Source organism: Hyalella azteca, unplaced genomic scaffold, assembly GCF_000764305.2.
Source record: "Hyalella azteca isolate HAZT.00-mixed unplaced genomic scaffold, Hazt_2.0.2 contig5003, whole genome shotgun sequence".
In the NCBI taxonomy this organism is placed as follows: Eukaryota; Metazoa; Arthropoda; class Malacostraca; order Amphipoda; family Hyalellidae; genus Hyalella; species Hyalella azteca.
Genome location: NW_025935210.1, coordinates 1 through 58,528, shown reverse-complemented (window position 1 = coordinate 58,528; position 58,528 = coordinate 1). Strand labels below are relative to the sequence as shown.

The following is a 58,528-nucleotide window of genomic DNA, read 5'->3' as shown; positions in this document are numbered from 1 at the left end:
TGGTGGAAACGACAATTGTAATTGAAACCAAGCCCAGGTCTACACCCCAATGGGACTAGCAGGACTTAACTTCCACAATCGAAGAACGGATAGGGTTGCAAATTGGAATGAAAATGACGAAATCGATTGGAGAGTTGAGCTTTACGAGATGAATGCAGAGGAAATCTACACAAAACTCTGAGAAACTAGCACAGGCATGTGTGCGTCATACCCCGAGAAAAACAGGCCCTAAAGTCCACAGCATTCCGGGAGACCGACGAATCCTAATGAGAAAACGCAAGCGATTAAATAAAGAAATACAGGTAGCTGAATCCACTGGTGATATGAGGAGACATAGGTTAGTAGATTTGCACAAGGAAATCGAACTCAGGCTGCATGACTCGCACAGGATGGAAGAACAAGCCGCTAAAGAGCGAGTTGTTGAGGTCATCAGAGAGAACCCCAAGTATTTTTTAATGCACTCAGTTCCAGACTAAAATAAAGACGCTAGTGGGCCCGCTTAATGGTAACGAAGTCATTGTCGGAGATGAATATGGCATGTGTGAGTTTCTGGGATCGCAGTTTGAATCAGTGTTCAGTAGCCCCGGCTACTTAAGGGATTGAAATTGAAATTTTACAGGAGCTGCCAGGCGGAAGAGGGTTGGAGAATATTGAGTTTGGACCAGAAGACATGGAAATAAGTCGCAAAGAACTGACGACGTTTTCAGCGCCAGGACCCGATGGAATTCCGGCAGTGTTGCTGAAGAAGTGTGTTGGAGCACTGAAGGCTCCGCTCACAATGCTCTGAAAAGCCTCGATGACGGAGGGAATTATCCATGAGGGCTTCAAAGTGGGAATGATAACGCCAATCCACAAAGGAGGTCCGAGGGACAGACCCCAAAATTACAGACCTGTGACTTTGACCTCACATGTGATCAAGGTTTTTGAGAAGGTATAGTGGCCAGGAGGCTTGTCCAGTATATGGAAGAGGCTGACCTTTATAATAATGGACAGCATGGTTTTCGGCGTAATCGTTCCTGTTTGTCACAGTTACTGGAGCGCCATCACCGCCTGGTGGCTCAGCTAGAGGAGGGAGCTGACGTGGACGTAGTACACCTAGACTTTGCTAAAGCTTTTGACAAAGTAGACCATGGGGTGCTCTTTAGAAAGCTGAGGCTGTTGGAGTAGCAGAAAGCCTGTTACGGTGGATCCACAACTGGCTTACAGATAAAGTAAATGCTGTCGCAATTGTAAACTCGAAATCGAGAGAAGCGAGGGTGAAAAGCGGTGTTCCGCAGGGCTCAGTGCTTGGACCGATCCTCTTCCTCATCCACATTGCTGATATCGATTCGGAGCTCGCACACGCATCTACATCGTCTTTGCGGACGATACAAATGTGCTGATGAAGATCACAGATGACCTAGACTGCGAGAGGTTACAAGATGACTTGTCGACAATCTACGATTGGGCCCTTGTGAACATATGCAGTTCAACGGCACCAAGTTCGAAGTAATGAGATACAGAGTCTGCACAGAGATCGTGATGCCACATCGCTACTTGGCATCAGATGGCACAGAAATTGAGGAGAAGCAACTAGTTCGAGATCTCGGCGTGTTGATGAGTACCGAAGCCACGTTCGATGCCCACATCGAGGAAATAGCCGCGCGCAGCCGGCAACGGATGGGGTGGATCTGGCAAACATTTCGAACGAGAGAAGCAGCACCAATGATTACACTCTTCAGAGCCCTTGAGCTCCCCAATCTTGAGTATTGCTGCCAACTTTGGGCGCCACTCAAGGCGGGTGCGGTGAGGAAACTGGAGGCAGTGCAGCGTACCTTCACGTACAGGATCAGCGGCATGAGGGAGTTGGACCTGAACTACTGGAAAAGACAGAAACACCTGGGACTGTACTCACTGGAGAAGAGAGGAGAGGAGAGATGTATATCAATCTGTACAGGCTGTACGCTTGGAAGATGATAAACTGACTGGCTCCCAACTTTGAAAGTGAGACCTCCAGAATAGTGACATATTACAACGAAAGAAGGGGGAGACTGCAGGATTTCCCCATTTAATAACCGACCCACGGCCAGAGTACAGACTCTTCATGAGGGATCGCTCTCTGTGGTAGGACCGAGGCTCTTTAATGCCTTGCCAAAAGCGCTGAGAGGGGGGAGTTCACCCTTGCAACATTCATGAGAGGACTGGACAATTGGTTGAGAAAGATCCCTGATCGTCCAGTTATGGGAAACTACCCTCAGCAAGTAACAAACAACAGCATCTTGCATTAGCTGGCCCAAAGGAGGGCAAATATACGGAACACGTCCAACGTTACATCCGGGATCCGAGGGCGGGGTGACCTGCCTAGCGACGACTCGGAGACGGAGGACGACGAAGGCGGCGCATCAGCGTGACCGGGGACTAGGAAGTCTCAAACTCTTCACAAGGTCATACGGTCAGTGTTTGTTTGGGTGCAGCTGCACTGCATCGGTGTTTGGTTGGGTGCAGCTGCACTGTGTCAGTGTTTGGTTGGGTACAGCTGCACTGCGTCGGTGTTTGGTTGGGCGCAGCTGCACTGCATCAAAGGTTGGGTGCAGTTGCACTGCGTCAGTGTTTGGCTCGGTGCGCTTGCACTGCGTCGGTGCAGGCGCCCTCAGTCAAGTGCAGGAGCACCGAGCCAGAGAGGAGACGGAAGAGGCGGCCGCTCGATTTTTACTGGAAAATGAGCTCCGCCAGAGCACTCGCTCGCTGCTAAACTGGATCAGTTAAATAAATTTCTACTGAAAACACAATTCAATTACTGAACACAATTTTACCGAAATACATTTTTTACAGCATAATGTCATTCAGGTGCAATTTTGCGAAAAATACAATGAAAGCATTCGCGTGTGGCGCAAGCTTATAATCAATATTCTGCGATATTACCGAAAACATAAGAAAAAAATTAAGCTCTTGTTCGTCCCTCAAGTTTGATCGCCAGAGATAACTACATTCTCGTGGAGCTAACTTGATTAGTTTTTTTAGAGTTTCACAAGCAATTGATAACAACACAGTTAATGTAGTCGTCCCCTCATCACGACATCAAATGTTCCCTTGAAAAAACAATTAAAATCTGCGCTCTAAATGTCAGCCTCAAGGATAAGCCAGACGCACGTCGGAGAAGGCGTCCGATTGTCTGAGAAGACGGGGCCGGGGCGGTTGGAGGAAGGTTTGAAATAGAGGGGAGAGGTTGAAGGAAGGTTTAGATGTGAGGGTGAGGTTGAAGGAAGGTTTGAAAGAAAGGTGAGGGGTTGATGGAAGGTTTGGAAGAGAGGGTGGGGTTGAAGGAGGCTTGAAAGATAGATGAGGGGTTGATGAAAGGTTTGGAGGAGAGGGTGGGGTTGAAGGAAAGTTTGAAAGAAAGGGGAGAGGTTGATGGAAGGTTTGGAAGAGAGGGTGGGGTTGAAGGAAAGTTTGAAAGAAAGGAGAGAGGTTGATGGAAGGTTTAGAAGAGAAGGTGGGGTTGAGGAAGGTCTGAAAAAGAGGGTGGGGGTTGAAAAAAGGTTTAGATGAGAGAGTTGTGTTGAAGGAAGGTTTGAATGAGAGAGTGGTTAAAGGAAGGTTAACAAGAGAGGGATAGGTTGAAGGAATGTTTGAAAGATAAGGGGGGTTGAATGAAGGGTTAGAGATTGTTGGGGTTGATAGAGAGTTGTAGTTGAAGAAAGGTTTAGAAGAGAGCGGTAGGCTTGCAGGAAGGCTAGAAGAGGTTTATGGGTTCTAGGAGGATCCAGAAAGATGTCAGTAACAAAGAGCAAGACAACGAGACAGCGGAGTGAGCAAGGCAATGAACTAATGACTCAGAACCTGGGAGAATACCGAACAAAAGAGTGAACGAGTAAGGCAAAAAACAGTGACAGAGGAAGGCAGGCTCAGTGCAGGTGCACCGAGGGTTCAGCTGCGGCCGCTGCGACTCTAGGGCAGAACTTCATTGATCCGTTCGCCTCTACGCTAGCGTGGTCTCAGAGCGTGGCTTCATTCTAGAACCTTGTAGTGTTGGTACTAATGCTAACAAGTAACAATATAGTGGTCCATACGTAGACTTAGTTTTTGCATGCCATGCGCTGGTAATTTTGTTTCCTTTCTCAGATATATGTTATAGAATTTTTAACTAGAAAGTTGAATTTTTTCATTGTATTATTTCGATTGGAACAAGTGAATTCGTTTTCCTAATTGAATAATTATTCATTACATACACATAATTTATTTTACATTATTTACATATTTGAACACGTATAACAAATTATCATGATTATTTTACCACTGATAAAGTCGCCTAAATTCAATTGTGTAAAGCATAAAATCTTCAGTAAACTATAACAAAGCAGCTGACAACATAGTCACTTTAGTCAGTATTCTTGTTTGTTTCATTGACCTATACCAATTTGGATGGGTGGATTAAAATATTTATCTAGTATAAAAAATCAAAAAAAAAAAAGTAAAAAGGAATACCGAACGTTAATTTAATTTCGGTACTCTAAATGCCGCCATGCAATCGTCAAGGCTCTCGACGAGCTGTGCGACAGGTTCGTTCCCGGAAATCCGGATCTGCATGGTTTCTTTGTTACACAATTGCTTTTATCCTCACAACTTCTACTTTAAACTCTTGCCTGGAGTATTGAACGTCTCGATGATTAAATTCTAAAATTAGAAATTCATCCATATATTGTTTACTAAATCTAAACAATAATTATCGTTGGAATATTTATCGCTATTAATTTTGTCATGGTATTCCAACCTTCAAATCTAACAAATTTATTACACAGTTCACAATAAAAAAATATCTGGCTTCCCCTGCACTAACCTTTAATCAACATTTTTATGCAGTAGATAATAACAACAACCCGGTTTCCGCTGAACCCGTGCAATTTCCGACAGCTGAGATCGTATGCTATTCTTGGGAACGGATGTTGCTAAGTCAATTCAAATAGCTAACCCTTTGTTTCGTATTCAAGTTTGTCTCAGCCCAATCCAACTTTTATCGCGCCAAAAATATATTGAAACACGAAATTTTCATGTCTAAGTTGACAATGACAGTCTATCGCCCGGTAAATTTAATTAGCTATTAATAAGACTGGAACCATGGAAACCATACGAGTCAATTACTGGTATAACATGTCTCAACAAATCTCCCTTGACAGCCGAAGACATGGATCAGCTAACCACAACGAAAAGGCGAACTTTTCTTAACTTGTTCTTTGTTAATTCCATGGCAAGAATAAAGTGCAAAACTCAGGCAAAAACTCTTATATTCTGTTGTAGCATTTCAAGGCACTGGTAAGGGAATTCGGTGACTGGTAAGGCTATAATTATAGAAATGGTGAACGACGAAACACAGAGTTTTGTCAACGCAAGCTAGACTGCAACGGTCGATTGTCAGCTGTGCAGGAGTGCGGCATCGCGCGGCCAGCGTTGCCAGATGGTATATTTCTATACCAGATTTCACAAATCTGGTATTTTCAAAGGGTGTCTGGTATGAATATTTTAGATCTGGTATATTTGCCTAAATCTGGTATTTTTCTGGTATTTCCTGACTTACTGGCAAATTTACCGCATTAGGTTCCACCTCTGAAGTTTTAACTTCCTCCAGCATAGGCGTGATAATATAGATTACCTCCAGAGCGGGACGACTAGAGGTTTCCCGCCGTTTTTGGAACCGCAAGTTTAGCGCTTGATGAAAAAACCGCAGTCTAATTGTTAACATTCAACAAAAAGTGCTTAGTGCAATTGAACACGAGAGTGATGATACTTGATTGATAACTGATCAGTGATGATATGGCCTAGGACGAATGAGGTTGTCGAACCGACAACCTCACTCTGCAACGCAAGCTCCACCATTTTTGTTTGGTGGTTTTTAATTCTAGAGTGCCACTTATCGGAGTGTCACTAGAATTCTGGGGTGCCATTCCATTTTTCACTGATCTTGAAAATCATCATCCATTCATGGAACTGGCTGCCTACTGCACCACTTCATTCACTTGTCTACTTTGACCTGTCTCCGATGCATTCGTTGAGCGAGTGTTTTCACAAGTCACCTATGTGAAAAACAAGCTACGAAATAAAATTTCAACTAAGGTACTGGAGTACCTTATTCGGACCAAAAGCTATCTGCTCAACCGCAACGAGTGATAAAACCCGAAATTGTTAGATTAATGCAATATGCAAGCATGTACGAAAATAAGCAAAAGGAAGATGACCTGTTTCCGAGGCTTGCTCATGTTTAGCGAAGGGGAAGAAGTGCCACACTGCGATAAAAAAAAGAAAAAGTGTCAATTTAATCAAACACAGGAAAAAAGTGTCAAAATGTTCTAAACAGAATGAAAAAATATACCGTGTTCAATTTGGCTAATTATCGTCGAGCCAGATGAATGCACAGTACAGAAGATAATTTTTTTTCTATTTTAACCAAAGTTTCTGTTGAATAGTTTTATACCGTCGGAACCGTGTCAGACTGGGCATCAGTGCGCAGTGGCGTGCCACAAGGAAGCGTCCTGGGGCCTATTTTGTTCGTTGCTTTTATAAATGATCTGCCAGAAGTAGTATCCAGCGTGTGCTCCATGTATGCCGACGACACAAAAGTTTATAATACAGTGAAGAATGCGTCAAATAAAGCGCAATTGCAAGATGATCTTGACATCTTAGTTAACTGGGCTGATACGTGGCAGCTGCGGTTTAATGCTGACAAGTGTAAAGTACTTCACCTCGGGAAGAACAATGAACAGCAAGATTACAGTATGAGAAGACATGGTTGCAACAAGAGAGTAATGATTGAAAAGTCTAGTGTGGATAAAGATCTCGGAGTTTATGTCGACAAGGAGCTGAAATTTTCTAAGCATGTTGAAACACAAGCTAACACATCCAACAAACTTCTTGGACTAATCAGACGCTCATACGAGTTCCTAGATGCAGAAACGATGAAGCAGTTGTTTGTTGCCGTCGTACGCCCGAGTCTAGAGTTTGGAATATCTATGAACAAGGCACGAAATTGAAAAGAATCGGCGACAGGCCACATCAGGCCTACACTTCAGAGCCGACATCACTATGTTATGTTATGTTATAAAATTTGAAGGTATTAGTCTGTTTTTTAAAAAATAGAATTTCTGGTATATTTCTGGTATTTTGAGCTAGGCAATCTGGTATTCTTGCCAAGAAAAAACCTGGCAACACTGTCGCGCGCAACGTCCGTCAGTGTCGATCGCTCTGCTGGGCAGTGTGGTGCCTCTTAATCTTTCCTCTGTTTTGCGCACTTCTAGTATGTAGCTGCCGTGGTCACATAAACGATAACATCAGCAACACACAATATATTATATGTTGGTCAAAAAGTTCAGTTGTTAGATCAATGATTGAGTTACGTGAGATGTTGTTTTGGTATTTCTTCGTGCTAAATTACATACAAATTTCCGTAGCAACTCTGTCATTGTTCCGTTTTTCCTGCAATTCAAGAATTTGAAGTATGTAATGTTTTAAGCGAGATTGGAATATTTACTGGTTTGAACTCTTTGACGATGACAACATAGAATTTAATATTGTGTATTTTTATAAGTTAGTCATATTGCGAGACGAAAAAGGTAATTTAATTATAGAGAGACAAAAATTGTTTGAAAATGTCAATCAAATATTAATGTATGCTACCTACTTGATGAAATTCTTACGTAAAGCAAGTACGATCATCCGCAGAGTAAACTCGTTATCAATTTAAACCAGTGTTTCATATTAAGGTTTGATTGATGTTTCCTGTTTCGGTCGCCCAAGAATGGATAGTGGAAATATATAAGTGTGACAGTACGTTGGCAGAACAATCTGTTGCTGGCTTCTCACGTTCCATTGTCAGAGAAGTTTCTGATGCCGGTGCATGTACCGAGAAATTCGCTCGTGCAAGCAACGCCAGTTTGGGGAAACAAACTAAACGACCACCGCAGCACTTAGCCACTTAGTTAGGTGTTACCTTCTAAGTGACGCAAGTCAGTACATAAAAACACGTAAAAAAGGAGGTCAAAAGTTGTGTCGTTGCACATGTTTTTTTTCCTTTGTCTCGCAAAGGTCTTAATAACGTATATTGGCCGGAAATAACGGTGGTTGCAAGATCTTCGACCTTGACGCGAAATTGAATAATTCGTGCAATAATGGCTTCAAACCTTGCCTTTTCCGGAGTTCTGCGAAGTGCAGAACCTCCTCGCTGTCGTATTAATTCATGCTGGAATATTATCTTAAAGATATTGTCACCCTGAAAATTTTATGTTTATTTAGATGCTCAACAATAATGCGACTTTGTCTTAGCAACTCGCTGATTAGAATTTAATTGGAAGCTATTCAATGAATAACCAATGCAAAGGTGACAACAACTTTGAATTATGACCAGCAAGAAACACACGATTGACGTAAGAAATTTTCAAAACTACAACCGCTGAATAACGTAGCGAGTTCTTCATTAGGCCTTACGATAATTCATTTAATATGCTAAAAATTTGCACATCAGCCTCAGCCAACATTCAACATTCAAACTCTCATGACCAAGAAGTTCATGAGTTGGGCAGACCAAAACTCAGATTTCATGAACCTTCATGAAATCTGAGTTTTGGTCTCATCGAGACCAAAACTCAGATTTAGGAATCGATGCAGTAACTACAAAAAAAATAATGAAAACAATAAAATGAAGTAAAAAATGAATAGAATAAAATTGTAGGCTAAGGTGTAGCCTGGAAACAGGTTCCACTATCTTTGCCGGTTTAACGGATACCGGTAGTCCAATTTCAAGAGACAGTAACTCTAATTCAGAAACTTGCTTGCCATTTTCCCGAAGATTCTGTCGGCCTGACATTTACGACCGACCATCTCGCGATCTGGGTTTGATACACGACCTGCAGATTGTTTTTTTTTTGAGTTGACAGGTTTCTTATGATTCCTAGGTTATTAATTCCCATAGATTGAAGGATACATTAATCGAAAATTCTCATTGTTACCAGGATACACTAAGTCAATCAGCGTTGAGGCTGACGAGTTTTCATTAATAAAGAATGTTAATGATTGTTTGACGGATCGTAAGAGACACAATTCCTAATATTTAATGTCTTTTGTTTATTATTATTCTTTTTACTATTATTTTTTTGGTACAGTCGACTCAAGGTCCTCAATCCGAAGATCGCCTTTAAAAAGGACATTTTTGTTCCATTACCTGTCATGGATAGAAATAAAAAGCATTGTTATTCTTGACCGCTAGTCATCTGTTATTCATCGTTGCCAGAATTATCAAATCCTTGTTCGGAAAAAACTAAAGAATTTTCGGTTGGTTATTCACTTATCTTCATTTAAGAAATGTATGCAAGCTCGGTGACTTACGGTAAATCTAATTGACAATAAATCGATCAAGAAGCAAATCACTCATTCATTGCAGCTAAGTTGTATTCCTGTTAACCTGCGGTCGTTAATAATAAAGCTTCAACGTTTGCCACGCAGACGTGCGAATTTTGGCAAGTTACCAGTTTATGTGCGCCAGCTGGTCTCATGACGTCTTCTTCGGCAAGTCTGTGCAGTTATTTATTCTAAATCTAATTAATTTTGCCTCGAGGAATATTCGTGCATTTATGTTGTTTATTTGCATAGAAATTCATTTATGTCTACGTTATGAATCAGTCTACTTGCGTAGAACATCAGGCCAGGGTAGATTCTCCGGAGCTGAAATGTTTCAGCCACTCGTATTTTAAATCATGGAAGTATGTATCATAGAATTATTTTATTATGATGGCAGATACTCGTGTATGAAAGGGAAAAGTTTTCTTGGTGAATGAAATGCTATTGATTGATTAAATTAACGATTTTGTAATCTTTGCTTTTAAATAGAAAAATGGGAACACATCGCAGATTCAGCATTTTCTCATTAGATCGCTTGTTTTTGCGCGCATTTTGGGCTTTTAATTTGTATGCAAAAGATTGGATTTGCGTGCCAAATGATTTATGCTACGAAGGATCATAGCGCTCGGGATTGAAGCCCAGATTGCGTCAGCAAATATTAACCTGAACTTAATGAGCGTGGCGTTTAACCAATAATTACTAATAATATAATATTATATTATATTTAATATTGTAATATATAATATCATATATATTTTCGAAGACAAAAATCACTCGCACGTCACATATTTCTCAGAAGATCACGTAAAAATGTCGGAGCGAAGACCTTTTGAACACGAAATTATGAACACTATGACCTATAGAAAACGAAACAGCGATTCAACGAGGAATAAAAATTGAAGTTTGATCAACTACTTTTCAACTGCTTAACTTCTGAGTTGATGTGCCCAGTACGTATAATTCACCTCATTCATATTCCATACACTCTTTCTTTATTCTTGTGTTTTAGAATAATCATGCAATGCACGTTTCAAGGACAACCTAACTGAAAATTCCAGCTTGCACTCGGTAGCCGAGGGCGTTTGTGCGGTCGGGATAATTCGTGGTAGTCTTGGTGGTCCGCTGTTTTTGCGGACCTGCCTGCAGCTCGGGACTTCCAATGATTGAAGAAACAACAGCTTCATACTATTACTGAAAAGTTTTCGTGTTTTTTGAAAATGATTCATCATTTGAGAGACACGTCGTTTCATAGCGTTACATTTTACTCAAGATTCAAGCCCTAATCCGACGTCACTGAGAAATTTCACATTATTAATGCCAGAAGTCTTTTTTTAGATCTGTTTTGTTATCTCAATTATCACTATTGTAATGCATCTGTCAATGACCGATGTAGTACTGTAACAAGAGGGCAGTCGGATGCTGGTTGTACATGCATATAAATGTTGGTGTAGTTCAGCAGAAGGATATATATATACGTACATATAAATATATAGATCCCTAGTATCATGGATATATTACGGTCTGAATATATAAAGCTCTACTCCTATAAATTGGCGCCAGGCTCTCGTTCTCCAATGCGATTTTTAATTTTCAATAAATTCCTGAAATATGTGCTAGTCCTTCTAGTCATAAATATGTGCAATTATTTTCTACAGTTTGCTACGTACCTTCGTACGAAGGGCAAAAAATGCTTTCAAATTGTAACATATGCATGAGGGAACTCACTTTTTTATTTTTTAATAAATACTCAATCATCAGTCAACAATATTATCCTTATAAGACGATACAAAATTATCCGCCTGTGGTAATATCGATATCATATATGCGACACGATTCGTTACGCTCATTATATTATACATTGATATTACCTTGACTATTTTCACATGAATTTTAGCCTGGTGTTTAGAGTTACCCTACAGGGAGTTAATTTCTTCCACCTGAATGTTACACTCAGATGCACTTCGTGAACCTAATCGTTATTGTGCAGTCATGAGTCTCCTTGTGGGACGCTAATAACGACCGATGAGAACGAAAGTAATCGATCCTTTTCTTTATGGTGAGAATTTCTGTACAGAGCGTTCGTTTTCAGAGCTCTAGGGCGTTAAATTGTCATGCAGAGCTCTGGGTCGTTTGTAACGTAAAGCTCTAGAGCGTCCGTAATGCAGTGCTCTAGGATGTTTGTGATGTAGAGCTCTAGGGCGTTCGTAATGGAGAGCTCTAGGGCGTTAAATTGTCATGTAGAGCTCTAGGTCGTTTGTAATGTAAAGCTCTAGAGCGTTCGTAATGTAGAGCTCTAGGATGTTTGTAATGTAGAGCTCTAGAGCGTTCGTAATGTGGGCTCTAGGGCGTTCGTAATGTAGAGCTCTAGGGCGTTCGTAATGTAGAGCTATAGGTCGTTTGAAATGTAAAGCATTAGCGTTCGTAATGTGGGCTCTAGGGCGTTCGTAATGTAGAGCTCTGGGGCGTTCGTAATGTAGAGCTCTAGGGCGTTCGTAATGTAGAGCTCTAGGGCGTTCATAATCTAGAGCTCTAGGGCGTTCGTATTGTAGAGCTTTAGGGCGTTCATAATGTAGAGCTCTATATAGGGCGTTCATAATGTAGAGCGCTAGGGCGTTCGTAATGTAGAGCTCTAGGGCGTTCATAATCTAGACTCTAGAGCTCTGGGGCGTTTGTGTTTCAGAGCTCAGGGGTGTTGACAGATTGACAGGGGGCGTCTACAGATTGACAGGGGCGTTGACAGATTGACAGGAGGCGCACTGACATGCAGGTTTAACGTTCAATATGCACAGAGTCTACAATACTCATTTGTTGAAGAAATCTTTAAAATGATTGACAAATTGTAGTAATAAATTTTCATTGATGCAGTATTCGACTCGATTTTTCTGCTCAACTTTTTTTTTTCGTGCATGAAAAAAGGAACAATACCGGCGTCGCTCGATGCATCATGCTTCGCGTAACAATGTTTAGAAAGCAAAAGTCGTTAAGTCTAAAGTCCAGTCGTCCGTTGTTATGAAAGTGAAGTGATTATTTTTGTTTTTTGATGCCTCTGCTGTGCAATATGGTTTGGCGAGCTGGTAACGACACAGGCTTTGATGGTCAAGCGGACTCGACTTTCTCCGAGACGGCGCGTAAGTGACGAACCGCTCGCTGTAATGTGACGAACATGACCACGCTTCGTCATGGCGCTGTGTGTGAAATCATGAAAACTGCATTATAATGGATGACAGATTGACCGAAATCCTGGCTGTTTGTGTTTTGAAATGCCTGCTTACAGCATGGTTCAAGACATATAGGAGTCCGTTATGACTCAGATCTTTTTCACTCTGTTATTGAAAACATCATGGAACTCCGACATTCTGTGGTGGCAATCGGTGTAATCTGTAACCGGCTAAATTTTACGCATAAAATGTCGATTCCCAGTCATTCTATATTTCCAAATGTGAGGAAATATAGATGCACTGAATGCATATCGAACTGTTGATAATTTTCATCAATTGTAGTTGAAATCTGGAAGTCTAACTCGGCAAAGAGCAACCATTTATTTGATAATTTAGTCTTATGAATGTCTTGCTCTGCGCTGAACAGTCTATATAATTCAATTTGAATAAATGTAAATGTATGCATCTAATTCATTTTTCATATCGATCAACCTCAATAATTTATTCCTGAAAGTCTGACTGCACATAATTACTGTTGCGTCTGTCATATAACCAAGCCTTTGTTGTCTTGTGCTACGACGATAGTTCCAACGGTTACTAATCCAATTAAAATTTAAATGTGCACCAGTAGAGATTGGATAAATTTCTTATAGCAATCGGTCAATGTTTTTATTGCGAGGTGAGCACATCAATTAACTTTTTGAAACATTTTCATGCAATCGCCACTACCATTAATTTTTCGCCTTATAAAACAGACTAGACGAAGCTTTGCAGGAGCATATGTTCAGTCTTAAAATGCCTAGCAAATTACGGACCAGGCAATAAGTCCAGCAGCTATCTCAATCAATCGTCAGCTATGGAAAGATCGGGTTCCAAAGGCCGGATCCCATGTGAATCAAGTCAAGAAAAGTTCAAGAATCGGCAACAGGCCATGGGCCTATTTCTTCAACGCCGACACTTCTATTCTATTCTATTCTATAATGATAAGAGGAGCAGAAAAGTACCATCTCCGTTCATAAGGCACCAGTGAATAATAAGTAATTTTAATTTTTTATTACATATAAATTTATTTATTTATTAAAGTAATTTTAATTTCTTAATTTAATTTTTAGATTACGGCTATTTGGTACCTACAGAGGTTAACACGAAATTAACTATAAAAATTATGCACGAGCTGCTGACTCAAGAGTAAAATACCGGCATTGCTTGAATGAGTCACGAGGAACCTATTTTGCTTGGGTTATAAGCTTGTGTTGTTAAACATCCACGCGCCACAAGGATCTCTGGTAACAACCTGTTACGTTCAGCATGATGGAGGAATTTTTACAGTAAGAAAAATAACGTACTAATAGATTAGATGTGATCAAATGAAATAAATTTATTTATGAAAACGATCAAATTCAAATACCGTGCTCGTTTTAATTGATTGACGTTTCACTTAAGGGTCGCTTTGGCATATTATTTTCATGTTCATTAGTAATTGATTAAGGAAAACCCTACGAAACATAAGCTTGCGCATGGCTCCATGTATGCACATTAATATTATTAGTATATGTTGGCAGAATTTGATCCTTCAAGGTTTCATTGAAGACCAGAGAATTTGTTTCCATCGGTACTCTGATTTTCGATTTACCAGTGTAAATTAAAAATATTGTTCGATATATTGAAAAAATTAATAAGAAAATTGTCAATAAAACAAACTCTCTGCTGGTCTTCAATGAAACCTGCTTGAAGGAACATCAATATTATTACAAAAATATAACTCGGTACTCACTGCAGTGAGTGGCAGAGAGCGCATTTTCTCGTCGACGAAAACTTGAGGTCACGAACGGACAGACGGACAGACAGACAGACGGACGGACGGACGGACGGACATAGCGAGCACAATAGTGCATTTTTTCCATAAATGAGAAAATGCGCTAAAAATATATGTCTGCATTATGAGTACCGTTGCTGAAATGTCATTGCTTCTCCGTGGAAACTACTAATTGACATTTAGTTTGCATGCATATAGGGAACCATGTGATGCCAGGCTGTAGTGGGAACCTGGCGTTGTTCCAATGAAGCGATGATGTCTCAGCCTCGGAGGAGCCGCTCTCACCGCACGCGTCCCAGACTCTTTCTTGAAAGTTTCTCATGCTTGAGAGAGTAAGCGCGTGTCGTGCGTGTCAGAATGAAACATCTCGATGTTCAATTTCATGGAGTGATTGTCGTGATCTTTGATAGCCTGGCCAGGCAAGCCAAGAAGACATGTTTTGTACAATATAAATATTTTTTTCCGTGAAAAACTCGCAATAAGAGATCAAAATAACATATTCCAATGATGTCGCAATTGCGCACTCATAATCAAATTATCAGATTTTCTTAATTTACATTTTTAATCGTCTATAATTGCATTAGCTTGAAGCTAAAGCGAGAAAATACAACTCTGCTTGTTTGGTGCAGTTGTTTACTCTGTGATTAAAAATATCGTGTTTGAGAAACACATCATACGTAAACGCAGCTCCGTATGTGTGGTCATGCAGAGTTGTGTTCACTTGAACTAACAGTGAATTTGCTAGCGTAGCGTGAAGCACGCTAGTCATGCTGTGACACGCAACACGCATACGTGCTTCTTGCTCTGGAGTTATGCCTCGGCACGCAACACGCATGCGAGCGTCTTGCTCTGAAGTCATGTCTCTACACGCAACACGCACGCGAGCGTCTTGCGCTGAAGTCATGCCTCTACACGCAACACGCATGCGTGTCTCATGCTCTGGAGTCGCTAGTTGCTGACGGCTTGATGCATTGCGTTAGATTTTGAGTCTTTATACGATCCCTAATTTTCTTACGCTGGTCTCATCTGTAGTATCTCATAACTCAGTTATCTTTCACAATTAATTTTAGGATATTTTTATTCATGATTCGAGTGATACTGTCGAATTATCGGAAACATAAATACCGGACGGATGGAAGGTTATGAGTCATTAAGCAAATGTATCGAATTGTCTCACGTTTCATCAGCTCACCATTATCGGTAAAAAACTTTGCGGCTTACAAATATAAGTGATCTATAGTATTTCCTTCATAAAAAGATTATATATATGTTTTAAATTTCCCCATAACTCGCCACGGATGCAAGAACTCGCTAGTGAGGGAAACTGGCGCCGAGATCTGGCAAGGGGAAAAAACGTGGGCTGCAAGAACGCCTCTGCATTATCGAGATGTTGTAGTTGGTTCGATGCTTAGACTTTGTTTCGCTTTGGATCTTGCAGATGGTTTGATACTGTAAGATTTTCGATCACCGCTGATTCTGCTGTTGGATTCGATGCTTTGATTTTTCGTTTCTATGGACGTAATAGCTTACTCGTGGCTAAGAATTTGTTTCGCTAATATATGGATGTTGCAGTTGTCACAATAACAAGACTGGGTGACTAGAAGGTGTTCATGTGAGGCAGGACTAATTTTCGTCTCTTTGGATGAGGCAGTTAGTCCGATGATATAAGACTTAGTCTCGAATGCAGGAGGCAGCAATTCCAGCAAAGAAGACTTGATCATAAAAAATTATTGTCTGTATTAAGCGGCCGTAGATGCCAGATGATAACAAGTCATGAATGATTTGGGACGATGATTTGATTTACGGCTAAGCCAGCAGCTATAGACTGCGATGGCTACTCTTGTTAACTGCAAGCTCGACCAAGATACGTGGCGCTGCTGGCACTTGGGAGGCCAAGAACGTGACTTTTTCCAAACAACCGAGCCGACACTCAGCGAAAAGTGTGAGGGACTGTCCAAATAGCGATGCACTTTTTGCCCTCGTGTGGGTCATCCTGACCAAGTTTAGCTTAGCAAATCTGTGCTACGTCCGCTCCCTGCTCGTACTGTGGCTAAAAATTGAGTCAACACTAGGACACCTTGACGTATTCATTTTCATGAGTGAACTCTTGGGGCCAAGTCGTGGGAGGCTCTCGTTCAGCCGCCTGCGTGGGATGCCAGAATAAAATCATGGGACCTTTAATTCCTCAGGATTACATGTCACCGTGAGGTCAGTTGCCCTGTAGGCAGGAATTATTTCTGTCCAATGATAAGTTTGGAAATGCAGTTAAATTTTTTTCACACCTTTGTAAAATATGATTAGACTAAGTATTTTATTCTCATTCCTAATCAAATATATTTAGGTGGTGTCGAATAAATGACAAAGCACCATATATTTAAAATTATTTAAAAATTTCAAAGCTTGCGCTTCTGTCGTTGTCATGGCGTGCTTTGGGCGGAAGTGATACTAATTAAATTAGCCAAATCGTAGTGAGTTATTCATTGTTTTATTTAATGGCTGTGACAAGGAGGAATTATTTAAATCAAGAAATTATTTTATGCTAGCCTCCAAAATCTCCTACGCACATTAAAAACTTTATTTTCGTGGGATATCAAATATACAAAGACAGCTGCCGTACAACGCCAAGACAAGATTCTCAAAAATCCCCGATAAACTTTTCAATTTAAAAGCTATCTATATTCAGTTCTTTAAACCCATCTTTATTCAGCTTAACGCTTTATCAATATAAGACAAAGTGTATTTATTGAGCCTAAAAGTGGAATGCAAGCCGAAAATTCATATCCAAGGCCGCACTATTAAACTCGCTCAAGTACACGTAGCCTCCTATTTCTCGACTGTGATTGGTGGGGTTTAACTTGAAAACCGTCTGGGATTGGCTAACGAGGCTACAACTATTTTTAATAGTACAGCTGCAAGGCTAGCGGTTCCTTGAGTCTGAAATTTAAGAAGGCAGGCGCCGGCCTCCAGCTGCCGCGCCTGATTGCCTCCAAGCAAACGACCTGCGACCCAAGCGTCGAGTTATGGCCGCGCAAGCGAACCTAAACGAGCTTTGTTCTAAAGTATTGCCACCTCCGCTTTTGGTGAATTTAATAAAATAAAGTTATTTCTAAAATTTAAAAGCAAAGAAAACGCTTAGAAAATTCTCCATATCTCCAATAGAAGTTCTTAATTTTTGCTAATTCCCGAGCTTCTTCCCGCTGGTAACGATCACTTCACGAACACTTGTGACAGCTCTACCATCATTGTTAGTGTTGGTGTTATTGTGAAATTCAATGTGCCATGTGATCCTTCCATGAGTGAGACGATCATTCCACGAGTGAGACGATCATTCCATGAGTGAGACGATCATTCCATGAGTGAGACGCTCATTCCATTTCATTCCATGAGTGAGACGATCATTCCATGAGTGAGACGATCATTCCATGAGTGAGGCGATCATTCCATGAGTGAGACGATCATTCCGTGAATATAATGTGTCCCTACGAAAAATTCATTTGTTGAGCCTTCCATATGCGGTGTGATATCCTACCTCAGATCCTTTCATCTATTTTGTGTTCCTTCCATATATCATTGTAATAATAATTGTTAATTAAAATTATTAAATTAATTAATTAAATTAATTAATTAATTAATTAAATTAATTAATTAACACATTGTAATGCAACAAATAGAGAGTGTTCAAAGACGTGCAACAAGGATAATTCCAGGCTTGAAGAGGAAGTCGTATGAAGAAAGATTGAAGATTGTGAAGCTTCCAAGCCTCAGTTATCGACGTCTGCGTGGGGACCTCATTGAAGTATACAAGTATACTCATGGTGTATACAAGGTCCCAGAAGGATTACTAGAATTTGAAACAAGAACCAACACCAGGGGCTACAGCTATAAACTAAGAAAACTACACTGCAACTTCTCCACGCGACAACATTTCTTCTCGCTTCGAATCACCGACATGTGGAACAGCCTCCCTGATGAAATCGTTGGCGCTCCAAGTATGAACGCGTTCAAGAACAGACTAGATAAAGCTATGGAAAAATATATGTTCAAACTTGAAATGCCTATAGCACCATATCGAACCCGGTGGAAGTCTAGTAGCTATTTCAAACTATCGCCAGTCTTGAATAGATCCAGTGAAATGACACGACGATTTGAGATCTTATGTGAACAAGTCCGAAAAGTAAAAGAATCGGCGACAGGCCACATCAGGCCTACTCTTCAGCGCCGATATCACTATATTATGTTATGTTTTATATCATTCTTCTCCTGATATCTCAATATATGATGTGAACCTTCAATAAATCCATAATTCTAAGTTTCTTTTTAAACTGTAAGCTTAGAAATTATTACACAATTTCGATAGTAGCCTTAAAATTTACTGTGAATTTATACTCGAAGCAACTTCTATTTCTAGTAGTATTTTCTTCACTGTAATTCCTGAAGACTGAAATTCAGTTGAGAGTCTGTGGGATAATTTTTCTCCTTCATATTTCATGCATTCTATTTGATTCGGATCATTAAAGCCATGAAGTTCGGATAGATAGTGAACTACTGGTCCATTTACCGTAGACTCTTCTATTATAAATATTGTAAAAAGCATTATCATATTCACAAATGATAGTGATGTCTAGCTAATATCTGTGATCCGCGGTTGGTATTAGGTTGCCTTTCAAAAACCACATTAGTTGTGTCGAATTCAGTTGAATTCCTAATTTGAGACTATACAGAAACTCCGCATACTTTTATTTTCTGATGAATTTTGTTGAACATTGATGACTTACTGGCATAAATGGTGGCGACCACGCCCCTGTGTTACGGGTACGTAATGCACGTGAGTTTTGGATGCGTACTGCAACCAAAAATACATCGAGCTGCCCGCCTTATTTTAATAGGTGACAGGAGTATAGGTCACGCTATCACTCGGTGCAACTGTCGATGTAATTTGATGTCACTCAGTGAGCTCATCGATACAATGATTTATTCACGGTGTTATTTATTCAGCAGAGCAATGACCTCTCCTGCAATAACCAAGCCTGCCAACCCAAACACGCGTTTGGCAGCCGATGCTCAGCCGCCATGTGCGTGCCTATAAATACACCTCGTGCTTTTCAAGTAGTGACATTTTTATCGCATTTTCTTATTTATGGAAAAATTCACTGTTGTGCTCGGCATGTCCGTCTGCCTGTCTGTCTGTCCGTCCGTCCGTCTGTCTGTCTGTCCGTCCGTGACCTCAAGTTTTCGTCGACGAGAAAATATGCTCTCAGATCTGTCACTCACTGCAGTGAGTACTGAGTTATATTTTTTAGACTTTCTGCTTTCCAGGAGCTTAACATGATATAAATTTTGTTTTCAACTAATGTGAACCTCGTGAACTAAGAGCTATGCTCCCGATCGACGTATTCATAGGAACGCGTTGAACTCAATACTTTGCCGTGAACAAAGGATGCTTTCTTTATCTATAATATAAGGAATTTAGTTTATCCGTGAAAGAGATTTCACACGGTTTTCCGTTTGCGTGCATGAATAAATCACACGCATGTATGGGAACACTTTCGAAATAATTCGATTAAATGTTTCTGTTCTCTACTTTCTCCTATTGAATTCGTACATTTCCATGTGATGGGTTGAGTTGAATTTTTCGGATTCGAGTTCACAACATAAAGCCTCGGTGTTTTTCGAATGCAAAAGTCGGCTGAATATCGTCGAAAGCCCCCAACTCCTTGCTACGCGTGACATTTTCTTCATTCTTGTAGTGCTTCGGCGCCATTAGTCTGAAACTGTTTGCGGATGTTTGATCAGTTTGCGGATATTGCCTCGCGAAGTAGTGAAACGCAAACAATGACGCTGATGCCTGAAATCCTATTGTGTTCTTGTCGTATTTCCTTATCTTGTTACATATTACGATATTACTGTTTACAAAACTGTGTCTTTGTTAATGTTTGTAAATTTTCCGTTTATCTTTTGTAATCAAGTTTTCTATTAAACATTCATTGGAAATATTTTATAAAATCTGTTTTCCCGATGAAACCATGAAATTCTTCTTATACTTCGCACCAATAATTAATTACCCTTTTGCACTGCATTATAGTAAACATTTTTACCAGAAAATTACGCTGAAATTATATTTTGATTCTTCCTTTTAAGATTTCATTGTATGCTGACTTGCACATCTTTTTATTAGCGAGCCTGTGGACCGCATGACAATGGGAATCTCAGTTCAGTGCACGCACGCGACGACGCGGGTGTTAAGAAATAATTTCATTGTTCTTCATGTCTTCAGAGCAATTATTTGGAACAATCAGTGCAGGGAAATTATGTAGCGCTCCCAATAAGGCGATTTTCTGCGGTTACATAGCTGTGGTAAATTGACTTTTTGATGACATTTTATGAACTTTTGTTACATGTTATGACGCCATATGTTTATAACACATTTAATGCAATTTAACAACTTTTTAAGTGTTATGGCGCATAATAATGTTTATAACACATTAAATTATCCACATGCATCAATGTTGATAACATAAAAGAGTAACACATATTGTGGCAGTTTAAATTTCAAATCATATACTTCGGTGATGCTAAAGCTATTGATCTTCAATACAGGAACTGGCTGCTTAATTAAGCAACGTACGTACAGTATATATCGTAACAAACAGCACCGAATCTTGTAATGTTTCAACCATGGATAAGTAAACACAAGTCATATTAGCTTAATATATTTATCATGTGAATCTATTCGTGCGCTTAGCATTGATTTGCATTATATCAGAGCAACAATTTTCATTCGTTTTCTCCTCTACAGCAAACAATGCTACGATGCATCACAAATTAGCTCCAGTCTCTGGCCTTGGGCCTGCAGCCTGGCATTATACGACCGGTATTTATACCTGCTGGCTAAAAGCGGACCGTGCAGCAGACTTGGGATTCATTGAACTCGGTCGTAATTGTAAAAAAATTACCGGCATTTGGAATGGTCGAAAGTATTTAATCAGCATCAAAGGCATTTATATAGTACTATTTTTTTCGGAAAAAGTTGCGTGAAATGTCCTAAATAATCATTATTATTTATTAATATACGGAACAAAGAAAATAATTAGAAAATCTTCCATCTCTTGCAATTTCTTTCGCATTCGTTCGAGATAATTCTTCGTCCGATACATTCTTTTCATCATTTCATTTATCATTTGTTACTACTTAATACAAACATTTTGCTCTTATGTGCTCCAAAATTTGTTAAATTTTCGACATAAATAAAACATTGTATCGGTTTTGCCTTTACACTTTCATCTTCGACGCTAGATGGCAGCTTAGAAGTTTCAGTTTAAATAATAAGGAAGAGAATGCGGTGGGAATCCTTAGACGACGCAGAACGAGCGCCATCATCAAGCCTTACGTACGCTCCTATCTTTGAGCCCTGCAGTCCCATCATTGAGCCCTGCAGTCCCATCATTGAGCCCTGCAGTCCATCATTGAGCCTTTCGCTCCCATCATTGAGCCCTGCAGTCCCATCATTGAGCCCTGCAGCCCCATCATTGAGCCCTGCAGTCCCATCTCATTGAGCCCTGCAGTTCCATCATTGAGCCCTGCAGTGCCATCATTGAGCCCTGCAGTCCCATTATTGAGCCCTGCAGTCCCATCTCTGAGCCCTGCAGTCCCATCATTGAGCCCCTGCAGTCCCATCATTGAGCCCTGCAGTCCCATAATTGAGCCCTGCAGACCCATCATTGAGCCCTGAAGTCCCATCATTGAGCCCTGCAGTCACATCATTGAGCCCTGCAGTCCCATCATTGAACCCTGCAGTCCCATCATTGAGCCATGCAGTCCCATCATTGAGCCCTGAAGTCCCATCATTGAGCCATGCAGTCACATCATTGAGCCCTGCAGTCACATCATTGAGCCATGCAGTCCCATCATTGAACCCTGCAGTCCCATCATTGAGCCATGCAGTCCCATCATTGAGCCCTGCAGTCCAGCATTGAGCCCTGCAGTCCCATCATTGAGCCCTGCAGTCCCATCATTGAGCCCTGCAGTTTTTCCCGATTGCACAGAGGGTATTTTTTACGACTCCCTGAATCAATGTCATTTTGGATGTTTTAGCCGCAGAAGCGTTACCGCGCTGTGGTTTAGAGCTATTTTCCCCTATATTTAATACTAGTTGGTAGTATAGCACACATTTAACGTGAGCAGCACAGATCAAACAAAACGATGGCCCTAGGCAATCATTCGAGGTGAATGACTTCAGAAGTTGTTAGTGCTGGCAGCATTATTTCCAGAGCTCATTCATCGCTCTTATGTAATGTGTCATCAAACTTTCAAACTTTATCAATGAGATAAATTGATGGCATTAAGTACTATAATTTTGTAATTAAATTGGTTTTCACATGATGGTTATTTTTTCATATTTAGTCTACTTTTGAGGCCAATAAAATGCATTTTTTTCTAAATCTCTAATGAAAATCGATTCTACTTTCATCACTCACCTTATCAAGTTCAATATTTTTCGAGGTAATCTCTGTGAATTTTAGATAAATACGAGAAATTATATACCTACTATTTGTTCCGTATTGTTTATTCAACAGAAGTTCAACACATGAGCTAAGATCATCAAGCTTATCTTGACGTTGAATCTCGTCATCGCGTGCTGTGCGCTCTGTTGATATACGTGTTCATGATGATAAATAACGCCTGCGTTGAGTGCAGATACGTCACGTAGAGGACCTGGAGTCTCGTCATTAAAACATGAGACGTGCTGTACGTGTAGGCTGTGAGTGTTGCTGTTGTCAACAATGACGAGATAAATAACGTTCGTCTCACGTAACCAGCCTGCATGATCTTCGAGTGTCGCTCGGCATGGAATAAGTGTGAATGGAAAATTTCTTTACCGCAATCGATGCACTTATAGGTTTTTATTGAATTGAAACAGTGTTCACTCTAAAATCGCGATCAGTATTTACACGGGACGGCAATAGCGTATGCTAAAAAATCCTACTCAGTGTTTGCACCCGACGGAAGAAGTGTGTTTCAAAAAACCCGTCCTGTGTTTCAATTGAAAATAAATGAAGTGATTTTACAAAAATAATCACTGCGGCCATGAACAAAACACAGTGACATTTAACAAAGCCTCTCGCTGGTATCCTTGCATCAAGTGATCGAGGAATCAAGACGCAGGAATGGCCGAGCTGCTGAGCGTACAGGTGCCCTGCGGCAACACCGTCGGGGGGTATGCTGACTTCCACAGAAACCTGGCGTCTGCCGGGGGCACGTCCAACGATGCTACCCACCTCATACCCAGCAACCCAAGGGCATACCCCACTACCCTCACCCAGGAGCACGCGCTCAACCACAACCGAATAAGGTATTGTTGGTTGTGGTTGTTCTACCATAGCTGTATAAGGTATTGTTGTCCTTGGTGGTTTTACCACAACCGTGTGGGGTATGTCGACCATGGTTGTTTTATCAAAATCGTACAATGTATTTACATAGTTTCGTGAATTTAAGTAAATGGGATTGGTGGTGCGTTTAATCTATATGCATAGTTGTAACATAAAATATCCGTATAGCTGCAGGCCTTATAAGCCTTAAACTACAAAGGCAAATATCAGGCGAAGTTTAAATATAATTTTTATCCGAGTTTCAAAACTTTGATCATCTATTGTCCTGAAACATGAACGTTTTACTGTATGAAGTGTTGTGTTAGAATCAATATTAATCAAGATTAAATTACATCATGAAAAATAAAGATTACATAAAGTTTTTAGACAATGTACCATAAGAGTTAAGATGTTTGTTTGCCATTTTATTCAGAGTACACGTTATCGTGCAGAGTCTGAGTACAGTCACTCTAAACATAAATCCAAGTTATTTAGAACTCCCTCGGAACCGAATTATATTTCGCCCTCCTAAATTATATATTTGGTACTTCTTCACCCCCGAAAACGATATATTTGGTTTTTCTTCACCCTCGAAAACTATACATTATATATAGTATGTACGTTTTCATCCTCTAAAAACTATTCATCGATCTGCCCGTGCGTAGGTACTCATACGCCGCCCTTTATTAACATGTTGTCAAACTTAGTAACGATCTAATCGATCCCGCTGATGGTATGGCGCCTAAAGCTGCCGTGTTGTGCAGCAATGACCTGCGCAAGAAAGTCGTGAACGGCGCAGGCATCATCATGTCGCGGTTGCCCAAACGACCGCCTGTCGACATCGATTTCTGCGACCTGGCCTTCTCTGTACCCGAGGGCCGCAACAGAGGTTTGTGTGTCTGGCTCTATGGCGCCAACATCTGTGATTTCTGAATTTTTTCACGTTTTTACATTATTTTACTTGCATGCCATTCCTCAAATTAATGTTGTCATCATTGATGCATATGACTAATGTTGTTTTGATGCATATGGCTAAATTTAAACACCAATATTTTCGTAGCCCCTAACCAGATGTGTGAATGCCAAGCTCTATGGCGCCAAATATCTACATTTATCAAACTTCTTCACGTTGTAAGGCAATTTTACGTGCCGCTTAAATTGTAACAAAGAATTTTTATTAGTGTTTAAGGAATGAAAAATTTTTTTAATTGTTAATTGTTCTGGCGATGACATGTTCAAAAAACTGTGCTGCTGGAATGCTGTTGATTCCCGGAAAATAATTAATTTATTCGGGTGATCAAGTTGAGAGAACAAATTCTGTTCGTAACTGTAAACAAAAATCAAGATTAAAATATTGAAATAAGTGTTAAATGTCTGCCATTCAAATTTCCCACATCTGCACTCACTGAGCCCTTTGCTGCCGTACGATTCTAGACGTTATGTCCTTCGCAGGATAAAAAATATCCCTAGATTCTTGGCAGGAAACAAGACTATCCCTTTATCCCCGCAGGATACAAGACTATCCCTTTATCCCTCGCAGGATACAAGACTATACCTTTATCCCCCGCAGGATACAAGACTATACCTTTATCCCCCGCAGGATACAGGACTATCCCTTTATCCCTCGCGGGATACAAGACTATCTCTTTATCCCCTTTCCTTATCTATCCCTTTCTATCTATCCCNGACTATCCCTTTATCCCCTTATTATCCCCTTTAAGACTATCCCTTTATCCCCTTATTATCCCCTCTAAGACTATCCCTTTATCCCCTTATTATCCCCTTTAAGACTATCCCTTTATCCCCTTATTATCCCCTTTAAGACTATCTCTTTATCCCCAGGATACAAGACTATCCTGAAAGGTGTAAGCGGGAGCTTGAGGTCAGGACAGCTGACGGCGATCATGGGGCCTTCCGGCGCCGGCAAGAGCACACTTATGAACATCGCTGCTGGCTACAGGTTAATGGGCTTAATCTTAACGTACCCTTTCATCATTATGAAGACTTGAACCGTTTGCGATTGGGAACATTGCTGCGTGCTACAGCTTAATGGACTTAATCTTCAACAATAATGAGGACTTGAACCGTTTGCAATTATGATTATTGCTGCGGGATACAGGTTAATGTACATAACCTTTAACCATTACGTGGGCTTGAGCCGTTTGCTATTATGAACATTGCTGCGGGATACAGATTAGCGGACTTAACCTTTAATTTAACCTTTGACCATAATGAGGACTTAAGCCGTTTGCGATTATGAACATTGCTGCGGGCTACAGGTTAATAAACTTATTACCTTTAACTCACTCATGAGGACCATTTGTTATGATAAATAACAACAGAAACTTTCTAGGGAGGTAAAAGGACAAGATTATCGTCTCACCTCATTTAATTTTCTTTTTAATCGTGAGATGATGATCGCTGAGGCACTCACGCAGCCAGCAAACTTCAACGAGCCAAACGTTGTTCAGGGATATATCCTTAACGGCAAAAAAGCTGTTCCAGCATTCCAGATTGTAATAACTTGTTATATTTGATGTTATTCATTGTTTTGAAAATTACTCTATATTCCGTGTCTTCTTTTGATTTCCGAATTTAGCGGTTTTGTTTTTATTCCTCCGTTCGTTGAAATTTATCTTTCAAACCACCAAAGTTACTTTAATTGTTGTTTTAAAAGACATAAAAAATTTAGAATTTTTCACCCACAGAATCAGTAACGTTGTGGGCTCCATCCGCGTTAACGGACGAGAGCGCAATTTACGGAAGTTCCGGAAGATGTCGTGCTACATCATGCAGGACGACCACCTCCACCCCCACCTCTCCGTCATGGAATCCATGAACATTTCGGCCAACCTCAAACTCGGCGATAAAATGACCACCGCTGAAAAATCCGATGTTGTAAGTAAACTTCTCACCTCCACACTTAAAAAATTAAAAATTGAGTTATTTTTTAGCATAACAGTTGTCACTTTCTTGTGTTTTCAATAGGACAAGTATAATTCTGCGTGACATTTAAATATTATCTTAGTCCCGAATTGCTTCATTTCGTTTGCGATTTTTTCTTGGAACGTAGGATTTCGAACTACAAAAGGCTGACAGCTATGGAATCTCACACCTCAATTCTTGACACGGTCGGAGTGAATACAATTTCTCGTGTTTGTATAATAATTATTAGTTAATAATTAATACTAATGATTGTTAGTATGATTATAATGATTAATACTGATGATTATTCTTTGATGTTAATGATGTCAGATCAACGAAATTTTGGAGACGCTGAGTCTGACAGAGTGTCAGGACACGCGCGCCAGCGACCTCTCCGGGGGCCAGCGGAAGCGTCTCAGCATCGCCTTGGAGCTCGTCAACAACCCACCTGTGATGTTCTTCGATGAACCGACCAGGTGATACTCTTGGGTTCCGAGAACTTCTCTATGAGTTTATTTCATCAAGTTTTGATAAATTATAACCGAGATACATATACTATCTCCAAACCGGGGGACGACAATCCACTAGTAATGTTCTTCGTCAAGCCCACCAGGTGAAATAAAGATCACTATAGGAGACTTTATTCCATCAATTATTCATAAATAATCGATATAGCTGAAAAAATTTACTGCTTTAATTAGATTTTATTCCAGTTGTCATTTACTGATTAAATTAAAACTAACACGGTGGGCAACTCTATTCAGATAATTTTAAAATCGATTGCCACCCGTTTAAGATTCCTAATTAAACAAATACCCGCTCAACCACGATATAGGTACTCATATGTTTTATCTATTATGTAGTAGGGATAACTCTCATTATTATAACTAATCTGCACTAACGTCCTGCTATTCCCTCTCAGCGGTTTGGACAGCAGCAGTAGCTTCCAATGCATCAATTTACTGAAGACGCTAGCGCAAGGCGGCCGGACGGTGGTTTGCACCATCCACCAGCCATCCGCAAAACTCTTCGAGAAGTTCGACCATCTCTACGCCCTGGCGGACGGCCAGTGCATCTACAGGGGACCGGTGCTGGGCCTCCTACGGTTCCTGTCGTCCCTGGGGCTGGAGTGTCCTTCGTACCACAATCCTGCGGACTTCAGTGAGGCTTGATCCTAGTATTCATTAAGGATATCTTTGTTTGGCCTGAAAAATTTTTGTGTTCTTCAGGAAAATTGACGTAGATCTCCTGAGGAAAAGATTATAATGTCAATATTCTGATTTTTTTTCTCACTATAAACCGACAATCAGAAGGGCAGATCTTTGAGTAAAAATCCCAGAAGGTTGTGAATGACTGGATCACTAATGTTGTAGCATACGCTTACTTCAAAATCCATTCGTATTCTGAATTTCCACTGGTCTGTAGAATGTTTCAAATGATAAATGTTGATACAAAATCATTACTGGGATCCGTACGTGTACTTTTCTCTAGACTGTACACATTGAATTCCAGTCTGTTAATTTAATTCTTATTTCACTTAACCAGAAATTTTGTGATTTCGTCTCGTGTATCAAATGAATATTTCATCTTGTGTAGTATAAAATAATGTGCTACGGCAGATTGCTACAATGTAACATGATCTTTATGTGAATTTCGACCTAATACCAAATCTTATTGATGGTTAGGTGTGGTACACGTGGACAGCAGCAGCCGCCACTACAACTTTCAAATGCTACCTGCGGCTAATTATCCTGCTACTGGCCTCGTGTAAACGGTTACTGGATCCTTCCGTGGCCAGTAGCGTCTATACACGAGGCCAGTAGCGCTGTAAATAGTGGCGGTCAGTATTTGAAAATTGCAGTGACCGCCACTACCGTCCTTCTGTACAAGCAATTTATTAGTCACAATGTACATGCTTTCACCCGGTAATTATCTCATCATTATGATCGCTTAGTACTTATCTCATCATTATGATCGCTTAGTACTTATCTCATCATTATGATCGCTCATCATCATCATCATCTCATGGGCGGCTGTGTTACAGTGATGGAGGTGGCGAGTGGTGAGTATGGTGATGTTACCCCTAAAATGGTGTCGGCAGTTTACAACAGCAAGAGCGACAACACTGCTCTGCCGCGTCACAATTCCATGCACAAAATAAAAAATAATGGTGAGCTACTGCGTGCCAGTATATATTAGACTACAAAATTAATAAATTGCAACTTATGGTTCAAATAATGTTTTATTTTATGGGTAGCACATTTTATAATTACGATAAGGCGTTTGAATGCAAAGAACAGTTTTCAATAAACTTCATTCGTGTATTTTTGTATCATTTACTTGTTATACGAAATCGCACTTCTTGGAACGAACGCTTTTGAATCTGACTAACACGTTTGAATTTGAAGAACACTTTCGAATTAGCTTGGCTAATATTTTTTTAGATTAATTAATAATTATTGTACGGAATTACACTTCCTTGAAATTAACTCCTTCGAATGTGAAGAACAGCTTTCATAAGTAACTTTAATAAACCATTTTTAAATAAATAATTAAAAAAGTTAAAAATAATTTATAAATAATTTAAAATAAATAATTTAAATCATTTAAATCAATTTAAATCATTTAAATGATTTAAAAATGTATTTTAAATCATTTAAAATAAATCATGCACCGGTCCACTGCAGAGTACCCTGGGGAGACCGAGTCCTGCAGTCAGGGCCCAGGCTCGGTCCCCAGCAGCCTCTACAATTCCTCGACTGGGGAGACCAAAATTTCCCTGCCGGCCGCCCAGCATTCCCTGCTGGCATCGTCCGACGACGAGAGCGTTGATGACATCCCCAGCTCGTTCCCCACGTCGGGGTGGAAGCAGTTCGTCATCCTCTTCAAGAGGACCTTCCTCTCTATAATCAGGGATGGGGTGAGTTTCAGTTGTGATTAGATTTTTTATTGTGTCTGGGTTTCCATTTTCAGAATACGGTGAGTAGGAGTTGGATTTTGTTATCGTCGTAACTATCAAAAAAATATAACTCAGTACTCAGTGCAGTGAGTGACAGAGAGCGCATTTTCTTGTGAAGTCACCAACAGACGGACAGACAGACGGACATGACGAGCACAATAGCGTCTTTTTTCCATAAATGAGAAAATGCGCTAAAAAGTGTCAAGTTCTTAGCTTTGTGACGGATTTTCAAGATGAACCCTCCAATCATGGACGTGTAATCAGTCACTGCGTGTACATTGGCTGCAACGTGTACTTAATCGAGTTCTAACCGAACTGTCCCAGTAATTTACTTTTGTACAATTTAAGATTCTTCAATAAAGTTGTTTATCACTTTTAAGTACAATTTCATAATCTCTATGTGATTTTACGATAATATTTTTATCTTGCGGTCCGATTAAAATTATTTAATCGATCTAGATTTTTGCTTGGTGCATTGGTATGAGAAATTTCGAAAAATATCCTTGTAAATTAAACCTTACTGTTAAAAAATTTCTCGCGTGATTCTACAAAAGTTGCTATAAGCGTTTCAACGTTCATTTTTGCATCTACAAGACCTCACTTCAATGTGCTTTTCATGCCTATTCTACATGTGCCTTTCACGCGTATTCTATATGTGCTTTTCACGCGTATTCTATATGTGCTTTTCACGCGTATTCTATATGTGCTTTTCACGCGTATTCTATATGTGCTTTTCACGCGTATTCTATATGTGCTTTTCACGCGTATTCTATATGTGCTTTTCACGCGTATTCTATATGTGCATTGCCCACGTATTCTAACGCGACTTTTCATTTCAATTTGCCCCGCCCCAGATGCTGACGAAGATGCGGTTGTGCTCTCACCTGCTGATCGGGCTCCTCATCGGCATGCTGTACTACAACATCGGCAGCGAGGCCAGCCAAGTCTTCAGCAACTCTGGCTGTCTCTTCTTCTGTATGCTCTTCCTTATGTTCACCGCCATGATGCCTACGATCCTCACTTGTGAGTTAGACTCGATATTTATACATTGTACACTATTAATATTACATAATATAATTTATTATATGGTATAATATTATATTATATTATATTATATTATATTATATTATATTATATTATATTATGCTATATTATAATATAATATAACTATTATTATTTGTATATATTTTGTTATTTTCGTTGCTGCGCTCAGAAAATGTATGGGTCAAATTGTCGATATTGTGATACACTCTCTGCACGTAGCCCTGATTTGACTTCTTGCTGGGGAGAACTGGGTCAAGATGAGCCATAAAAGGGTAAAATGTGTATCGTTATTTGGACAACGTTTCACTTATTATTCTGAGTGTGTGTTCACAACCTGGCACCGTCAAGAAACTTTTCGGGTCATTATCTACAATACAATATCCTTATCTCTTCGGATATTGCCATGAATTGAAATATGATTTTTAGTGTTGGAAACACTAAGCTGGGAAAACGTGGCCAGATAACCAAATTGCAAATGAGATCTTCCGTTGATATTCACATTGAAAATCACTGATTACCTTTAAACGAAGATGATATGTACGTTAATTAGTAAGTGAGAGTTCTACTCTAATTATTTAATCAACAAAAATTATTCTCGAATATAAATGAGTATCTTTATACCAAACTACGCCCTTACCTTCTTTTATAATGATCGATAAGTGTTACTGAGCAAGACCTCTCCATAATTCAAACCACTTTAAAAATTTACCACTACCTAACTATGACTGCTAATGAAGCTGATCTTGCAGTTCCGCTGGAGATGAACGTCTTCAAGAGAGAACATTTGAACTACTGGTACTCCCTCAAGAGCTACTACCTCGCCAAGACCATGGCAGACATGCCCTTCCAGGTCAGCATGTCTAGACATCTTCCCTTAGTTACTTAGTGCTCTATAATGACTTAGTGACGGCTTCACATAGTGACATAACATAGTGATCACGGCGCTGAAGTGTAGGCCTGATGTGGCCTGTCACCGATTCTTTTCCTTTTCGTTCCTTGTTCACAGAAGATCTAAAATCGTGTCATTTGACCGGATTTAGTCGCTCTAGAGCACATAGTGAACAATTTATCGTCTGTGATTGGTGGGTTTAGTTTGCAAAGCCGTCAGGGGTTAGGTACCTGACTTACGAACTGGTAACTATTATTGGCAAAGGAGCCCTTAGAATGTGAGGAGAGAGCATCTCCTGCTGAGCATATCGGCCTTGTGTAACTTTAATCATAATCTCGAATAAAACTCCTGAAGTATATTCATCGCAACAGGAGAACATTGAGAGGAATGACGTATACTGTTGAGAGGTGTGCTGTGTACAGGTGATATACCCGCTGCTGTACGTTGTACTAATGAGAGGTTGCTGTGTACAGGTGATATACCCGCTGCTGTACGTTGTACTAATGAGAGGTGTGCTGTGTACAGGTGATATACCCGCTGCTGTACGTTGTACTAATGAGAGGTGTGCTGTGTACAGGTGATATACCCGCTGCTGTACGTTGTACTCGTGTACTTCATGACGGCACAGCCGCTGGAGCCTGAACGGTTCCTGATGTTCACTTGTATGTGCATCATGACTTCCCTGGTCGCCCAGAGCCTGGGCCTGGCTATCGGAGCTGCTCTCAATATCCAGGTGATGATACGGTGCTTGTGTTATGATGATACGTTTACCAACCGATATCAATATTATTACGACATATACGAACTCAAAAAGCACAGAGATGCAAACGATTATCATTGATATTAGATAGTGTGCTAATGTTACGATGATATGATGATACGTTTACCAAACGATATCAACAATATTACAATGTATACGAACTCAAAAGGCAAAAAGATGCAAACGATTATCATCGATATTAGATACTGTGCTTATATTACGATGAGGTGATTATACGTTTACCAACCGATATCAACAATATTACGATGTATACGAACTCTAAAGGCATAGAGTTGCAAACCATTAAATCGATATTAACTTTATGTACAAACGCAAAAGTGACAGAGGATAAGAACAGGATAGCTAATTGGGAGGATATGTTTTTTGCTAAGTACAGATCCGATAATGAACTTACATGGAACAAATTGAAAGCGTCAACTTCAGTATCAAACTGTTTGATAATTCAGTGGATTAACATCAATTGGATGCACTTTACTTCAATTTTTCTTTGACTTCGAGGATATTTGCTCGGATCCTGATATTTCTGTAGACAATGAATTCTAAATGAAGCAAAAATGTAATCTGATTTTGTTCCTGAAACTTAATTTTCTCCGAAATGAAACTGTGCATTTTTGGTACAAAGGGAGCCGTGTTTCTGGGGCCCATTACGTCCATCCCGGTGCTGCTCTTCTCAGGCTTCTTCGTCACCTTCTCCACCATCCCCATATACCTACGCTGGATCTCCTACGTGTCCTACGTCAGGTAAACATTCAGTCCTTCAGTCCTGCCATTAACTGTCCTCCGTCCTCCAGGTACTACAGTCCTTCAGTCCTGCCATTAACTGTCCTCCATCCTCCAGGTGCTACAGTCCTTCAGTCCTGCCATTAACTGTCCTCCGTCCTGCAGGTACTACAGTCCTTCAGTCCTGCCATTGACTGTCCTCCATCCTCCAGGTTCTACAGTCCTCCAGTTCTGCCATTAACTGTCCTCCGTCCTGCAGATACGGGTTTGAAGGCACGCTGCTGGCCATCTATGGGTTTGACCGCCAGCCACTCAAGTGTTCCGAGGCGTACTGCCACTTCAAGTCTCCTAAGAAATTCCTGCAGCAGATGGACATAGAGGGCGCCCACTTCTGGATGGATTTCCTCATACTTCTTATGTTCTTTGTACTTTTAAGACTCATAGGATATTTTGTGCTCAGATGGAAGTTAAAGTCTGAGCGATAATGTGGTGGTAGAAATCGCTAGTGTATTAGCTTTGTGATACTTTGCTTGATTTTGTGATATATCTTTATTTATAATTTAAATCCTAATTATCGGGACCTATATATTAAGCCAGAGCAGTTGTTATCCTATCTAATACAATACCTCAAGTATAACAATAATCTCAAACATTTGCACGACATTCCAAGCGTTGCCATAATTAGCGTTCCTTAATCCATGAAATGCTATTATATAGTCAGCATTTCGTAATAAATTCTTATCCATAGTAGGTGACAAGCAATTTCTTGATTATTTACTCTAATTTTATGCCATTTGGCCTCTAGGCTTGAATTTTTTGAGCAAATATGTCCTATGATGTACGAGTAATGCAGTATTCAATTATATTACCGGTCGCATTAATCAAATATCATTTATTATAGCTTGGCAGAATTGAGTGTGGCAGACTAAGAATGATGTACCTGATAGCCAGCAAGTGTTCACAAGTTATCCACAATTGCCGAGCGCAATAATAAGAAGTAGACTGTGAGTTTATGAGGTAGATTAAAATGAAGGTCGACAAGACAAGCCTTTCATAAACCTTGATTTGTTGTTATTTCATTAAATTGCACAGCCATATGAATTTGAATAGGATATTATGAACTGTAGGTTTTAAGCATTTTGTACTACTATGCCATTCACTCATTGCATTTGCACCGTAGGCAGCCTCTATTTAAAAATGTTATGTGACAAAAGACTGCAACTTTAGCCAGCATTCCTTTACTAAATCTTTTAAGGCAGTAAATGGTTCTTCATGTTGAAGATCTTAGATAGAGGTAATTGTATTTGCTTACAACTCAACACTGTTTAAAAATGCTTCAAAATTAAGAATAAGTGTACATGAGAGAAGTTATCATAAATATCATTAGCCACTGTCGATAATTCTGGGATTTTCTTCGGGACATTATTCATGGAGGTGAAAACTTGAATGGTCCCCCTTTGTTATTTTTTCAATTGCGGTTGAATTAATCATTTGAATGAAAAAAGCATGGACAAATTGAAACTATTATACTAATAAAAGCATTTTTCCTGTCGTTAGCATGGCTGTGCTCTGCACGTTTGCTTGCATTGCATTTCATAAAATATGTTCCTTTTACTCAATTACATCAACTACTCAAATACATCTTAGTTTTATTGAATATCTTCCTCGCATCAATATGGAATTGCGCGGAGAAACGAAGGCGGTGCCAATGTGATACTTCGTTCATTCAGTCAAAAATCTAAGTAAAAAAACATATTTGTCACTTAAATTTAATAAATACCTCGCCTAAATATACGAATGCTAGAAAGATTACCCAACCTTATCACTACGAATGAAAAAGGGGAATGATGATCATTCCTCTTCCCTAGTGTAATGGAAAAATTGTTTGTGATTTGATTGGGGAATTAAGTGCAGATGAAACTATTTCCAGTAAACTTCTACCAAGACTTCAAGAAAGTTATAATAATACAATGATGACAGCATTGATAAGCCCATGTTATGGTGTTCTTAGCTACCCAGTCAACTTCCCAGATCATGATTAGGATTTTAACAAGTAGTTGCGAGTCTCGAACCCTACTTGACGGATTTGTATTCTAAATAACTTTGTACATCGCATTAATAGACAATAGATATGTACATTTATTTAGATTGTGTGTTATGCTGTTGAATGACATTTTATTGCTGGCCGGTTATTGCAAACAGTGACGTCAATTTTAACAATTAATCAGAATACGGTTGTTGCATTTGCATGCTTTTAAATGACTTAATAAATTAAATGCAAGACCGGATCAGCAAGAAATTAGAAAATGAGGACATATCAAAAAACACACGCACATCAATCAAAAAAAGATACAATCGACCTCATGGTCATTCAGGACTCATATATCTTGAAACCAAAAACGTCTGATCCGATAAAATCCAAGTCGTTTTTTAGCTAATATCATTTCCGCGTTTTCCGTGTGATCGTGTATATTTAATATATTCTACATGAAATTAGTGAATATAAGGACCAGCATGTCGAAAGTATAAATTTTATTCGCTTGTGCGCGAGTGAAATCAGCCCTAAATCAAAATCCAGAAAAAAATTGTCATGTTCACATATAATAATCAATGATACATAGCCACATCTTAAAAAATGATAGTTCTCCATTGCTAAGGAGGCTAAATTTCATGGTTGAAATATTATTTCAACCATGGCTAAATTTGATGTATGCTTTCCGTTTTTCCGGATCCGATTTTTAGACATGTTTTTGCTAAAAATTGTTAGCGGCGTGAGGGTTGTCGCGTGGTTTGTGTGATCATCTAGAAAAAAATTGAAATCTTGCATAGCCAAAGCATAGAACAATTATTCTTTTGTGTTTCGTGGTATATTTCGTTGTTCATATGATGGATAGTATTTGTTTTGGTGAGTATTAAAAATAAAGGTCTTGTTAGTTAACCTTTTGGTCATTTTGCTTTAGAAATTACTGAGGGAGGAAATAAAATTCAAATTTAATGTGTAGGCTTCCTCGATAGCTATATAGCGTTTTTAGTCCATAGCATCTTCATTCTTCACTACTACTGAGACAGTGCTCAAGTTTGTGTATTTTATATTTATGTAATGTATTATTATTATTATTATTGAACCTCAGGCAGAAGATCACTGAAATTGCAGGTAAAAAATAATTGTTTCAAAAGTGAATTTCAGAAATGGTTGGTTAAAATTTACTGTTTTTCTCATTTTTTACTGAAAAGGTTAGGGAAATGTTGGAATGGGTGAAATTTAATTTAATTTAATTCAATTTTAATTTAGGGTAAATGCGGTATATTCCGACACTTTAAGGACGCATCGAGAAATGAAAAACTCTAAAAAAAAAACCGTATGCGTTACGTAAGTTCTGTTGCCTTCACATGACTCTCAAAACACTTCACTACGCGTCAGCAACAATGAAACGTCACAAAATGTTGCCATATTTATTAAAAAGCCTTTAGAATGGAAACCTACCAAATCCCTATATTCTGTCACTTTGTGTGGCAACATCCGACACGTGGTGAGTCGTATTGCGTCAGCGCTTCAAATTTAACTGATCCGTATTGCCGACATCCACGAGTTCGAATTCCGTTTGCTGTGTGAGCTGTATTGGGATACAACACGGCTTTGAATTAGAACACTAACGAATATTGAACACTACTTAATTACGTTTTAATTTTATTCAGTATTTGGTAGAGCCATGTCAACTGTCAAATTTGACACATTTTTCGATGATCTCACCACGTGGCATGCATTGTCTCTCTTTGGATCTCAATATTTTCCCACTAGATGGCCAAGACCTAGTGTTTTTGCAGTATTTCGACACGCAAATGTATGACGTCACCATTTCAACCATCAATGAACACATGGAACTAAAACAAAGCTTAATACAAAGGAAAAACTTGAGAAGTGACGGAATTACCTACGATGTCGGAATATACCGCGTTTACCCTAAATTTAATTTTTTAAAAATTCTAATTTTTAACTTGAGCTTGACTGTTTTCTGCTTCATTTCTTAGTTTAGTTTTTATATTATGGCTGTCAACAATATTGGGAAGAATCTTCTATAGTTATCCAGTAAAACAATTTTTATGAAAATTTTGAAGTTTACAGATAAAAATGTAGGTAATGTTAATCTCAGTTTTCAGAAAGAAATTAGCCAAGGACCATAAAATTGGGTTAAATTTATTGCAAGCGCAGGCATTCTTATCTTATCTCATTTATGGTTGTTGTCGCAGAATTTTCAAGTTTCAAAGAAAAAATTGTAAAGTGCATGGCAGACCAAAATCAATCTAAAATATTTTAGCAAATTTTTACAGCTTGGTGGTTTAAAAGATTATTCCACTTGGAATTAAAAAACTTCTAGGGTAAACGCGGTATATTCCGACACATTAAGGATGCATCATTCATTAACATCTGTTTCCAGGCTATGCTGTATGTCCTGTTGATCAGCGGGTGGCTCTGCTCACTGAACTAGTGTCAAGATATTGGGACGCAAAAGAAAAATCCTGGAGCAAAAAGGTCATCATTTTATTTCACCATGACAACTGTACAAAGTTCTTTGTTGAGCTTTTCTCTAGACTCAAAGGGCTCCCAGTTATGCCATTGTTGGTGAGTTTTAACAAATTAATTTTTTCTGTATCCAAGTTTTTAGAATTCAGAATTGAAGTAATTTAATTCCTCACATTTTTTTGTAAAATGGTTGAATTTTAAAACTTGTACACCACCTTTTTTTTATAGTTATGAATTTTCCATGTATGACTGGTTAAAGACCATAAATAGGTATGGGATTATCCTTTTAGATTTTCTTTCAACCTTAGATATTAATATGAAAACTCAAGTCAATCCAGATGGTCCTTATTCTTTCAAGTAGTAAAGTTCCATTGTATGTTGTTTCTGATTATTCTTGAAAAATTTATATTAAACAACTTTCTGAAAAACTCATTCATCATTTGTTTAATTTATTTTTTTTTTGTTTGTTTCTATTACTTGCTGTTATCACACTCTTGTGTTAATACCTTAATCAGAATTTATTGTTATTTTTTTATTATTATTAGTATATTAGTGAAAAGAAATTAGTAATATAGTAATATTAAAAAAGACATACCTATAATAAATAATAAAACCGATTGAGATAATTAATATATTTGCTGATATAAATTTAAACGCTATTGCATTTTTATCAGAAACCCCAATTAACTGCCAAAGGCGGCCTAGACGACTACACATTTTTCTGTGACGCTGAAACTGGCATGCTGGCCACCACCCCCCAGACAGCTCAGTGTCTTCCTGACCTCAGAGCTAATATCATCATCCAGTATGATCCTCCTTCCTCTGTTGAGTGAGTTATTTATTATTCAATATTTTGTTATTTGGGATAAATAATTTTTTACTTGATTCATTTTCAATAAATTTAAATTGGTGGTTAGAAGGTTTTTAACAATTTTCATGGCCTTTTGAAAACTTTTTTTGTTGATTTAGATAAACCACTAGATGCTTTGAATGTTATAACAACATAAATATAAAAATTACTGAATTATTTCTAAGTTGTATAAAGTTGTACCTTTTCAGCCTTTCTTGTGTCAATTGAAAGTTCTCCTTACTGTATCATGTATAAGAAACTTTAAGAAACCATAATTAGTCGGGATTCCGGGATCCCTTTGATTTGCAAATCAATTTATTGATTCCACTCATCACTGCACCACTTCTCTTTTATTTGATAAGAAATATTCTATCATATGTTTCTTAGAATAGGGATGAAATTTGTATTCCTTCACATTTTGTATTCATTTTCCCTTGTATTTCCAGAATAGTCACCCAGCTGGCCACGTACTGTTCTACCTACCTGATGTTTCTGCGTCCGACTGAAGTTGGCTTTATTGGCCACCTCAAGGATGAAGCTGGGCTCAAGTTTGAGGAGCGATTCATCCCATGGGATCATGTCCCAAAACTTCCAACTATTGAGGTAAATCTTTTATTCCTGAATTCTTCCTTTTGCTTTGTACATCTGATTGTGAGTATATAAATTCTTTCTACTAGTATATATTTGAACCTAAAAGGCCTGAAATGATGTACACTTTTGCCTGAATTAACACGTTGAGTGCGGTATGACCGACCGGGGTTGCCACATGACCTAAAAACGGCCAAGTCTGCTGATAAAAATGGCCTTAAATTCAATATTTACTAGTAAATTTGTAGTTTCCGCTGCAAAAATTAAATGATTCTTTTTCTTGTACTTTATAAAATTTAATAAGTACATACCGCCACCATAAATTTCTGCCAGCCAACACAATTGAGACAAACTAAGTCACGGAATTTTTGTCCGGAAAAAAAAGACCCTGCAGCCCACTGGTGGGTCATGCTGCAGTCAATGTGTTAGGTTGATTTCCACTGATTGATTTATTATTTGTGACCTGCAGTATAACTTTTAAATTTAACTATAAGTAGCATTTGGATGAAATATTATGGGACTTCGAGTAATTCTTTTACTAGATTACTTTTCCTTTATAACTTAATTGATAATTGTCTTCATTACAGCTGCAGAACTGGTATAAGACCTTCCACAGCATGAACCTGAACAGTAAAGCAGCATACAAAGCATACTTGGATTCGATTCGTGATCACCAACTACAAGAGTTCTTCAATATGAAGGATATTTTGCTGAAAGAAGTGAGCAAAACGACTTGAAGATTTGTAATATAAAGGACAACCTACACATTTCAAATTCAGACTTTATTTCACAACTTTTCACACTGTTTTCATTTAATCCTAGCATCTTCATTCATGATTCTAATTTTTAACTTAGTATTAATGTTTATATGGTTACTTCGATTCTTCCGGTGAAATTCTAAAATACCTACATTATTTTTTTGCATTAGGATGTTGCAATTGACGCTCCATGTAGGTGTAATTTTTTACAATATGTAGCCATTTGTTAACAATCATAAACTAATGATTGAAATAATTTTTATGATAGGTGGCTGAGGGCTTCTGTTTCGCCATCCCTCCCTACTATAAGCTGGTCAAAGAGACGCCTCGGTATGAACTGCAACTCAAAGCCAAGGAGCTGAAGAAAACTCAGCCACTGCCCTTCAACGCCCCGGTCATCAAAACAAGTTTCAAGAGGATCATCAGGGACCACGACTCTGACCTCAAAGCTCGTAAGGAACTCAAGCGAAAGGCTAAGAAGAAGACCGTCATTGCCAGCGACAAGAATAAGAATTGGGTGCTTTCTGAAGGTGTTGTGTATAACCCCGATGGAACTGTGAGGCTGTCGAGAGACTCGGAGATGAAGTATAGCCTTACTAAGAACAAAATCAGAGTTAGCAAGGACAAAATGAAGGCCCTTAAGAAACAGCTGGACAATGTCCCTGGAATGAAGAAGAAAAAGCAGTTGCTAAAGAAAATGAAGAGAAATCGCCGATAAGAGCTTATTTAGAGTTTGAAAGTACAATAGGGAATTACAAAATTTTGTTTATGTGTCCTTCCCGAAAAAATTTATTACTAGCTGTGAACTTACGTCCATATGAATGAACTAACATCTGACCGTCCTAATGAGGCAGATGCAATACTTTTCTTCTTTATGCCCCCAGGGGGATGTTGGCGACATTCCAACATCTTGGGGGAGTTGCTACAAACCCCGGGCATTTCCCGAGTAGCTTCTTTTAATGTAAATACCGCATATTACATTTCTTATTTCAGAGTGATGAATTGTGGAATATTTGAATAAGTCCTCCAGCTCCAATCATTAGTACGTTTTCTGTTTTGGCTTGGCCATGTTTAGGAAGTTTGTTCCATGACGATAGTATTTTGAAGTCAAAAAGCTATTGCCTGTGAAGCATATTATAAAAATACGTAGCACATAATTGAGTAAATGGTTTTACCTTCCAGATAGGCCAGTACCGTACAATTGAGCCGTTATGCTGTAATCTGTCCTCTCCCAAAAAGGGCGAAGATGATCTCTATTATTTATTTAATTGTAACTTCGCTGTTGGTTGGTCACACACTCGGGACGTTGCATCACCACAATAGAAAACCACCGCCGCAACCTCCAGTCACCAGATTTCTTGACTTCATCTTGCCTGACTCGGACGATGGTGGCTGGTGAGAACTGAGCCTCATGCTTATCCAAATATTTTTAAAGTTATAATTCTACTGGGGGCCGGGCCCGTACTATCAACAATAGTTCGTAACTTCGTCTTCCAATCACTGGCTAACAGCTTATAAAGTTAAAGCCACGAATCACAAAATTTTATTTGTAAGAGTTTTTATAGCTACGGAACTTGATAGTGAAAATCAAATGACCTTGATAGCATCTCTAAATCCTCACTAATTACGTGAATATATTTGCATAGGTATTTATTGATATTCCTATCGACTTTAAGATCGTTTTTGAAATACAGGTAAGGTAGATTTCAACACCCCCTTGAATGGTTCCACCATAGCCTTGCTATGAGAGTAGATGAATGCACCGTTACAATCGTATCTAGTCTCTGTACATTTGTACCATGTACTTTTTTTATCCGTTCCCATCCTTTCTTGTATCAATTTATTTTTTCGCTTGCTATTAGGTAATCTTTTATGTCACGTGCCCTCGAAGTTCGCTTGAACCAGACGCCATGATAAATACCGGACAGAAAATAATAAGAATACCATACTATGCAACACTATACCATACAATGCTATACTATACAATACTATACTACCACCTGGGTGTCGGACAGCGCAGGCAGTATGAGGTCAGGGTGCGTGTGCACACACGCCGATAATAATAACGATAAACGCTTCGTACAATAATAATAATAACAAGTGTTCACTCCTCACTCGTGCCCTGCAGGGATGTCCTGGCAGACGACAGCTCACTGAGACTGGCCGCCCCGGGCCCCTGCACCGTCGACGTTCGTCATGCCAGGGACCTCACCCAGCAGCAGTTCCTGGAGACGTGCGTTCTAAATTCCTGCTTGAATTGATAATATTTAATTATTGTATTAAAATCTAATCATTTTCAGTCTTATTATGTATTTTTTTGAGGGAGGGGTGTCCAAAGTTCAGTTGAATGCTATTTACAGATAAAAATGTTGGCTTAGATTATATGCAACAATTCGTTAAGAGAAAATTTCTGGAGAAAAACTTTCCATAGATTGCTACTAGCTTGTTGATGAAATGCGAGTGAATGATATTATAACTTCACATGAAGTTAGAGAGCAATTTAGTGTAACATTGTTTGTGATTCTATTTCATTTTGCTTGACGCCATATTGAAGTACTACTATTAAGGGGTTTGATTCACTTGGTATGCTCATTTCTGGAGCGTTAGTCTTTATTACGTACGTATCCTCCAACTCCTCGAAAGAGCATTCAAGTTGGTATTGAACTGTATTAATTTGTTGTCTTTTACGATATTTGTTAATTAATTAATTATTTGTAATTACAGATACGCTTACAATGCGCCTGTGATAATCGTTGGGGCTTCTGATAATAAAGTGAGTTCCCTGAAGTTACTGAACCCATGAGCCGTACGAGTGAAGCATTTGACGAGCTGCTTAATCATTATTCTAGCAGTGAGAGTATTTCAATCATGAGGGTAAATTGTTCAGTACGTGCAGTATAAATTAAATATATCAAGTAAAATGATGTAAAACGAGTCGGAAGTGTCGACATTTAAACATTACATCTCTACATTTTGTATTGGAGACAAGAATAGCGTAAAACCTTCGTTCCGAATAGCAACAAATCGAGACAACTTTTAATTTTCTTGAAAAAATTTGAACAATACCGAAACGTTCTTAACGATTGGGTGCGGTGGTGCTACACATACAATTTTCAAAATTTGTTTTCTTATCTCACCATTTTTTACAAGAGATTTCTTTTTGATGTTCCGATTCAGTTTAAGAAAACGATTCCGCAGCATGACAGTTAATTTGCATTTTTCACGGGGCATTTTCGATTGTGCAGGATTTCCGCGCTCTGACAAGACGGTCGTCTCTGTTGTCATGGCTGGGGGAGAGCAAGGTTCGTTTGAGCTCCGCCAACACCTACAGCTACGACAAGCGTGACGTCACATTCAGCACCTACTGCCACCAGCATATGAAGCCCCAGTCTCTGCAGACACTAGCTAACGGTACCGACTCAGCCTTCAACTCATCAGTGATTCGTTGATTTTTAAAATTAGTTTGCAGTATTAATCCTAAATTTATATTTTATAACACATAAGTGCTCGTTCCTTGGCAAATTTAGTTAGAATCCATGAATCCTTCATTATACAGTTATTCGGTGCTGTAAAAATCTGGATAATGTACTGGAGGAATCATGATCTGTACATTGGATAGCGCGTTTCCCTATTAAAAACGATCTAAACGTATAAGTGGCTTTTTTATACTATCATTTTCATCCATCGGCCATTTGAGACATTACCTTACCTTTTCACGGATATTTATTTCCGTTCACTTTTTTGAGTTGCTAAGTTATTTCTGCGTTATTTTGTGTGAACAGAAACGTTCTACCTGTTCGGTGATCACTCACATCCCCAATGGCTCTCGCTCCTCGAGGACTACAACATCCCGCCCTACTCCCTGCCTGGCCACTCCCCAATGCTGAGCTTTGGTGTCGCGGGGCCGGGCTCTGGAGTGCCCTTCCACTTCCATGGACCGGGTACGACCGAGTGCAAACTTGGGGACATATGTTCTCTACCTCCACAAACGTAGTTGAACTTAAAGTTGGTTGACTCCATCAACATTGTTGAACCTAAAGATAGCAAGGTAACGATAACGTTTATTAGAAATAGGATTGGACGTAGAAACATTTATATCTCAAGCTAAATACGAAGAATGACGTTTTTTTAAAAACTTTCGGGTGCAGGATCATTTAAATTTTGAATCCATACAGAGCAGTTTGTTAATTATAAACAGTTTGGGATGCAGGGAGTCAGGGACATATATTGTTCAACTTGATTACATATAAGAACGTTTATTAAACCTGGTCACACTGCAAAAGTACAGTTGTATGTAAACTCGGTAAGATTATGACTTTGTATACGGTAATTATACAGTTCAAGAAGGGTTAAGAATGGTTTTGTATCCATGAACATTTATAATTGAAATTAAAAACAGGTTTTGCGGAGACGATCTGGGGTCGCAAGCGATGGTTCCTCGCACCGCCCGATGCAGCACCCATCTTCAACCCAAATAGGACGACGCTGCAGTGGCTGCTGGAGGACTACCCCAAAGGGCCTCCCCTAGAGAGCATGCTTGAGTGCACGCTCAACCCTGGCGAGGTTAGTTCTGGCTTCATGTATTTATTGACACTCAAACGGGGCCAAGTTTAGCCTCAATGTCTATTGATAGACCAAGTTGGCCTCAACGTCAACCAAAACAAAGTTGGCTGCGTGTTTTCGTTCTTAACCCTCTACCGCCTGACAAGAGTAACCGGAGCAATATTGTCACAAGCCTACTTCCCAAAAAGGATACGTTCTAGTGAGCGCATTATGACTTGCATTGATGGTTGCCGCCACGTACGATAACTTTAACATGTTCTCTGTTGCGTACCAACGTATTCAGGTTGCTACACTCAATAGTTTATGTATAATTAAGTTGAAAGTTATGTTCCCGGAGAGTGACATACGGCGGTAGAGGGTTAACTGCTTTCTGTAAGATGCCTATTATTTAATGAACGAATTAAATCTTCTGATTGCAGTTGAAGATGATAACAGGCTTGCAAGGTGTTCAATAGATATTCTAATCGTGGATTCTCAAGAGATCGTATTTTTTTCTATCATGGTATATATTTTTTATAATTGTATCTAAAACTAATAATTTTTTTAGCATTACAGCATTTTCATTGTCTACGGCCTTGTATACGTAACCGTGTATAAAACGTGTATAATAATGAAGCGATTGCTATTGAATAACGACATTTTTTTTTGTTCAGCTGGTGTACTTCCCTGACCGCTGGTGGCACGCGACGCTCAACATCGACCCCTGCGTCTTTGTGTCTACTTTCCTAAGTCCCTAAGGCCATCAAATATTTAGAAGGAAATAACCAATAGAGAAGCTCTCGGCTGTAAAAGTCGCCGTTCCGTCACTCAAGCAAGTTGCAGATATTTACTTTTGATTTCTGTCGCATCCACGTCGCAGTCGTTCTGTGCCGATACATCTCGTTGTTGCTGCAGTCATTTAGTTCGGCTTTCGCTTTCTGTTCCAAGCCGCAGTCATTTAGTGCTGTGCGCTCATCCAAGTACCAGTCATTAACACTGCTTTGTTTATCTCATCCAAGCCGCAGTCATTTAATACTGATTTCTCTCATCCAAGCCAGATTCACAGAGTACTGGTCTGCATTTACTGCGGTAATTTTGCAGTTCTGCCTCTAATAATAATGGTTGGAGATCTTGTTGTTCATCAGTTTATGATAATTTTATGCTTCTTTTTGACGAGATTTTTTATTAGTAACTTTTCGCAATGGCAAATGATTTTGAGAAAAAATCTAGTGATCAGTTTGTTAAGTATGTAAGTGTGATAGCAATAGTGAGGTTTCTGCACACATAAAAATATTTTCACACTCGTATCAGCATTGAGTAAAGATTAAAGAATAATAAGTCAATCGTACAGAACGAATTTAAATGTCAACAATCTTTCTGAAAGGCATTAAGTCAGGAATGATGATGTAAATTAAGTGACGTCCCGGACTGATCATGGTTTGTGGAAAGTAGTTAAGTGCTTTCCAGCCTTTTGATATAGTATTAATATATTTTGCGTGTGTGTGTGTTATGGCTACTTTTATCTAAATATTCACAGATCGTGCTAGTATTTCGTGTGGCATTTAATGTTTCCGTCCCGATGACCAAGTTTCAGAAACTTGTGATTGTGTGGAGTTGTAGTCGTTATTTTGTATATCACTAATTATGGTGAATGTTTGTTCCGGAATCTTGTATTGTGCAATTGAGGTTAACCGTAGGAGATAAATATCAGATAGGAGATAAATTTGTTAGAGGCTTCTGCATGAATTCTTTCGATAACATTGATTTTCAAAATTCTTGCAGTGATTGTGGATTTTTTTTGAGCTAATTTCCACACTACGGTTATCTCCTAACTGTTACATTTATCTAGGTTCTTTTGTGTACCTGAAACAGACATTCCACTCTGGGCATTTCATTGACAATATCCGTTGTCCATTTATTCACGGTGATCCGTATATTACAGATGTTTATTATTTAACTATCTCTGAGATGGTGTATGTTCCGTGGCTCAATCGTGGGAGGATCTTTGACTCTATACAAAGAGATCCACATTTTCTCTACGAAATCTTAGTATTACGTTGTATTGTATTTTTATAGATTAAATGGTCGTTGTTTTTCGCTAATATACAATTCAAATTTAATGAATGCCACGAAAGTGCTTCTCTGTGACTGTGAGACACCATTGTTATTAATAATTACACTTAATAATTTCAATCGTTTTACTGACATGCTGGACATATAGATTTTTAAATTTAAGAAATTCGACTCATCATGTCAATGGCATAAAATACTCTCATTAAAATTTTGGCACGAACTGGAGGAAAATAAAAAAATTAGTTCACTAACAATTCTATGTGTCGAGTCTATTCTTTTTTCTTACTGTAATAATTATTTCCCTTCCACATTGTTCCACGGATGAATTAGCTTAAAATAAATAGGGAATAGAAATAATTTTTCATTATTCAGCACAGATGAGCATTCTTGAAATAACACGCATTACACTCTCACTTCCTATCAGCACTTGAATCTAGACCAATTTATGAATTTTGTATACGATTATTTATTTATTTTAACCCTCATTTCAGTCGGCATTTCATGGATATTTTTGCGTGCACAGTTAAGGCAGAAGCGCTTGGAATAGAACACGCTGCAGTCGGGGCTTTGACACACACGCGCCGAGCACGCCACACAGTGACTACCTGTCACAGTGAAGCTGTCATTTCGTGCTCCACTGAACGGGTCTTCGATGACATAACAGTCTTCAAGAAAAACAATGTTCTTCAGGAAGCGAGGGTTGCGACCAAAATAGGCATAGCGTTCAGTAAGACCACAACAGCTGCATGAGAAGGTGCCTGCGTCAGATTCTGCGGCGTCCTTGGCGGTGGTATTCGTGGTGGCTCCGCCCTCAGTGGTGGTGGTGGTTGCATCGGGGTTTACTTGAGTCAAAGCCGACATAGCTTATTTTACACATTTGGTAAATAATACTCGACTCCTTAGAAAAAATTGCTGGAATCAACTTATAATATTTAATGTACGAAATCTCTGTGAACGATCTAAATGAGCAGGGAATGGTTCGCCACGTTCGTATCTGCAACACATGAAGTACATAAAGGTTAATTACTACGCGTATTTAACAACTATTAAACTTTTTGCAACATAGACACGTTTGGAGGCTCCCGAGTAAAAATTCTTAAAAATAGAAAAACTAAAATTGCCGACTAGAACACAAACACGAGATTAGGTGGAAAGTAGACTAACGTATCATCATAAATTATCGATTCTTCCTTTATATATGTTAGTTCCAGTGGTTTATCATTCAGAATATTGAAAATTGTCATCGTAAACCAGTAGCAGGAAAAATGATTCAGTGACAAACTACGAAAGTTGACATTTTCTTGTACAAACATTTGAGCCATGACTCCAATTAAGTCATTCAAGACATGACCATATTTATCATGAACCTCAAGCCCTCTAATGGGCGTCGTCACGTTTGTTTTGGCGCTTCAATAGGCCACCAGGCTGGTCGAAAGGTGGAGACAGGTAGCCCAGCCACCAACAGGTTACTTGCATCAGCAAGACACTCGGCAACCCGCAGTAGAGCTACGCCATACAACCCACAGTGCGCGCGCATACGCCCCACGGTCTTGCCCTTGCTGTTGACGATGCTAGTCTCGGCAGGGATCAAGTCAGTCGGTGCAGAGGAGAACACTAGAGGCAAGTAGCGCTTCCTGACAACGCCGGTATGGAACACGCGAGCTGTCAACTCTTGACCGATATAGCAGCCCTTATGGAAGCTGATGCCATGCAGGAAATCTACGTTGGCTTCCAGAGGCATCACGTCACCCAGAGGCAGTTCTTGAGAGCCTTCAGCTACACCGAGTTTATATCTGAAGCTCGTGAACGAATCCTCAGTCCCGTTTGTCAATTCCTGTACACATTCATGAGGCTCATAACCCACAGGTAGTAGAAGTTTGTGTCCTAAATAAGGCATTCGCGGATCTCTAACAATAATAGAATTGTCAGGGTTTGTTGTCAGTTCTAACGCATGCTTTGAGTCCACTTTGGGATTCAGGTATAAACACTCCAAGTCCACCTGGCGCATAGAACCAAAGTCTATTTCTGGATCATATAAAACCCAACACTTCTTATTTTCAACAACACTTATGTCAATTTTCTTCCGCAATCTGTACATTTTCAAATGTCTTTCTAATCTGTCAATATGTTTAAGTTCAATTTCGATGATATAATTCTCCACTGCATCCAAGGGGGACACTTCCTCCTGATTGTTGTAAATGATAACATCATGCAGTACTCTGCCTTGGGCATTGAGGACCATGGCATACATACTCAAGGCACCTTCCTTCAGGTGGTTCATGTCATTAGTTATGAGTCCCTGTAGGAAGCTGCTAGCATCAACACCGCGCACCTGCAGCAGTCCACGGTCAGTCCTATGAACACAGTGAAGCTGTCGCACATTTCTCAGAAATTCATGGCTTCTTCCTAAAATTTGCAATGAACTGCATATGCTTATATTACTCAATTTGCAAGATAGGAGCCTCAAAGCCATGTTTGGTAACTATGCAATTGAAAAGAAAGGGTGATGCAATTTTGTTACTTCTATACTAAAATCTGTGCAGAAGAAGAAAAATTTTATAGGTATATACTTTGCAACATGAATTAACAATTTGAAGGTTCACATTGGAAGAATTTACTAACTAACCCTTTTTTACTTTAAGAATGCTTAAATATTGCAACCAAAAAACATATTCAACAGTGAAATGAAAGACTTTTGGAGGACAAGTAAAACTTATATAAAGTGGACACTCACTACAGTAAAGTTTCAGGTGATTTTCATAGAAACATAGGCAAAAATGTGCCATTCCACTTATTATTTTCATAGAATAGAATAGAAGTGTTGGCACTGAAGAAATAGGCCCATGCCCCATGGCATGAGCTATTAAAACAGGTGAAATTGTCAAAATTAATGGACATTTTTCTCTCATTCATGGGTGGCCATTTCTCTAGTATAGTAAGCAGATATTTGCACTTGACTTGCTACTTGTCAATAAAGACTATTTAATTTGATACTCACAAAAGCGCTATGGACGTATTTGGATCATGTTATGAAGTTTTGATATAGTTTCACAAAAAAATATAGGTCACATCACTTGTAGTACTAATTTGACACATAGTAACTAAAAAGCTTTTTCAATCATGCTAGAAAATTAAGAGAAAAGTAAATAATTAGATCATTTCTATTTATTTTAAAGGCCAGTGACAAGCCAGGCCAGGCAACACTGCAACATAAGTGCTATGGCACTATGCCGTATGCCCTATGGGAAATTCTAAAATAATAAATTTCTACTATTTCCATATGCAGCTACCTTATGCCCTTATTACATTCTAGAATCTAGAATGGCTGAATGAATAATAATCACTCAATGATGCCAGGGTCCAGAACTAAGATTAGCTAATGGCAATATTAATAAATTAATTACCATTATTTACCAAGTACCAATAGAACAGTACAGTACAAGTGTACATTATATGACATACTTCATACTAATTAAGTAGTAAGTACTACTAACCTCGTCTAACCAGTATAGAATCAATTCAATTAATTTCAATGCCAATAACCTTGTTGGCACAGTGGCACTGCTGCACTAAACTCGCAAGTCGCAAGCCTGGCGAGTGGCAGGCACTGACAGCCTTCAATAGAAACGATCTAGCCTAGTTTCTAAAAAACTGAACCACATCTTTCTTGCACGATCATAAATTCATAGCTAACAGCTTCATTGTCATCATGTATGTAATTTTCAAACCGACGAACTCTTAAAAATAAAAACCTTAGTTCTGACCCTGTGACCTATGATCAGTATTAAATGGTTTTTAAACGTCTCAGCTCTCTTTAATTCAAAATAATGGCTTGGAATTCTGAACATTTTCAGAAAGTAGCTATTGAATTTCGCCTATTACACTTACATCACAATATTCTCCAATTTCATTTCAGACGCTAATCAGCTGATGGCCTGATGCCGGCGGCGTGTTATTTCATGAAAATTAGACAACTAATAGTGCCGGCATGAGAAAGTTGCTATGAAATGTCGCTGAGAAAGACTTATACCGTGACAGATGCAGAATGATTATCTCCAATTAGTCTAATTGACACCAAATCCTTTAGCAACTATTTAATAAAATTAATATGTATCAGGAATCAAATTTCAAGTTTTCTTGGACACTGCTTGCTTCTCATGTTGTCGAAGCATGCATAAATATTTATATAAATCGGTATAATCCAGAATCCACACCACCCCGATATAGTTGCTGAAAATCTCTTTACCAAAATGTCTATTAATTTCGGTTTTAGAAGCTGGTATAGTTTTGAGGTATTAAAGTATCGATGTAAATAAAGCGTTATTGGTTTATTTGAGTTTCCAAGGCGTGGCGACGACACCTTTTAGAAGTGGTTGGTATCCATGCTAACCAACCCCCAACAACAACTTCCCAACCACTTTCCTCACTTAGTACTCAGTTCGGACAACATACGTTAGGATCTTTTTGCATTTTAAACAGCTTTGTTCAGTTATACTGTTCTCCGTAGGAGAATACAAAGTGTAAAACTTCCTTCTAAATGAGAATTGAACAAATTTTGATATTAAATTTTCATGCCAGATGATTTCATTTCAAAATTTTGATTAAGTAGAATCCGATATTTAGCTTATTCATGTAATATTTAGACTCTCTGAATATTATGTTCATGTTTAAATTCTTTCTCTCCAGAGATAAAAGTTCTCACGATAACGCATTGTGCGTAAACGCGTATATAATTAAAGAATGAGTCTAGTAAATATGTAAAATTGTTTTTATAAATCAATTCATGTCATGAATGATGACAACACGCTTTAATTCTTGAGTAATATAATTTATTTCATATATACATACATATATAGGAACTAAAGGGTTTCAAAATCATTGTCAAAAAGCATTTGCTTTAACTTAAAATGTATCATCGCATTTTTTAAAATCCCTCTTTTCTAAAAAGTTTATATATGTCAATAAATTTTAAATTAGAATATTATTAGGGGTAATTTATTCCAAAAAAGTGATTCAGGAATTAATTATTTATGGCTTCTGAATTTTGAAACACTTCTGAAGGATTAATCGTAAGTAAAAAAAACTTAAAATATGGGCTGTCCCTGCTGCTGCCAGACGTCCAGATGTTGCGAGGTGCTCGCTGCAGGGCTCGTGGTGAGTTCGTCAGCTCATTTGAGTCATTTTTAGAGCATTTTCTCATTTATGATAAAAAGGCGCTATTGTGCTTGGCATGTCCGTCCATCCGTCCGTCTGTCTGTCAGTCTGTCTGTCTGTCCGTCCGTGACTTCACGTTTTCGTCGTCGAGAAAATGCGCTCTTTGTCACTCACTGCAGTGAGGACCGAGTTACCTATATTTTTTTCAATGGTGCGAGCAGCATTTGAGCATCTGTTGCAAATCAGTTGAGCATCAGTTGAATATCAGTTTGGCATCAGAACTGTCAATGAACTTATTGCTCTATATATTAGTGCTATAAACAGGCTAACCTCACGTGATTAGATACATTGTTAATTAATTATAAATAAGATTGATAAAAAATTATCATATATTCAATGAAAACGAGTAATTATACCCGCTATTTTGTTTGATGGTATGGCTGATTGTAGAGATTGTCGTCAAAACGTTTGCGTTTCATTTTTTTTACCACAAAATTCACAATTATAAATTTCTTCGCTACTAAATTCTTATTTAATTATTGTTTTTGTACTAAATTTGATTACTTTTTTTGTCCTAAACTTCAGATAATTATTCTGGAATCGGTACAAGTTCACAATTAGCTGAAATTTACATTCTCATGGCAAGTGAAACAACAATGAATTTTATTCCTGTAATGGTATTCCTATTATTTTATTATATTATCGTATATTATATAACAATGAATAAAACCCCGACAGGTTGCCGGCATAGCTCGCTTGGTCTCACGGCCCTTCTTGGGAGACCTGGGTGGTGAGTTGATAGTTTCGGGCAATTTTGTTATCACTTTATTTTCCTCGTTAAATATGTAGATCGTGTAAACTGAATCGATTTCAGATTCATTAATTATGTTACGGCTGTCAATTCTTGACGGCCATGGTCATCGTCCTGGTTAGACTTTAAGGCAAAGCTTTTTCCCTTTAGTGACCATGTTTTTTGCGAGTTCAAAAATCACATTGCATAAGTATCACATGGCGGCAATTTATTATTCGAAAATAAATTTTTGATAGGCGACATATATATGACTACCTGGTCATAGCGCTGCCTAATTTTATAATCGATAAGTGAGATTTATGCTTGAAAAAAAAAATTTTAAAGCGCCTCACGTTCTTGCACTACGGACGCTAAATGATTATGGAAAGGAAGCGAGTCGGCATCAAGATTCGAGTTAATTTCTCACTATGAGATTTTTTAGGAAACAGCCAACACCGAGAAAAAGATTTTCTCCGACATAAAAATGATGTAAAATGAAAAATTCTCAGCTCGCTTAAGTTGATTTTTTTGCTATGAGTTGATTCCTTTCAATGAATTAGTTCTTTTCGATGATTTAATTCCTTTTGATGATTTGATTCCTTTCGATGAATTAGTTATTTTCGATGAATTGATTCTTTTCGATGAATTGATTTTTTCGATGAGTTGATACCTCTGTATGAATTGATTCCATTCGTCTACTTAAAATACTCAGATTGTAAATTTTTTGATACATGCACGCCTAAAAATGTTGCCTCAAAATCAAGTAAAATTATACTGTTGAGGCAAGGTGAAAAAAGTGTTTAAAAATAGTAATTTTAATTTGATTTGAAAATATCAAATTCTTAACTAAATATTTTTTCCTCCAAATTTGGTGACAAAAGAGGGAAATTTTATAATGAATAATGACACACAAATGAAAAAGTATACAATTTTTACTATCATTGGGCGCTTCAGGCTTTACTTCTACAATTCATATATGTTCAATTATCTTCCATATATATATTTATATATGTTCCATGAATTTCAGACACAAAGCTGGATGCTCTGGACATCGCTGTCTGCATCTTAGCCATCATTTTTGGACTCATCTTGAATTTCGGAATCAGATGGGTAAATTTAATCTAACTATTAATGTAGAAATCACTTATTATAAAGCATTAAATTTCAACACCATATTTCCAGCTCCAACGTTTCGATGAAATCAAGGTAATTCAGACGTTACACTCGAACGTTTAGTTTAGTAGGTTATATGCTTAGAAAATTTAACGAACATATGACTGAAATAAGAGCCTACTAAGATTCTAACGATATATTTGCAACAGTTGTATAATTAAAAATTAAATATTTGATGTTATTTACTGTCTTTCGCTTTATTTGGTCACAGGAACTTCCTTCGCTGTTGATACCGTTTTTGGTTGGCACGGTTCTCATGATGTTAACGACAGGCGCTTCTGCGATACTCGTCGTGTTTCTGTACTTATCTGACCCCCGCACGGGCTTCTTCTTGTCGATGCTGCTGCTCGTGTTACTCATAGGCTGCGCCAACGCGTACATCGCCGTCAGAACCCACTACAGTGACGTGAGTTACCTAGTAGGGCATCTGCCATAGTTGAACTAGTATATATTCATACTAGTATACATACTAGTATACATACTAGTATACATACTAGTATATATATTCAACCATGGCATCTGAAAAGCTAAGTCACTGAGTTGCGGCATTACTAAACATTGATCAGAAATTAGGATTATGAAGGTTGCAATGCGGTGGCACGGAAACGTTCAATCCAATCATCGTAACATTTACAATAAATCTTTGAAAAAATCCCAATCTCTAATCATAATCTGAAAAAATATTAAAATCGTTGAATTCAGTAATAGGTAATTTATTTCGGTTCAGTGCCAGTACACTGTGTTTTTTGCACTAGCATCCTTGAGTAAATCCAATATGAGTATATAAATTTCTATATATTGGTACAGTAAGGGAAAAGTTGTTGCGCTATGCAATTTCGATTAAAATATTTGAGGATGCTTCTTGTTGATGAAGGTGTCGATGGATCTCAGTTGCCACGGAAGATTTTTTTTATCACTAAAAAGCACGAAGAAGAATAAGAAACAAACATATTTGCTTATCAGTATAATTTCACCAAGTAATGAATAAACGTGATAAACTAACTAATTAAACTAACCTAAAGTTTATTAAACAATTGCTTGCCTATTTTATCATTTTTTTTATTTTCAGTTACAGGAGCAAATTGCCGAGAAAGAGGAAATGTACAAGAAAGAAGATGCTGAATAGAAAATACTTCAACTACGCTTCTGCAGGACCTTCGAATGTCTGTGGTGAACTATCCAAACATACACAGTTCACATGAGAGTTAATTTCCGTAAATATTCAAACACACACAGGAAGTAGTTCTGGCAGCGCATGCTGAACCCATAGGTAGTTTACAGGCTTCAGTCAACCTCAGGCATTCATGGTGTTTTTTAAGGCATTTGTAGTTAAATAATAGAAGTGTTTTCCGCAGAGTTCGGTCAAAGCTAAAAGTTTGCCTAACGGAAACGTACTTCGACGAGTTACTACGTAAATTATGTGCAATATGATACTGACTACAGTTTGCACACATGCCGAGTGCTTAAATTGCAATTTTCGTAAGACGTGAAGTGACAGATTAGGTGTTCGATGGACAGGTGTTGCACAAACAATGCCGGGAAATGAAGTTTTTAATCAATCACGGGCAAATTTTGAGAATACAGGCAAAACTGCAGTATAGTGAGTATACAGCTGTATAAAATTTTGTACGTATGAAAGCTGTCCACTAAATTTGAACTTTTTCATAGAGAATTAAGGAAATCACATGAGATAATTGATAAGGATGTAAGTCATCGACTCCTTGTGAATTCTGCCGCGGCAATCGTCCTTACCAAGTTACCACTACTAGCGAGATTAGTGCGCGTTCAACCTGTGCTGAGTGAGGTTGTCGAGTAAGTGTTCTCTGTCTTCTCAGCAACAGGTATTGTGAAGACCGCAACAGGTGGGAGGAGGAAGCTAGATTGAACTCAGGCTGAAAAAAGTCAGACTTTTGATCCCGCCATGAGTGAGAAATCAATATACTTCAGAATTCAATATGGCTGTTCGTTACACTGTAAATACTACAGCTGAACTTGAAACTTATTTGCTAAATCCTATAAATATTTCGAACTATTAAACTCAAAGTATCACTGAAAACATCTGTGTTCCACCGGGCAAAGTTGTAAGTACCTCAAATGTGTCTATTTTTTGCTATCAATAAATAGATGTCTATTTAAGATCATATATAAAACGTGTTTTAGTTTTAAAAATTGTATAAGACATGCAAAATTTTCTATGCTTGCTCTTGTTCACATTGAGTACGTATGTGCAAAATACTATGTAGGAAAAAAAGTATTTTTATTGAACGAAAATTGGGTAAGGGAAGTGGATAACTGGATATTTACAGCATCTCGTCAATTGATTTCTGCTTTTAGTAAAGATCAACTTAAATTTAATGAAATTTGGTTTTCAAACTTACTAATTTTAAATAACTTTATTGTTTCATAAGCATACAGATGTAAATGGACGTCCAACTAGTAATTTGGTTTGAAGGGCTTTACGGATTCACTACTGTATAATTCGTAAAATGTATTGTGTAGCAGTATTACACAATATTAATTCATATATTCAATTGAATGCCATTTGAACCGTCATTCAAATTCTCTCGGCATGTTATAATGATTGTTTCGTTGGCCATAATGTTTTAAATTTATTCGTTTGCTGTGATATTGTTAGTTAATACTTGCCTTTACTCTTTTCTAATTGTTTCGTTCCCTTTCATTTCACTATGCATCCTACAATCTTACATACTTCTACATTTTTTAATAACTATCATATTATCCTACATTGTTCAATCTTTCTCGTTTTATATTTTTTCTAACTGTATCATTATTTTATATTAATCTAATGAATCTGGAATTATTTTCATCGGTCAGAGCATTTCAAACTTGATACATTTTATTTGTACGTATGCGCTTGAACAATTTCACTTCTTCGTATCTCTATTTTCTTACTAATGCTTAGTTGTAATTTGCTGTAATTGTGCTCGTGTCGAGGCTCTAGCAACTCCCCCTAACTTTATCCATCCCTGAAGCTTTAAATAAAAGACATCGATGCTCGCCATCTTTTTTATTTGCCTTGTGATGTCGCTGACGCTCGAGTTTCCCTTCAAAGCTTTCCATAACTTCTGAGCGCTCGAATTGTCAGAGTGAATGCAAGTTAATCCAGACGTCGGCCCCTTTATTTGCTCGAGCTGGGCCATTGCTGGGCGCAGGCAGATGGGGCTATTGTTTGGTGCAGGTGGGGCATTGTGGGGCGCAGGGGGGCCATTGTGAGGCGCAGGGTGGCCATTGTGAGGCGCAGGGTGGCCGTTGTGGGCGTAAGGCCCCTTTGTTGCGTGGGGCGTCAGTCCGCTGCAATGAGACGCTCGCGGTGTGCATCTTGCTCGCTTTGATAACTGAATTCAAAAATTTGTCTGTATACGCATATATTTAAGCGTCGTTAATTTAACTCTCACCTGGAGACCTGATAACGAGAACTAATCGTCATGCTCTGCTTTATTCTCAACGTTCTGACTATTTTTTAATAACTTTTGTTGCTTACTACCTACCTTTTATAAGTAACCCCTTATTATTTGAAAATTTAATGTGTATATGATTGGTTTGATTGAACGCTCATAAGGAAGTTTAGCTATGTTGTCAATAGTGGCATGTGTATGAATAAGGTCGGCTTAACTGTAACAAAAATTAGTCTTTATAAATTACCTATTAATTCTGATTTATAGATGTTTATTTAGGCGTGCTATTCTGTTTAGCGTCTTAGAAAATTTTAATTAAATGTTCAACAATTTAGATCAAGCTTTAAACAATGTGGGTACTATCGTTCAATGGCTGCAAAGGCACATGGCACATCTCAGGCACTCAGAAATGCTGCGTTCGCCAGACCAAAGAAATGCTGCGCTTGCCATGCTCGGAAAAAAATTACTGCTCTCGCCAGCCGCTAGAAATGCTGTGGTCGCCAGCCCGAAAAAATGCTGCGCTCGACAACCAGAAGAAAAATGACGCTTTTTTGCCCAGAAAAAAATGTTGCGCTCGCCAACCGTAAGTAATGCTGTGCTCGTCAGCTCCAAAAGATGCTGCGCTCAATAATCAGAAGAAAAATGGCGCTTTCTTGCCCGGAAAAAATCGTTGCGTTCGCCAACCGTAAGTAATGCTGTGCTCGTCAGCCCGAAAAAATGCTGCGCTAGACAGTCAGAAGAAAAATGGCGCTTTCTTGCCCGGAAAAAATTGTTGCGCTCGCCAACCGTAAGTAATGCTGTGCTCGTCAGCTCCAAGAACTGCTGCGCTCGCGAGCAAATGAGGTCGGAGGTAGAAGCATTCTTCAGGAAATGAGGTTGGCCAGAGCAGGAAGTATGTTGGCGTGGCGGCCTCAAGCTTGTATGCTTCGATGAAAGCCCACTGTTGAACATAGGGTTTTATTAATACAGTTTATCGTTAGGTTAGAACAAGAAAGTCACTATAAGAAATTTAAAGAATAGAACTTGCTTATTCATGGATTGAAAATCAGATACATGGTTTGTAGATCTCAGATTTTTTAACTATCGAATTTGAACAGACCTGTTTATGAATTTTTTTTGGACGGCCAGCAAGTTTGAGTGATCCATACTTGGTATTGCTCGCCTATTACACTATATGACTAGTGATACATAGGGCATGTATATTATGAATTTACGCTATTGAAAATTTGATGGTGAAAATATTTGGTGCGTTTGATACGTTTCACTCATTGAATGAAACACAGACATGAAATAACTCAGTAAGTTAGATTGTACGAGAAAATTATTTGACTAGGATTAGCAACTATCATTGTACCGCATGCTTCCAGATGTAACTTATTGCGACAGTGGCGTCCTCGAGCCGACCTCGCAACCTGGTACAGGTTGTCACCTCCCAATATTACTCGAGGAGAGGGTTACCTACATCCTACAGATCCTGCTCACTCCTGCATGGCGGTGTGGTGAAGCTCCTACATCCTACAGATCCTGCTCACTCCTACATAGCGGTGTGGTGAAGCTCCTACATCCTACAGATCCTGCTCACTCCTGCATGGCGGTGTTATGAAGCTCCTACATCCTACAGATCCTGCTCACTCCTGCATGGCGG

The 58,528-nt window shown here is 38.7% G+C and overlaps 5 protein-coding genes across 5 annotated transcripts; 4 read left to right on the top strand and 1 right to left on the bottom strand.

Moving 5' to 3' along the window:
- The first annotated feature begins 22,948 nt into the window (after positions 1-22,948).
- On the top strand, positions 22,949-34,658 carry LOC108665081 (ATP-binding cassette sub-family G member 4-like). Its single transcript, XM_018151800.2, has 13 exons — positions 22,949-23,683; positions 24,464-24,588; positions 25,542-25,659; positions 26,408-26,597; positions 26,955-27,100; positions 27,547-27,785; positions 28,669-28,794; positions 29,312-29,544; positions 30,438-30,606; positions 31,377-31,477; positions 32,094-32,249; positions 32,920-33,038; positions 33,277-34,658. The coding sequence occupies exons 1-13, from the start codon at positions 23,499-23,501 to the stop codon at positions 33,500-33,502; spliced, it is 2,133 nt and encodes a 710-aa protein (XP_018007289.1). The 5' UTR covers positions 22,949-23,498; the 3' UTR covers positions 33,503-34,658.
- A 1,121-nt stretch (positions 34,659-35,779) lies between these two features.
- On the top strand, positions 35,780-40,495 carry LOC108665076 (ATP-dependent RNA helicase has1). The gene is made up of 6 exons (XM_018151792.2): positions 35,780-35,922; positions 37,454-37,638; positions 38,214-38,368; positions 38,836-38,992; positions 39,565-39,696; positions 40,004-40,495. Exons 1-6 carry the CDS (start codon positions 35,901-35,903, stop codon positions 40,451-40,453), a joined length of 1,101 nt encoding a protein of 366 aa, XP_018007281.1. The 5' UTR covers positions 35,780-35,900; the 3' UTR covers positions 40,454-40,495.
- A 387-nt stretch (positions 40,496-40,882) lies between these two features.
- Positions 40,883-46,717, top strand: LOC108665080 (jmjC domain-containing protein 8-like). The gene is made up of 7 exons (XM_018151799.2): positions 40,883-41,130; positions 41,864-41,968; positions 42,460-42,508; positions 42,981-43,146; positions 43,518-43,676; positions 44,135-44,298; positions 44,952-46,717. The coding sequence occupies exons 1-7, from the start codon at positions 40,982-40,984 to the stop codon at positions 45,033-45,035; spliced, it is 876 nt and encodes a 291-aa protein (XP_018007288.1). The 5' UTR covers positions 40,883-40,981; the 3' UTR covers positions 45,036-46,717.
- Positions 46,718-47,209: 492 nt separating this feature from the next.
- LOC108665079 (putative transferase CAF17 homolog, mitochondrial) lies at positions 47,210-48,883 on the bottom strand. The gene has a single exon (XM_018151798.2). The coding sequence runs from the start codon at positions 48,821-48,823 to the stop codon at positions 47,741-47,743; it is 1,083 nt and encodes a 360-aa protein (XP_018007287.1). The 5' UTR covers positions 48,824-48,883; the 3' UTR covers positions 47,210-47,740.
- Positions 48,884-51,387: 2,504 nt separating this feature from the next.
- Positions 51,388-55,551, top strand: LOC108665077. Its single transcript, XM_018151793.2, has 5 exons — positions 51,388-51,504; positions 52,243-52,294; positions 53,322-53,404; positions 53,679-53,873; positions 54,537-55,551. Exons 1-5 carry the CDS (start codon positions 51,442-51,444, stop codon positions 54,591-54,593), a joined length of 450 nt encoding a protein of 149 aa, XP_018007282.1. The 5' UTR covers positions 51,388-51,441; the 3' UTR covers positions 54,594-55,551.
- The last annotated feature ends 2,977 nt before the right edge of the window (positions 55,552-58,528 follow it).

Coding starts and splice junctions, on each gene's coding strand:
- LOC108665081 (XM_018151800.2), top strand. CDS start 23,499: ATGGCCGAGCTGCTGAGCGTACAGGTGCCCTGCGGCAACACCGTCGGG. Junction 26,598..26,954: donor CCGCTGAAAAATCCGATGTT/GTAAGTAAACTT, acceptor TAATGATGTCAG/ATCAACGAAATTTTGGAGAC. Junction 28,795..29,311: donor GCACAAAATAAAAAATAATG/GTGAGCTACTGC, acceptor GGTCCACTGCAG/AGTACCCTGGGGAGACCGAG.
- LOC108665080 (XM_018151799.2), top strand. CDS start 40,982: ATGATCTCTATTATTTATTTAATTGTAACTTCGCTGTTGGTTGGTCAC. Junction 42,509..42,980: donor TTGGGGCTTCTGATAATAAA/GTGAGTTCCCTG, acceptor TCGATTGTGCAG/GATTTCCGCGCTCTGACAAG. Junction 43,147..43,517: donor TCTGCAGACACTAGCTAACG/GTACCGACTCAG, acceptor TTGTGTGAACAG/AAACGTTCTACCTGTTCGGT.
- LOC108665077 (XM_018151793.2), top strand. CDS start 51,442: ATGGGCTGTCCCTGCTGCTGCCAGACGTCCAGATGTTGCGAGGTGCTC. Junction 51,505..52,242: donor TGCTCGCTGCAGGGCTCGTG/GTGAGTTCGTCA, acceptor AAACCCCGACAG/GTTGCCGGCATAGCTCGCTT. Junction 53,405..53,678: donor TGAATTTCGGAATCAGATGG/GTAAATTTAATC, acceptor ATTTGGTCACAG/GAACTTCCTTCGCTGTTGAT.
- LOC108665079 (XM_018151798.2), bottom strand. CDS start 48,823: ATGGCTTTGAGGCTCCTATCTTGCAAATTGAGTAATATAAGCATATGC.
- LOC108665076 (XM_018151792.2), top strand. CDS start 35,901: ATGATGGATAGTATTTGTTTTG. Junction 37,639..38,213: donor TCCCAGTTATGCCATTGTTG/GTGAGTTTTAAC, acceptor CATTTTTATCAG/AAACCCCAATTAACTGCCAA. Junction 39,697..40,003: donor AGGATATTTTGCTGAAAGAA/GTGAGCAAAACG, acceptor TTTTTATGATAG/GTGGCTGAGGGCTTCTGTTT.